At 45.0% G+C, this 71,699-nt stretch overlaps 3 protein-coding genes and 2 long non-coding RNA genes across 10 annotated transcripts; 1 reads left to right on the forward strand and 4 right to left on the reverse strand.

Moving 5' to 3' along the window:
* Nucleotides 1–8,541: 8,541 nt before the first annotated feature.
* LOC147980748 (uncharacterized) lies at nucleotides 8,542–12,105 on the reverse strand. Its single transcript, XR_015599814.1, has 3 exons — nucleotides 11,923–12,105; nucleotides 10,443–10,517; nucleotides 8,542–8,824 (listed from the first exon to the last, which is right to left on the reverse strand). It is a non-coding gene; the product is annotated as an uncharacterized LOC147980748 (long non-coding RNA).
* Nucleotides 12,106–17,097: 4,992 nt separating this feature from the next.
* On the reverse strand, nucleotides 17,098–21,760 carry LOC147980749 (uncharacterized). The gene is made up of 3 exons (XR_015599815.1): nucleotides 21,508–21,760; nucleotides 18,973–19,047; nucleotides 17,098–17,382 (listed from the first exon to the last, which is right to left on the reverse strand). It is a non-coding gene; the product is annotated as an uncharacterized LOC147980749 (long non-coding RNA).
* A 6,954-nt stretch (nucleotides 21,761–28,714) lies between these two features.
* LOC125530122 (uncharacterized) lies at nucleotides 28,715–32,298 on the forward strand. Of its 2 annotated transcripts, none has more exons than XM_048694521.2 (3): nucleotides 28,715–28,944; nucleotides 29,293–29,859; nucleotides 31,878–32,298. In XM_048694521.2, exons 2-3 carry the CDS (start codon nucleotides 29,316–29,318, stop codon nucleotides 32,111–32,113), a joined length of 780 nt encoding a protein of 259 aa, XP_048550478.1. In that variant the 5' UTR covers nucleotides 28,715–28,944; nucleotides 29,293–29,315; the 3' UTR covers nucleotides 32,114–32,298. The 2 variants fall into 2 exon arrangements, with proteins under 2 accessions (XP_048550478.1, XP_048550480.1); XM_048694523.2 differs by having other exon boundaries at nucleotides 28,720–28,944; nucleotides 29,300–29,859.
* A 1,174-nt stretch (nucleotides 32,299–33,472) lies between these two features.
* On the reverse strand, nucleotides 33,473–40,898 carry LOC125530123 (transcription factor LG2). 5 transcript variants are annotated; one of them, XM_087513543.1, is made up of 13 exons: nucleotides 40,499–40,898; nucleotides 40,175–40,379; nucleotides 39,422–39,576; nucleotides 38,829–38,947; nucleotides 38,252–38,545; nucleotides 37,154–37,201; nucleotides 36,977–37,036; nucleotides 36,808–36,885; nucleotides 36,669–36,714; nucleotides 36,253–36,524; nucleotides 35,847–36,086; nucleotides 34,049–34,191; nucleotides 33,473–33,803 (listed from the first exon to the last, which is right to left on the reverse strand). In XM_087513543.1, the coding sequence occupies exons 2-13, from the start codon at nucleotides 40,342–40,344 to the stop codon at nucleotides 33,704–33,706; spliced, it is 1,725 nt and encodes a 574-aa protein (XP_087369669.1). In that variant the 5' UTR covers nucleotides 40,345–40,379; nucleotides 40,499–40,898; the 3' UTR covers nucleotides 33,473–33,703. The 5 variants fall into 5 exon arrangements, with proteins under 5 accessions (XP_087369669.1, XP_087369668.1, XP_087369666.1 ...); XM_087513542.1 differs by having other exon boundaries at nucleotides 39,413–39,576; nucleotides 40,175–40,376; nucleotides 40,499–40,897; XM_087513540.1 differs by having other exon boundaries at nucleotides 39,413–39,576; nucleotides 40,499–40,897.
* A 3,050-nt stretch (nucleotides 40,899–43,948) lies between these two features.
* Nucleotides 43,949–48,936, reverse strand: LOC125530124 (F-box/RNI-like superfamily protein). The gene is made up of 3 exons (XM_048694525.2): nucleotides 48,547–48,936; nucleotides 46,944–48,425; nucleotides 43,949–44,342 (listed from the first exon to the last, which is right to left on the reverse strand). Exon 2 carries the CDS (start codon nucleotides 48,242–48,244, stop codon nucleotides 47,003–47,005), a length of 1,242 nt encoding a protein of 413 aa, XP_048550482.1. The 5' UTR covers nucleotides 48,245–48,425; nucleotides 48,547–48,936; the 3' UTR covers nucleotides 43,949–44,342; nucleotides 46,944–47,002.
* Between the last annotated feature and the right edge of the window lie 22,763 nt (nucleotides 48,937–71,699).

The raw sequence follows: 71,699 nt of genomic DNA on the forward strand, positions 1-71,699 counted from the left end.
CACCCAATAAGGTGTCTGTTCTAATTTGGCAAGGTTTTATTGGTTGCACATATCTTGCATAAGGTGTCTTGCATTTCTTTTCCTTCATTGCACCACCATCTGCTTAGTTTACTCATGATATATGTGAAGATGCCATGCCCATCCATTATCAACACCTATTCCATTTTGTCGTCATACCATGTTTTTCCATTAAAATGTTGTTCTTGTGTTTCAGACATCCAAAAGGAAGAGGGTGATTGCAGAACCTGAAAGAGTACAAGCAAAGTCCTTGAAAAAGGTGGTGCTACCGGAGAAATCACATAGCACCTGACGTATATTGGTGATAGAACAGCGCCGCAAAACCTAGGATATCGCAACTATGCTGGTCGTTGCTTTGCTCTTGTGAGTACCTATTGTCCTATCGTTGTCCTTACATTCATACCTGGTGGATTATGTGACATCATTGTGCATTATAGCTTGCTTATCCATTGTTCGCTCCAAATTATCATATCTATATTAATGCTCAAATTAATGTAGAATAAACCCACTGCCTATGAAGAAATTTAGTTCTGCATTGTTCTTGTAAGTATCTATTGTCCTTATATTTGTCAGCTAGTTCTTCATGTATACTTTGCAGCTTATTTTTCCTTGTCCTCCATTTTTCTACATATCGGATCTACATTTACTCTTGCCAAAATATTGGATAAAACCAATGTTACTGAAGAAGTTTAGCTCCGCATTTCTCTTGTCAGTGCCTTCTGCATGTATGTTGTATTTACATTTGTACTCTGCATCTTAAGTTAAATAATCGCCATTTGTTCCTATTTTTTCACATCTATATTTACTCTTAACAAAATGTAGAATAAAGGCAATACTCTTGAAGAAGAGTGTGAGGTAAACTTCTTGAATTGCCCCCCTATCAATATGGACAAGGCCTTTATAGAGCATGTCTTCACTACTAATGTAAGTTTGTTCTCCTCGAGCCTTCAAACTTTGTTGTTTATATTTGGATAGCTATGAGTGCAAATGTTGTTTACTTTTGTCGTCTGCATCAAATTGCTTATTCAAAGTTTATAAAGTAGAAGTACATAAAAATAAGTTTGTCGTTCTCAATTTCAGTCTTTAGTTTTACAATCTAGTTCCTTATTCGTACCATGTAAATTAAACTAAACATAGCAAGTTATCTTCTTTAGCACTATGTGTATGCTTGTGTTCTTGATTTGTAATCCAGTGGTGTGGTGAGACTACAAACAACAGCACAATGTCATATCCTGCTATGTCTCAACTATGAACAATGCCATATTATATTAATGTTATTTAAATCGTGTCTCTTTATTTACCAATCTAAAATGGTATAAATTGACAGTACACTCACCATTCATGCTTATACGTTGTTTAGAACTACATCTATGCTTGTGTTCTTGATCTGTAATCCAGTGGTCTGGTGAAGCTGGGTGCTCCTGCACAATGCCATTTCCTGTCGTCTTAACTATGAACAATGCCTATTTTAAACCGTGTCTCTTTATTTCTGACAAAGAAATGAGATGAATTGACAACGCTGATGCTTATATGTGCCAAACCTGTTATCTACCTACTTGTTTCTCTTTCAGGATGACAACACTACTGCTAGGAAGAACTGCCACAATGATAGTGACACGAACCCATTGTTTGTCCCTCTAACACATATTCTAGAAGAGAAGGCAAAACATATTGAGGGTAGGGATACAACCACGAAGTCACATCTTGATGTAGCGTCAAACTTACTCAGTGACACAAGCTCGATGAAGTCGCCGCCTGAATCTGTTCGACTTCTTCAGTCTGAAATTCAAGCAGAAATACATGCTTCCGCTCAAATACAACTGGAACTCCAATCTCTGTGCAAGATTAACCGTAAGTATATGACGTTTATTGATGCTATGCAGCTTAAGTTGGTGGATATGAGCGCCAAAGAAGCGCAGTCTCATCAGGTTGCTAAGCTGCTTGCGCTGCAGCTACTTGGCCGGGCTAACCTTTCTTGAACTGTGTTGAAGTGTTGTCGGTTTTTTCTATTATTTTGTTCGCCTGTTAACTTCCACTGGTGGCGACCTGCCCAGTTTATGTAATCTGCTGTCTGGTTGCCCTTTATTATCACTGGCGACGAACTTTGATGCCGAGGGAATGTATTATGCTGTAATTTGTTTGTTGTATAGTCTAGGTTTATTCTTGGTCGGTATGTTGTAATTTAGGCCAGAAGGTTCAGTGGGTCTCAGTGTTGTCGGTCTTCAGGGCGGCCCATTACTCATATGGGCCAAAACGTGGGCCTATAATCATCTTGGGCCATTAGCAAGTCTAAACCTTATGGTTGTTTCCCGCCTTTAACAGGCCGAGTAAAGTTCTAGCCAGCTGGGTCAGAGAATACAATGGGCTTTTAACAGGCTAAAACCTAGATTGGGCTAGTGTTGAGCCGAAAAATTCATAGGCCAATGCAGGCTGAAACTGCCTAAGACCCATGTTTGGCCCAAATAGGACGAGCAGTTAACAGGCCAAAATATATCTCGGGCCCGTTTGGCCCAATAAAATTATGGGCTTGAAGCAGGCCGGTATCTACGCGGGCCATAGGCCTAAAAGTTTCACGGGCCATTATCAGATGGGTTGTAAGCAGACCGTATTCAATGCGGGTTATAATTAGGCCCAACTGTTACACGGGCCATTAACAGGCCGGTAGGCCAGTTGGGCTAAAATTTATCCACCAAGACTACGAGCCATTAAGAGGCCTAAAGTTACTCGGACAAGAAATGGCCCAGTGTCTGCATGGGCCGTTAAATGGCCTAAAGTTAAACCGGGCCAGCAACATTCCAGATGCACCATAGGCCGCTAACAGGCCAAAACTATTATCGGGCCGAACTGGTAAACGGGCATTTAACAGGCTGAAATACAAACCTATTTTAGAATGGGCCCAAAAGAACAATGGCCTGTTGACGGGCCTGGTCCGATATGGGCTGTAATTTGGCCCAAAACACGACAGGCTGTGAACGGGCCTGATCTGGTATGGGCCTCAATTTGGCCCAAAACATGGCAGGCTGTTAACATGCCAGCCCACTAGTGCCTGAAAAAACATGGTGGGCCTTTAGTTGGGCCGGTCTTTTCACCGGAATGGGCCTCTGTTGGGCCGTGCCATGTGTCGACGTATCATAGGGCGCCTCATGTCCAATGAGTGGATGACATCTGTCCCAACGGTGAGCAAACACGTGTTTCCTCCGGCCAATGAGTATTTTACACGTGGAAAATCCTCATTGGTCGAGGCTTTTAGCGTGTTATCGGATCCAAAACTGGACCTGATAGCTTAACGGTGTTCCGTTACGGAGGATGCCACGTGTCGGTCACCCTTGACAAAAGCACTTCTATGATGCGCGATTTATCGTCATGGAAGTGGACACTTCCGTGATGATAATTTTGGTAATGTCATGGAACACTTCACTTCCATGACGATAATTTTGGTAATGTGATGATAATTTTGGTAATGTCATGAAACACTTCTATGACTATCTTGATTCTGTCATAAAATTGTCATGGATGTACATGCATGACAGAAAACGTGACCTGTTGTGACAAACACGTATCATCACGGAAATGTATTTTTTATAGTGTTAGCTAGCTGCACCAAGTCCGGATACATGCATAGTACACGGCTTGTGCCATGCATGCATTGCCAGCTTGAACAATGCATGGGCCATGCAAGCCCTATGTACGTGCATGGATGGCCTCTTGTGTTTTTTCAATTTGAACATATACCTCTTACTTAACTGAGCACTCCTTGCTTCAAGTGAGTCGAGCTTGAGTGCGGAGCAAATCAAGTTCGACTCTGCCCGTCACCTTTTTTCTTTGTTGGCCCTTTTCCTGAAAGCTAGCCATGGAGGTTCTTACGTCTGTCCTTTACGTTGCATTAGTGAGCAAACCATGGAGAAAACCCACGTGAACAACATAGGGCAGAAAACCATGCACGGGTGCATATGTGTGCATACTCATGTGATGGCGTGCCGCGCGAAGACTCAGCTATGCACGGGGACTCGTCGGTGATCCCTGCCTACGTCGTCCGCCAACGCCGGCTTGCGCTTGCGCCATGGCGTTCTAGGCAGTTGGTGGGTTAGAGCATCTCCAGCTGTTCCACCCTCCAAGGCTTGAAATAGCGTCGTCTGGGGCCAATCGGCGGAAAAACCGGCATGGGGGCGGTCGGGTTTCTAACCGCCGCCTCAGGTCGTTCAGCGCCGATTTTGGCCCGCTTTTGATGCAAACTGGCTAATTTTTAGTCTACTTTCGGTGTAAATTGAACAATTTCAGCATGCTTCGATACAGATTTAATATAGGCTATTTTTATCACATAATTCATCACAAAAAATTAATACAAATCAAATAGTTCAACAAATCAATACAAATTATATAGTTCAACAAATGAAGACTCATATTTCATCATACGTCGAGCTAGGCGTTACGCTTAAGCCTTCATAGGTGCTTCACCAGATCCTGCTGCAGTTGTTGATGCACATGTGGGTCTCGGATCTCCTGACGCATATTAAGGAAGGCAGTCCAGATTGTCGGTAGCTTGTGATCAACTTGGGCAAGATGACCCTGCCTGTAATATGCAGGGCGTCGCCCTGAGGGGGGCAGGGGGCGGCCGCCCCGGGCCCCCAAAATCAAGGGGGCCCCACCCAGGGTACGTAGGCAGGTTACGGCCTATGTCAGAAAAAATTCAAAAGGGCTGGGGCGTTGGGCTTTCTTGTTGGCAAGCACGCACGCACAAGCAGTAGGAGGCCAAGAGCCCAGCGATCGACTCGGCAGTGATCCCTTCACGTAAAAAAATGAGCGATCATAATCCCTTCCTGTTCCATGATTTCCATCTCGCAGCAATTACCAGTCCCAGCCCTAGCCGCCGCCGCCATACTGCCGCGCCCTGGCTCCTGCTGATTACAATTCCTTCTTAATATAGTTCGTTGGCTCTGCTGATTACAATTTGAGGTGGCTCCAATTGAATTGCTCTCCGGCTCTAGCCTCCAGTTGTTGTATAGGCATATGCACTAACACTCATCATCATCACAGAGTCGACCATCAGGTATATCACAATTGTATTGTCGTTCCTTGATGCACAGTCAACACCATTTAACAACTGATGCAACCATTTCCTTTTACAGCATTGTGAGTTAAACTGTTAATCATGTCGCCTAGAAGGAAAATAAAGAAAGCAATGGCGACAACAATGTAAGTGGCTCCAAGAATGTAGGTAATTCATCACATTGACAAACACACCATGCTAGTGTTGCTGAACAACTAGTTTATACTCCTGATATTTATGATCCAAGAAATTGGGATAATCTTGATATTAAAACAAGATATATGTTAGTTGAGAAAGGCATGTGAGAGAGGGAGAAATGGAATACCGTGTAGACGATGTAAGAAGACATGTTTCATGTGCTCATTATCATAGGAAATTAAGCAATGGAGAGGAACATGATAGATAATGACTAATTTATTCAGAAGATGGAATGCATGGGCCAAAGAAGCTTTTTGAAGTTGAAATTATTGATGAATTTGTTGAGGCCAACAATGACTCTAGAGAGGTTAAATGGTTTGGCTACATTATTCATCGAGAAGAAATTATTGGATGACATTGACATCAACCCCATCATAAGTGACTTTGCATCAAGGAATGCTATAAGAAACTTTTAAGGTAATATATATAAATCATTTGATGTGCATACTGATTTTTAGATGCATTTAAGTGTTACTGATAATATTTCATGTATATGTATATTCATGTTGTTATTATGATGTTTATGTTAAGGGCTCCGAGTTTTAGTTTCACCCCGGGCCCCCAAAATCTCAGGACCGGCCCTGGTAATATGGTTCAGTGTCAAACATTGGTTCTTCCTGCTCGCTCTCAATGATCATGTTGTGCAAGATGACACAGCAAGTCATGACCTTCCATATTTGATCTTTCGACCAGGTCTGAGCGGAGTACCGGACAACAGCAAATCGAGATTGGAGCACACCAAATGTCCGCTCAACATCCTTCCTGCAAGCCTCCTGACACTTGGCAAAGTGGGAGTTCTTGCCTCCTGGCATAGGTTTTGAGATACTCTTCACAAATGTGGACCATCTCGGATAGATGACATCTGCTGGTAGTATCCTTGTTGTAGTGCCGCCCATTGACCTCGAAGTTCACCGAAGGAGAATGGCCTTCAACAAGCTTGGCAAAGACAGGGGAGCACTGCAGTACGTTGATGTCAGTGTGAGTTCCTGGCATACCAAAGAAGGAGTGCCAAATCCAGAGGTCGTGTGTGGCCACTGCCTCAGCCCTCAAGTACCACACTACAACCGCCTTTGCCACCTTTGTACATCCACTGTCAAGCAAATGGACAGTTTTTCCATTTCCAATGCATGCAGTCGATGCTTCCAAACATCCCAGAAAATCCTCTTGCTGCATTTTGTGCTAGGATCCGAGCAGTGTCTTCATTGGGTGATCACAAGTATTGCGGTCCAAACACTGCCACCACTGCCATGCAGAACTTGTACAAACACTCAATGGTCATGGACTCGGCCATGCGTCCATAGTCTTCCAGTGAATCACCGGGAGCTTCGTATGCAAGCATCCTCATAGCTGTCATGCACTTCTGGAGTGAGGTGAATCCAAGTGTGCCGGTGCAATCCTTATTGCACTTGAAGTAGTTGTCGAACTCACGGATGGAATTCACAATCCTAAGGAAGAGCTTTCGGCTCATCCGATAATGGCGTCGAAATACGTTGTCGTCATGTAGTGGAGCGTCGGTGAAGTAGTCGGAGTAGAGCAAGCAATAGCCTTCCAGTCGATGCCTCTGCTTTGCCTTCAGTCGGCCCGGCACCGAGCCACCTCACCACGGCTTTGCATTGCTCGCGAACAGGCTGGCCAGAGCGGCGAGGACCATGAGATGCTCTTCGTCCTGGGCATCGGCATCGGCTTCCTCCTCCAGTAGCGTCGCGAGCGCAATCGGTGATTGAGGAAGCACCAAACCCTCGCCTTACACCAGGCCCTAGCAGTCTTGCCGATGCCCGCGCAGTTGCCTCCCATCCGATCCCATTGACTGATCATCTTGCTACTGTGAAGACGCAATAGTTGTGGACCGTGGTTCCATTCGTTGCTTTGATCAAGATTAAGGAATACATCGACGCCAGACTACGGACTGTGTTTTAATCTTCACAAGAGCAAGATTCTTTTTCAATTTATTTTCTTTGTATTTGAATGATCTTGTCATGTAGCAATCGTTACTATTTGAAACTAATTAAATTTCGTTTGATCAAAGATCACTTATAATTTGTTAGATTTTGTTTGTGAATCTTCATCATGTCTACTAGAATTAGGAAGAAATAAAGATCGGAAGTCGAGGATCGATCTCTAATGGGTGCCCTTGGTAGATTTTTGGTCAGAGACTCCCAACCTAAAATACTAGACGAATGCTCCTTTTTGGTGGAACATGCGGCTAGCTTATTGCTTTGCTATCCCTTTACCTTTTTAACATTAGTATTTGATACATGCCTAAACAAGGTACAAATATAACATACTTGAAATTATATAATAAACTGAGTGTAACCTTTATGCATATTAGTTCTTCTGCTATGTGAAAATTGTTTGAAATTTTAGGCCACATTTTTGTTTTCGCCCGGGGCCCCCAATTTCTGGAGACGGCCATGCTTATCATCCTTCTCCCGTACAAGACTCAAAGAGGTGGGGTTTTGGAGGCCTACTGTCCCGACCTGCGGTGCACGCCGCAAGCCGGGATGGGGAATATCATAGCAGTAGCTCAATGCTCAGGAACTCGGTGGCGAGAGAAAGATGATGTTCTGGTGTGTCTCTCTGGATAGGAGCGACCTCTTTTTTATAGGTACAGGAGAAGGAAGTGAACAAGCAGCGATAGGAGGCGAAGAAAAAGAGGGAGATGAAACGAACAGCCGGCAACCGAAGGGTGCAGCGATCGTATTCAACTCCACTATAGCAAAACTTTTTAGCCCCGTGTGACCTTTCATATGCCAGTCATGCGTGGAAAAAATTTAGACAACGGCTCGGCTCATTCCCGCAACCCATGGCGCGGTACCGCAGAGGAGGAGTACGCGTGTATGTGTCTCTTGTTCTCATGCTTATACATGTGGGAAAACAATCTCCCTTATAAGGAGGTCCAACTCCTACCAAACTAGCAATATGGGACTAAACTTTAGTCCCACCTCTTTTCTTGCACGAATGGACTAAGTGGGCCGCTAGGATTTATTAGCAATTTTTGAAAATACTATTGGGTTGGCCCAAAACTAGACTAAATTCTTGCTAATTACCCATGACCATGAAATAGAGCGAGGTACTACAGCCGCACAAGAGGGGGACAGAGAGAGAGCTAGGGGTAGGAAATGGACACACTGGAGAGGAGGTTGTAGTTGACGCCACACACAACTGCCGCCACCGCAAGTCACGCGTGTGACGCCCTCGATTCAATCGTACACTAATCATACACGCAAATATGTACGATCAAGATCAAGGACTCATGGAAAGATATCACAACACAACTCTAGACACAAAATAAATAATACAAGCTTTATATTACAAGCCATGGGCCTCGAGGGATCGAATACATAAGCTCGAATACACAAGAGTCAGCGAAAGTAACAATATCTGAGTACAGACCTAAGTTAGACAAGTTTGCCTTAAGAAGGCTAGCACAAAAGCAACACCGATCGAAAAGGTAAGGCCTCCTGCCTGGGAGCCTCCTAACTACTCCTGGTTGTCGGCGGTCTCCACGTAGTAGTAGGCACCCCTGGTGTAGTAGTAATTGTCGGTGGTGACATCTGGCTCCTGGACTTCGTCATCAGGTTGCGTCATCCGAGAAGAATGGAAAAGGGGAAAATGAGGGAGAAAACCAACCGTGAGTACTCATCCAAAGTACTCGCAAGCAAGGATCTACACTACATATGCATCGGTGTCAATGAAAAGGGTTGTATCTGTGGACTAGACTACAGAATGCCAGAAGAGAAGGGGAAAGCCTAGCCTATCGAAGACTAGCATCTTCAACATCTTCAAGCAGCTCCAAGCATCTTACAGCATTAGAAGAGATAAGAGTAGCATAAAGTAAAGTAGTAGTGTCATCAACCTCGCCCAGAGATTCTTCCTCGACTCCCTGCGAGAAAGCAATCCCAGCGTCGTACTATCCAGTTATCACCTCAAGTATCCAGTTCTAGTTGTATCGATCGGGATACAACTCCGAGTGTCCGTTACCGTAGGACAGGCTATCGATAGATGTTTTCTTTCCTGTAGGGGTGCACCAACTTACCCACCACGCTCGCTTAACTCCGGCCAGACACACTTTACTGGGTCATGCCCGACCTCGGCCAAACAATACGCCGCAACCCGACCTAGGCTTAATAGAGAGGTCAACACGTCGGACTAAACCTATGCCCCCAGGGGTCTTGGGCCATCGCCCCGGGAACTCCTGCACATTGCGTGGGCGACCAGTGAGCAGACCTAGCTACCCTCTTAAAAAGGCAGGTGCTTACCAGTCCAACCCGGCGTGCGCCGCTCAGTCGCCGACGTCTATTAAGCTTCGGCTGATGTATACGATGCAGAACGCCCATACTATGCCCACGTGATGGTTAGTGCTATCAGGCCAGAGGCCCCTCGGATCAAATATCCAAATCGTAGTGGATTAGGAGCACGCAGTAACGAGCATAGACTCATGATTGATGTGACCCCGTCACCCCGTCTCGAGGACTTGCAGCAAGGGCTAAGAATTCCCGGCCACGCCTCGTAATTATCTTGCGGGCACCTTCCAGGTCAACCCGACTCCACATCACTCGCAATTAAGCTCGCGCGGGTACCCCTCAGGGCCAACCCGTCTTTAGTAACATGGTTCAGTGTAAAGTCATAGTAACCATAGTAATTGTGTCTAACACCAAGGGGAACCCTGAGGAACCACCTCGGCGGATTCCACTCGATGTAATCATCAAGGTGAATGTAAGAGGAACCACCCTCGAGGGTCACACTTGAGGGGTTGCATGACAGAGCCGTATCGGAAGTGGTTATGGAGGAACCACCCTCGATGACCACGACCAAATAGCTACACTACAGGATTAACATCAGAAGTGCTGATGAGGTGTCACCCTCGGCACTCGATAGTAACTCTGTAGAGTCGTACAACTAAGGAGGGTGATGTGCGGTGCCGGGGCCTGGTCTTTGGTCCCGTTGATCGGGTCTTCGAACATAAAGCAGGGCAACTGGGACAAGGTGGGGGTCACACTGATGGATCACTAACCAACCTATACTAAGCAGTTTAGAATAAGCAGGTAGGTAACAATAAGCAGGTTACAAAAGCAGGCTATGCATCAGAATAGTAGCCAACAATAACAGTAGCAAAATCTAATGCAAGCATGAGAGAATGGAATGGGCGATATCGGGATGATCAAAGGGGGGGGCTTGCCTGGAAGCTCTGCGGTAAAGGAAGAAGGGTCGTCGGAGACATCGTCGATCACAAGGGCATCATCGGTCTCGGGGACTACCACATAGAAGAGGGGGAAGAAACAATAAATATTCAGCAAACAAAGCAACATAAAGCATAACATGGAAAGGCGGTGTTAGAGATGAACTAACGCGGTGCTAGACGTTATAGGTGAAGAGGGGATTCAACTGGGAAGGTATTCCCGGTTCTGGACCTGTGTCAGACAGATGACCGGAGGGGGAATGTTCCATATTCAGATAGTTAAAGGCATCTGACAGGTAAACGGACCACGTATTCGGGTTCGTCTTGTTTTTCTGAGCAACTTTCATGTAGAAAACATTTTTCATCCGAGTTACGGTTTATTTTCTATGAATTTTAAAAGGTTTTAGACATATTCTGGAATTCCTGAAAATTGCCTAAGTCTGAGGATTGCATCAGTTTTTTAAAACATCACTTAGCTGTTTTTCGGAGGCTATAGTTGTTGATCTGTATACCCCATGATCTCGTGCCTTACATCAATTATGAGCATTTTTCTACGGTCTACATGTTAGTATCACTTTTATCCATATTATAGTTCATTAGCTTGATCATCAACAGCTCTAAAGTAGCTATAAAAATAAAGGTCTTTTTTAGTTCTTCACTTAACAGAACTTAGCATTTTGTGATTTTCATAGAAATTAGTCCTTACATATTTTGAATTTGGACGAATGGGATAGAACGGAGTTTGTCAAGTGCACTTTCTACGCGTATTATCTTTACCCACATTAGAAGTCGTTTTGTTGTTGTTTTGCTGCCATACAGAGGAGTAGTCAGTGTAATCGTAGCAAAGCTAGCTACTGCTACAGTAACATTCAGTTACTGTAGCAGCGTAGTAGCGGCAGGATGCAGTAGCAGCGGCAACGGGCGGGGACGCCAGCGGCTAGCAGCAGTGGAAGTGCAGCAGCAAAGGCACGGCCAGGAAGCGGCGCCCGTGGCCGGACGTGACTAGGGGCGCGCGGGCACGGCAGCGACCTCGGCGACGGCCCGAGCTCGGTAGGGTGCGGTTACGGCACAGGAGCAGCGTTTAGAGCAGCTCAGCAACGGGACAACAACACGCGGAGCAGCGCAGTAGCTAGTAGGGCATGGGACACGGCCTGGGCAGACATCCGCGCGCGATGAGCAAGCGGGCGTGGCCATGGGTAGGAGCAGGCGGCAGGAGCAGCATGTACGCGACGTCAGCAGCAGTACAAGGAGCGGCGGAGCAACAGCAGGGCCGCGAGCGGCTGCGGCGGTGCGCCTGGGCGCGGCCAGGGAGCGGCGCGCATGGCAGGCGCGGCTTGGCCGCGTGGTGAGGCACGGTCGGGGTGGCAGGAACTCGCGATGAGCGCGGCCATGGCTTCAGTGCGAACCAAGGCAAACTCAAGGTGATGGCTATGGCGGCGGCTCGAGGGGGAAAAGCAGGGGAATCGGACGAGGGCCTCACCGTGATGCTCGTGGACGAGCTTAGGAAGTAGGGGGTGGCTGGGACACGACGAATCCGATGGCGAGATGCAGCGGCCGTGGGCGAAGACGACGTCGATGGCGAGTGTACGCGGCCTCCTAGCTCGGGCCGATGCTCGTAGTTGAAGCAGGGGAAGGTGGCGCAGCTCCTGGACGCCTTGGCTCGACGAGGTGGTCGCGGTTGTGTCTCGGGCGCGAGAGAATCTGAGAGGGGAATGGGGCACTAGGGTTAGCAGAGTGGTCGAGAGGGGGTCCTGGCGATGCTCTTATCCGACCGGGGGGGGATGGGGGATGGCCGCCACGAGACCGGGCGCCATGGGATATGGCCGCCACGGCTCCCCCCTGTTACTGTACCGGAGGTAGGAGGCAAGTGGGGGTATGGGCTAGGCCTTTTCTGTAGCTAGCTGGGCCAAAGTGCCCGGTAGCACCACTCTCCTTTTTTTGTTTTCTATTTTTTTATAACTTTATTTTGCATATTAATTTGTTAGCAAAAGAGTTTTGTAAAAAGTGTAGATAGACACATAATTAGTATTGCAATATTTTGAGACCACACACAATGTTTCACACTATTTAGAAAATTAAAAATATTTGCTTATTTTGAAAAGGCCAATTTAAATGCTTTTGGACCACTTATTAATTTCCTAGGAATTTATTTGTGAGTCAAACCAAGTTGGTTTCAACATTACATTGATCAGGAAAATTGTATAGAACTATTCGAACATTTTAGTTTTATAGCGTGAGGAGAAATAATTTTGACTTGTCTTTTAAATTTGAATTTTAGGTCCGTTTGGGACAAAGTGATGATTAGCAAAATTCAATTATGATGATGTGGCACCATTAATAGGAGTTTACTGTAGCATGACACCCGGGGTGTTACAAATCTCCTGCGCTACAGGAAATCTCGTCCCGAGATTTAAGAGGTAGAGTAAGGGGAAAGATGTGGTTACGAAATTCTATCAAGTCTTCTCAGTCTTGGTTTCTTTTCTCGAAGAGGTCGATCCATTATGTTGATGTCTTCATTTCTCTACTCCAGGTCATCATGATGAAGTAGGCATCCTTACTTCAGGATCTCTGTTGTACTTACGAAAGAATAAGGGGGTATACCGAAAGAATAAACCTCTGTAAGGTTGACTATTTGGTTGATAACATCAGGGAAGGTGGCGGAAAGTAACTCTCGAATTGAAACTTAAGACAATATCGAGAGCAAAGTAAGGAGGTATCATGGGAAGTTTTGAGCGGGTAAGCAATCGCTTGATGCCTGAAACAGGGTGTGAAAGGGGTTCAAAGCAACGGGGATAAGTATTGTGTTTGATACCAGAATTGATGATCCCTCGGAAGGTGGCTCATGAATTACCTACGTGGCCACGCACGGGGCAAAACCTTGGGAACAGGGGGTGTACAAGAAGGTCAGGTTTCGATCCTGTGGAACTATGGGTTATGTGCCCACCATGTGGGTTAAAAGTAGGAAGGCCGCTGAAATCTTGGACGGTCATGATAACAAGGCATGTTAGAGGATAGCATGTCAGTTATGTTGGCAACAATGTTGGTACCAAGGGCGAGGGATGAAGGGAACCATTTTCCTGCTCATTGAACGAGGCGGGCCAATAGGCAAAGTTCTCGTCCATCAGCGGTTACCGAAATGTCATCAACAGTAGAAACAGGGTCTCACTGACAGAGTTGTACACCGAGGTGTTTACATAAGCAGTGAATTATCACTGCTTAGATTATATAGATCACAAGAAAGGTCAAACAAACTAATGGAAAGGAAAATGTGATCATCAGGTTAAACAGAACAATGAAAAGGAAAATGTGTTTAAACACATATTTCAGGGGTATATCCTTCCCAAGGACAAGCAGAGCATGATATCCATGACAGGATATAACGTAGAAAACCCTTTAGGAAAGGGGAGAGAAATAGCAAGACATTACCCATACAACGGTGTTTGGGGTAATTAATAAAGAAATTTTAGCATTGTGCTTCAAATGTTCTTATTAAAAATCAGAGTACCACACACATGCTTCGAGATAGCGTTGACATGGTCTTTAAGCAAAGGTCGGACTTTGGATACACAAAGGATCCATCAGGAACAACTTATAGAATAAGTCTTACGATTTCCTCATGGAAGAATCGCTAACCTTTCTAAGAAGGGAACTATAACAATATATCCTACGGCCAGGTGTGCTAGGCATGACATCATCTTACCGGGTCATATAAAAGTCCAATGTTATAACTCTTGGAATTATGTTCTAACCATCATATCTGACCGAGATTTAGATATGATTGGGGTCAGGATACCTCGGACTCAGGATGCCTGAGAAGAAAAAGGTGCGACACAAATTGATGAGAAGACATCGTAAGATTCTCGGGATATGAACTATGGAAGCGAGTTCTGATACAAGAGTTCATTAGTAAACCATGGAGAGGATGAGGGTGGTGGCTGATGGACTCAGCGATAATCCTCGAGATTTCCAAAAAGGTGAATTTCCGCAGTTATGTGAACAAGGAGAAAACATTTATCGGATCAAATGATATAATGAAGTATGCTCGAGGAAAACATACACAATTAAACATTGGGTGAAAGGCGCACCCGGAATATGGGCTTAGGTAGCGTGATTAATGTTAATGGTGGTTCAATAACCAATAGTCTGAGAATGAACTATCGACCATTAACTTCAAAGTAATAGGGTTGCTAGAAGTTTTGAATTCAGACGTCATAGTTCAATTGTCAGTTTTCCGATTAGAAACAACACGGGGATCAAGGAATGAACGATGATGGCGAGAAGTATCACTTGTATCTAGAATTCTTATTAGGTGATGAAATTCTCACTACATTCTTGACATAAAAGACGGCAATACTCCAAGGTAGAACATAACATAAGTTGGATAGCAAGGAGCTCCATAACATGAACAAGTTTGTGTTAGAGGGAAGGCAATAATGTTGTCGATGATAACACAATCATCAAGGGGCAAGGATGGTATTTATCATCATGAAGTCGATTGATATCCTGGAAGAGGTCAGAATGTTGATGATGATCAAGACACATTTTTCGAGAGATTTCATGAAGATGTAATCGATTGGCGATGACATCAAGTCAAAGGAATGATGAAGCGCAAGGTTATTGGAACCACAGGTACGACACAAACTCGAAATCAAGCTTGCTTTTCAAGGAGAAATGATATGACGAGGAAGATCGACGTAAGCTTAGCTTATCGTCAAAAATTGTGCTCCGGGAAGAAGGACCAGATAGCATAGTTAAAATTAGCACGATAATGATATAGCAATCAGGCTATGAATGACTTGAAGGATTATTAAACTCATAAGCAACGAAAATTACTTAGAGTCATCGAATCGGAGTGCGAACTCGATTCACTATTCGGTGTTCTTGGTTGACGACAACCCAGAACCCATGAAAAATTGGAATCGGTGAGAAATAATAGCTGATGAGGAACTCTTAAGATGCAACACAGTTCTTAGATATTCTCGAGATACCAGAGGGTAATACTCGACAGTAGATCAAAATAGAGGTTGGACTGGTGTATTGACTTGCAAAAGACAAGTGCTTTAACTTGTCCAAGAAATGGGGTCAAAGAGAACAATCATGGTCGGAAGCACGATTGCAAAGGATCAATTCAGAGATACCAGAGGATATTATATCAAGGAAATAGTCATTATTACAAGAAGCTTCCATGATAGGATCTACATCGTGTCCATGGGCATGAACACAAAGGTTCAAGGTCGACTCCCACTTCTTAAATGCATAACCTCTCATTTACTTCTCGCTTTTCACGAATTTGTAGTGTAGAAATTTTTATCCGGCGTAACACCAGTAGAGTATGAACCATAGAAATTTCCGGGTTCACACAAATTAGCGAAAGCATTAGTTCAACCCATCGAGGCATCTTAGGAACATTTGCAAAAACTTCAGAGGTAATTAACTCAAGCTCGAAAGCAGAGCATGGTAGACAAAAGTAGGGGATACAATTTACCAAAGGCATTATGTATCAGCGAAGAATTCACAAGGTGATTAAATATGAAGGACACTGTCGGGTGGTAGTCCAACAAAGGATATGATGTGAGCATCGGTACTCAACTAGAAGAAGAAAGAATGTAAGGAGATCAGATTATGGAAACAATGAACTAATTTAAAGATCAAATGCAAAGGAATTTTGATTTCCAAATCAGGGGATCAGAAGCAGAGGCTCTGGTCAAAGACAAGTAAGTTGAATAGACATATATCGACAATCAAGCAAGGTTTGATTTGCCGAACACCGGCTCATGCCTGGGGTGACGTCTGAGGCAAAGGGAATAATTCTAATTGTGACTAATGATACATATCGAATCAAATGTTCAAAATGATTATGACAAAGGATACTAATGAATATGCCAGACATATGGAAAGTATCCATAATGCAAGCAGAAAAGTATTTGTAGAGCAATAGTTGGAGAGGATTATCGGAAGATCGAATTGTATCTGAAAGTATCTTGTGGAATCACATGATCAACTCGGAATGAACAAATCCTCGATAAGTGTGAGAAATTATCCTTAGATGTATTCATGTGGAAATGGAGCTGCAAGGAAGCAGGCTCAATGGATTCTCGAAACATCGGAGTGTATTTCGAGGCATCTTATAATATCAAGAGCAACTGGAATATGATGTATGAATGACAGGTGTATGCAGCAATCCATAGGGATTTATCCTTGATATGGAATTGCAATGGCGAAGGTCACAAGGGTTTCGGGGAAACATCGGAGAGTATCTTCGAAATCTTTTGGTGCAGCAAGCGATCATATGGACTGAAGGGGCTCTCCGGGAGAAAGTATTTTCGAGACCCTAAAGTTAGATTTTAGCAAAATCATTTAACCCGAATAGAAGAGAGATCAGAATCCCAGAGTATAGACGAGGAATAAAAGATCCTAATACCACCCAATTTGTGATGTGGGCCTGTAAGCCACACAACAATGTTAGTAAAAGTTTTTCAAAGACTAGACTCAACTTCGGCCACAGAGTTGGAAAGGGGGCTACCTACAGGCAGTCAGCTCTGATGCCAACTAGTGACGCCCTCGATTCAATCGTACACTAATCATACACGCAAATATGAACAATCAAGATCAAGGACTCATGGGAAGATATCACAACACAACTCTAGACACAAAATAAATAATACAAGCTTTACATTACAAGCCATGGGCCTCGAGGGATCGAATACATAAGCTCGAATACACAAGAGTCAGCGAAAGCAAAAATATCTGAGTACAGACATAAGTTAGACAAGTTTGCCTTAACAAGGCTAGCACAAAAGCAACAACGATCGAAAAGGTAAGGCCTCCTGCCTGGGAGCCTCCTAACTTCTCCTGGTTGTCGGCGACTTCCACGTAGTAGTAGGCACCCCCAGTGTAGTAGTAATCGTCGGTGGTGACATTGGCTCCTGGACTCCGTCATCTGGTTGCGTCATCCGAGAAGAATGGAAAAGGGGAAAAAGAGAGAGCAAACCAACCGTGAGTACTCATCCAAAGTACTCACAAGCAAGGATCTACACTACATATGCATCGGTGTCAATGAAAAGGGCCGTATCTGTGGACTAGACTGCAGAATGCCAGAAGAGAAGGGGAAAGCCTAGCCTATCGAAGACTAGCATCTTCAACATCTTCAAGCAGCTCCAAGCATCTTGCAGCATTAGAAGAGATAAGAGTAGCATAAAGTAAAGTAGCGCTACTGTCATCAACATCGCCCAAAGATCCTTCCTCGACTCCCTGCGAGAAAGCAATCCCAGAGCCATACTATCCAGTTCTAGTTGTATCGATCGGGATACAACTCCGAGTGTCCGTTACCGTAGGACAGGCTATCGATATATGTTTTCTTCCCTACAGGGGTGCACCAACTTACCCACCACGCTTGCTTAACTCCGGCTAGACACACTTTACTGGGTCATGCCCGGCCTCGGCCAAACAATACGCCGCAACCCGACCTAGGCTTAATAGAGAGGTCAACACGCCGGACTAAACCTATGCCCCCAAGGGTCTTGGGCCATCGCCCCGGGAACTCCTGCACGTTGCTTGGGCAGCCGGTGAGCAGACCTAGCTACCCCCTTAAAAAGGCAGGTGCTTACCAGTCCAACCCAGCGCGCGTCGCTCAGTCGCTGACGTCTATTAAGCTTCGGCTGATGTATACGACGCAGAACGCCCATACTATGCCCACATGTTGGTTAGTGCTATCAGGCCAGAGGCCCCTCGGATCAAATATCCAAATCGTACTGGATTAGGAGCACGCGGTAACGAGCAGAGACTCATGATCGATGTGACCCCGTCGTCCCATCTCGAGGACTTGTGGCAAGGGCTAAGAATGCCCGGCCACGCCTCGTAATTATCTCGCGGGCACCTTCCAGGTCAACCCGACTCCACATCACTCGCAATTAAGTTCGCGCGGGTACCCCTCAGGGCCAACTCGTCTTTAGTAACATGGTTCAGTGTAAAGTCATAGTAACCATAGTAACTGTGTGTCCAATACCAAGGGGAACCCTGAGGAACCACCCTCGGTGGATTCCACTCGATGTAATCATCAAGGTGAACGTAAGAGGAACCACCCTCGAGGTTCACACTTGAGGGGTTGCATGATAGAGCCGTATCGGAAGTGGTTATGGAGGAACCGCCCTCGATGACCATGACCAAATAGCTACACTACAGGATTAACATCAGAAGTGCTGATGAGGTGTCACCCTCGGCACTCGATAGTAACTCTGTAGAGTCGTACAACTAAGGAGGGTGATGTGCGGTGCCGGGGCCTGGTCTTTGGTCCCGTTGATCGGGTCTTCGAACATAAAGCAGGGCAACTGGGACAAGGTGGGGGTCACACTGATGGATCACTAACCAACCTATACTAAGCAGTTTAGAGTAAGCAGGTAGGTAACAATAAGCAGGTTACAAAAGCAGGCTATGCATCAGAATAGTAGCCAACAATAACAGTAGCAAAATCTAATGCAAGCATGAGAGAATGGAATGGGCGATATCGGGATGATCAAAGGGGGGGGCTTGCCTGGAAGCTCTGCGGTAAAGGAAGAAGGGTCATCGGAGACATCGTCGATCACAAGGGCATCATCGGTCTCGGGGACTACCACATAGAAGAGGGGGAAGAAACAATAAATATTCAGCAAACAAAGCAACATAAAGCATAACATGGAAAGGCGGTGTTAGAGATGAACTAACGCGGTGCTAGACGTTATAGGTGAAGAGGGGATTCAACTGGGAAGGTATTCCCGGTTCTGGACCTGTGTCAGACAGATGACCGGAGGGGGAATGTTCCATGTTCAGATAGTTAAAGGCATCTGACAGGTAAACGGACCACGTATTCGGGTTCGTCTTGTTTTTCTGAGCAACTTTCATGTAGAAAACATTTTCATCCGAGTTACGTTTTATTTTCTATGAATTTTCAAAGGTTTTAGACATATTCTGGAAGGCTGCTGCTACCAATCAGCCGGCTGATTTTAGCCAAAATTAAGCCGCCTCCAAAGACGTCGGATCAGACCCTCCCAGCCGCATGATCAGGCGCTTCCATGACGGCACTACGCAGCAGCTCCATGGCAGCGCCTTGCAGTACCGACAACGCGCCATTGCAGCGCTGACGAGCTTCATTGTAGCCCCGACGAAGATTCAACGACTCCGGCAGTGCTTCATTGCAACTCCGGCGACGCTTCAATGCATCTCCGGCGAAGCTCTGAAGACCCCGTGGCGCTTCATTGCAGCTCCGACGACGCCTCAATGCATCTCCGGTGAAGCTCCGACGACCCCACGGTGCTTCATCGCAGCTCCGGCGAAGCTTCGACGACCCCGCGACATTTCATTGCAGCTCCGGCGAGGCTTCATTGCAAATTCCAGTGAAGCTCCGATGACCCCACAGCGCTCCATTGCAGCTCCGGCGGTCTCGGTAATGCTTCAGCACAACAACGGCTAGTTTGTCTCAGCTTCACCGGCTGCTGCAGGCCACCGGCTGGCCTGCAGCACAGCACCACCGCGCGGTGAGTTGGGTGATGTTGTGCAACTCTTCTCCCTCGGCATCTCGATTGCAGCAGCGTGGCGAGCGCCGCCGCCTTGCGACACCATCGACCTGCAGCACCCCGCGGGACCCTCACATCGTCGCCTACACCATGAGAAATCAGCATGTGCGGCGAGCACGCCGCCCTTGCGTCACCGTCCATGGTTGCAACACCGGCTGCCTCGTAGCAGCAGCAACTCTGCCAACCGGGAGGGAGATGTCCTGGGCAGAGTAAGGAGGAGCTCGCAGGGGAGAAGAACTAGGCTGCAGAGGGGATGGCAATAAAGGAGTTGGGCACAGCGAGAGGATGAGGACGATTGGTTTGGATAGAAGATAAGTTGCGGGATGGGTGGCTGCATCGGTTCCATGGGACACATGTCAACACCGCGAGACGGCTTACGGATGCGAGAAATCATCCGGTTTAATTAGAACGTTTTCCATTCTGGAATTCCTGAAAATTATTAAGTCTGAGGATTGCACCAGTTTTCTAAAACATCACTTAGCTGTTTTTCGAAGGCTATAGCTGTTGATCTGTATATCCCATGATCTCGTGCCTTACATCAATTATGAGCATTTTTCTATGGTCTACATGTTAGTATCACTTTTATCCATATTAGAGTTCATTAGCTTGATCATCAACATCTCTAAAGTAGCTATAAAAATAAAGTTGTTGTTCAGTTCTTCACTTAACAGAACTTAGCATTTTGTGATTTTCATAGAAATTAATCCTTACATATTTTGAATTTGGATCAATGGGATAGAACGGAGTTTGTCAAGTGTACTTTCTACGCGTATTATCTTTACCCACATTAGAAGTCATTTTGTTGTTGTTTTGCTGTCGTACAGAGGAGTAGTCCGTGTAATCGTAGCAAAGCTAGCTACTGCTACAGTAACATTCAGTTACTGTAGCAGAGTAGCAGCGGCAGGATGCAGTAGCAGCGGCAATGCGCGGGGACGGCAGCGGCTAGCAGCAGTGGAAGTGCAGCAGTAAAGGCACGGCCATGCGCAGGCGGACGCGTGACTGGGCGCGGCCAGGAAACGACGCCCGTGGCCGGACGTGACCAGGGGCGCGCGGGCACGGAAGCGACCTCGGCGACGGCCCGAGCTCGGTAGGGTGCGGTTACGGCACAGGAGCAGCGTTTAGAGCAGCTCAGCAACGCGACAGCAACACGCGGAGCAGCGCAGTAGCTAGTAGGGCAGGGGACACGGCCTGGGCAGACGTCCGCGCGCGATGAGCAAGTGGGTGTGGCCATGGGTAGGAGCAGGCGGTAGGAGCAGCATGTACGCGACGTCAGCAGCAGTACAAGGAGCAGCGGAGCAACAGCAGGGCCGCGAGCGCCTGCTGCGGCGCGCCTAGGCGCGGCCAGGCAGCGGCGCGCATGGCAGGCGCGGCTTGGCCGCGTGGTGAGGCACGGTCGGGGCGGCAGGAGCTCGCGATGAGCGCGGCCATGGCTTCAGTGCGAACCAAGGCGAACTCAAGGTGATGGCTATGGCGGCGGCTCGAGGGGGAAAAGCAAGGAAATCGGACGAGGGCCTCACCGTGATGCTCGTGGACGAGCTTAGGAAGTAGGGGGTGGCCGGGACGCGACGAATCCGATGGTGAGATGCAGCGGCCGTGGGCGAAGACGACGTCGATGGCGAGTGTACGCGGCCTCCTAGCTCGGGCCGATGCTCGTAGTTGAAGCAGGGGAAGGTGGCCGGGACGCCTTGGCTCGACGAGGGGAGGTCGACGGTCGCGGGATCGACGAGGTGGTCGCGGTTGTGTCTCGGGCGCGAGAGAATCTGAGAGGGGAAGGGGCGAGCGAGGGGAATGGGGCACTAGGGAGCGTTAGCAGAGTGGTCGAGAGGGGTTCCCGGCGATGCCCTTATCCGACCGGGGGGGAGGGGGATGGCCGCCACGAGACCGGGCGCCATGGGATGGCCGCCACGGATCCCCCTGTTACTGTACCGGAAGTAGGAGGCAAGTGGGGGTGTGGGCTGGGCCTTTTCTGTAGCTAGCTGGACCAAAGTGCCCAGTAGCACCTCTCTCCTTTTTTGTTTTCTATTTTTTTATAACTCTGTTTTGCATATTAATTTGTTAGCAAAAGAGTTTTGTAAAAAGTGTAGATAGCCACATAATTAGCATTGCAATATTTTGAGACCACATACAATGTTTCACACCATTTAGAAAATTAAAAATATTTTCTTATTTTGAAAAGGCCAATTTAAATGCTTTTGGACCACTTATTAATTTCCTAGGACTTTATTTGTGAGTCAAACCAAGTTGGTTTCAACATTACATTGATCAGGAAAATTGTATAGAACTATTCGAACATTTTAGTTTTATAGTGTGAGGATAAATAATTTTGACTTGTCTTTTAAATTTGAATTTGAGGTCGGTTTGGGACAAAGTGATGATTAGCAAAATTCAATTATGATGACGTGGCACCATTAATAGGAGTTTATTGTAGCATGACACCCGGGGTGTTACAACGCGGTACAGGGGTCGCTTTGAGAAGCACTGCCATCGCTAGATTGTTGACTACTCACTTGAATTAGAAGGCGGTGAGGAATCCCTTCCCCTAGAACGAGCTTCGGATCCAAAGTGGCACTAGGACTTAGGAAGCGTCTGAAATTTGGAGAACGGAGTCCGGAATTTAACACAGATCATAAGTGGTCCGATCTCAATGTTACAAAATGGACGGTCGTAGAACAGTTCCAGGAGGCAATGCAAACGGATGGGTGAGCACTTTTCATAAATTGAAAATTATTGTTGTACTCATGAACACAAAGGTATCATGTAAAAGAAACTATTGATAAAAAAATATGTAGTGCATCTTTCATTAGTATCAACATGTTTCTAAATAGTTGTTTTTACTCAGTCCATGATGTTAGATTCAACACGAGATCAAAAGTTCTGCGAGAGGGAAACTATTCAGATATTGGCAACATTGTTTGATGTTGGCTTGAGATAGACAACAACATCTCATCGTGCAACATGGTAAGTAAGGTCTTTTGTACATTATTGCCATGGTTTATTATTTCTAATAGCTACCACTTGTAGATTTATGTTCCATATGCATTTATCGGTTGATACATCTTGTACGTCATTGATAAACATGCACGCCGTGTATATATTTTGGACCCTATGTGTACATCACTGTCACTAGAGATGAAAACTCTAAGGCCTTTAGTGAAATTACAAAGATTTTCGAGGGAATTCAAGGACGCACTCAAAATAAAGCAACTCGGCTGGAATTCTGATATATTTAGATGACAACATTTATTTTCGTCTTGTATTCCAACGAGCATAGACGGGTAAATTTATACACTTCATTATCATAACATTTAAAACACAAGCATTTATGTTTGTTATCACTATATTCAAGATAATATTAATTTAAGAAATTGCAGGGATTCTCTGGCATTTTGTTTTTTTATGCTTTGGTGGGACGGTAAAGAATGAGTTCGTCCGGTTTGCACGATGAGTACTCTCCGTTACGCATTTCAAGGCCTTCGATGTGAAGCATTCGTGCTAACTGCATGTGTTGCTTGTGCAAGATGCGTATGAGTTGAGGAAGACAGTTTTATTATATTTCTCAAATATCGTGTGAATGAAGCTAAAGACAATATTTCTGATATTATGCGAGAATTTGTTAAGCGCATTGAATATATTTTAATTTGTAATTGGTTTTTAGTTGGGCCATTGCTTTATATGTATGCATTGTCATATTTTTTTGTTATTAACTTACATTGCAAGTAAAGTAAACTTAAATTATTACCCAATTGTGCCCGCGTTATCTTTTCTCTACATGTAAAATTTAACATGCATTATATTTAAAATAACTTCAAAATAATATTTCATAAGCCCATGACAACGCACGGGCATTCTACTAGTAAAAATAAAATAAAGTGGAACAAATGAACTGAAAACCGACAAAACAATGAGAAACTAGAAAGGGAAAAAGCATACAAGAAATATGGAATAAAACCCGCAAGAAACAACTAAGGAAACATCAGCGAACTAAAACAGTTAACTGGGCCACCGCGGGCGGCTTCAGTGAAGCCACTTCTATTTGCCGCCCGCGGGCAGCAAATAGGATCCTGCGGATCCGAGAGCAACTAATCAAGGAGTACTCCTTGGGGAGCCCTCGCAAGGGTCGCTTTTGGTGGGCTGGGAGCGTGCTACTTGGCGCACTCTCAGACGCCGCCATCTGTCGCGCGCTGGGCACTCCCTGTGGATTTTGTTTTCTTTTTATTTTTCGGCACACATTTTCGGCTTTTAGATGAATTTTCTTGTTTTTTTTCGTTTTTTGGCGTTCCTTAGGTTTTCTATAAAAAATTCAGAAAATAATTACATGAAAAAATGTGTTTTCCCCTTCTGTGAGAGGCACAATTTTACTTCTCATGAAGGCACATATTTGCTTCCGTGAGAGGCATGGTTGTGCATCTGAAAAGGAAAAAATGTGTCGTCTTTTTTTCCTTCTACGAGAGACATATATTTACTTCTTGTGGGGGCACATAGACTCATTTGTGAATAACACTAGACAATACGCCACCATTGTAGCGGGATGGTAGTATAATAAATAACTTGAAAGAGAGTGGCACATGGTAAGGAGAAAAGGAGTAAGAGAATAAAAATAAGAAATATTTTGCAGTAGAAGATGGCTTGGATTTAGTCTGTAACTCTTAAATCAACTTACTTAGTATGACCAATTCTCTAACCAAATTTGCAGAGGATGTTACATTTTATCATCTCAATGGAAAGAAGACAATACATCTGATGTGCTACTATTTGAAGGAAATATGCCCTGGAGGCAATAATAAAGTTGTTATTTATATTTCCTTATATCATGATAAATGTTTATTATTTATGCTAGAATTGTATTAACCAGAAATTTAATACATGTGTGAATACATAGACAAACAGAGTGTCCCTAGTATGCATCTACTTGACTAGCTCGTTAATCAAAGATGGTTAAGTTTCCTAGCCATGGACATGTGTTGTCATTTGATGAACGGGATCACATCATTAGAGAATGATGTGATGGACAAGACCCATCCATTAGCTTAGCATAATGATCGTTCAATTTTATTGCTACTGCTTTCTTCATGACTTATACATGTTCCTATGACTATGAGATTATGCAACTCCCGAATACCGGAGGAACACTTTGTGTGCTACCAAACGTCACAACATAACTGGGTGATTATAAAGGTGCTCTACAGGTGTCTCCGATGGTTTTTGTTGAGTTGGCATGGATCAAGATTAGGATTTGTCACTCCGATTGTCGGAGAGGTATCTCTGGGCCCTCTCGGTAATGTACATCACTATAAGCCTTGCAAGCAATGTAGCTAATGAGTTAGTTACGGGATGTAGTATTATGGAACGAGTAAAGAGACTTGCCGGTAACGAGATTGAACTAGGTATTGAGATACCGACGATCGAATCTCTGACAAGTAACATGTCGATGACAAAGGGAACAACGTATATCGTTATGCGGTTTGACCGATAAAGATCTTCGTAGAATATGTAGGAACCAATATGAGCATCCAGGTTCCGCTATTGGTTATTGACCGGGGACATGTCTCGGTCATGTCTACATAGTTCTCGAACCCGTAGGGTCCGCACGCTTAACGTTCGGTGACGATCGGTATTACGAGTTTATGCGTTTTGATGTATGGAAGGTAGTTCAGACTTCGGAGTCCCGGATTTGACCATGGACATGACGAGGAGTCTTGAAATGGTCGAGACGTAAAGATAGATATATTGGAAGCCTATGTTTGAACATCAAAATGGTTCCGGGTGAAATCGGGAGTATACCGGAGCACCGGGAGGTTACCGGAACCCCCCGGGAGGTATATGGGCCTTATTGGGCCTTAGTGGAAGAGAGGGAAAAGAAGCAAAAGAGGGGGCGCCCCCCCAAGCCCAATCCTAATTGGGAAGGGGGTCGGCCCCCCTTTCCTTCCTTCTTCCTCCTCCTTCCTTCTCTCCTAGAACCAACAAAGGGAAGGGGGAATCCTACTCCCGGTGGGAGTATGACTCCCTTGGGGCGCGCCTACAGAGGCCGGCCCCCTCCCCCTCCTCCACTCCTTTATATACGAGGGAGGGGGGCACCCCATGGACACACAAGTTGATCATTGATCTTTAGCCGTGTGCGGTGCCCCCCTCCACCATAATCCACCTCGGCAATATCGTAGCGGTGCTTAGGCGCAGGCCTGTTCCGGTAGCAACATCATCGCCGTCATCACGCCGTCGTGTTGACGAAGCTCTCCCTCGAAGCTCTACTTGATCGTGAGTTCGCGGGACGTCACCGAGCCGAACGTGTGCAGATCGCGGAGGTGTCGTATCTTCGGTACTAGATCGGTCGATCGTGAAGACGTACGACTACGTCAACCGCATTGTCATAACGCTTCCGCTTACGGTCTATGAGGGTACGTAGACGACACTCTCCCCTCTAGTTGCTATGCATCACCATGATCTTGCGTGTGCGTAGGAAATTTTTTGAAATTACTGTGTTCCCCAACACTATTTCTCAAAAAAATCTGATGTGCTACTAATAAAAAAAGTACTCCATCCGTCCGGAAATACTTGCCTTCAAAATGGATAAAAGGGGATGTATCTAGACATATTTTAGTTCTAGATACATATCTTTTTATCTATTTTGATGACAAGTATTTTCGAACGAAGGGAGTAGCAATTAATACAACAATACAAATTACATGTCTGCACCTTGAATGAACTCTCAGCGTTAATCTTTCAAGGGTATGTGACCTCGCTGAACTTATGTAGTGCACCTTTGCACCTTTGTACTTCTTGTTGTGTGACTTGAGTGTGTGTGTTTTGAACTAGTCCATGTATGTGTGCTCTTGGCGGTTTGCTTTATTTATAAAGCGGGAGAAAGCCTTTTTGGGTAACTTATGTAGTGCTATACGCATATATAGAATCTACTCCCTCCCTTCCTAAATATAAGTATTCTTAGAGATTCCAACAAGGGACTACATACGGAGCAAAACGAGTAAACATACACCCTAAAATATGTCTTTCAAAAAAAATATGTCTATATATATCCATATGTAGTTTATATTGGAATCTCTAAAAAGACATATATTTAGAAATGAAGGGAGTAGATCGTAAAATAGATGTTGTGGCAGTTTATGCTAGAAACAATACAAAGGAAGCACGAGGTTTAAGACTTAGGAGCCATACCTAAAGGTTGTTTCTCCCCTTTACAACAACTGGATGTGCTGCAGTTGAATCAACATATGTTGTGAGGTATCCTAGCGACGACAACGCAATGCAATGACCTGCTCTTGTAGCAATTGAAATTTGACTGATGATGAGTGGTGGGGAAACAGTAAGAGATGTGGGACATGCACATGCCTGACCCTGCTAGGTTGCATGACACTGCGGGGAAGGCGGACCATATGGCCTGATTGAGGTGGCTTCATGGTGTTGCCCGCGGCAACATCCTTAGAGGAAGTGCGCCCCCGCGACTACCGCACCCTCGTCTGATTTGGCCGACATGGTCGATGACATGTAGCCCTTCGCCCTCTCGTCCCGCCTAGTTGTTGTCCCTATCTCGGCACCGACGCTGTCCACGGCCACAGCAAAAACGATGCCATCGTCTTCCCGCACCAACATCAGCCTCTGAACCTCTAGGTATGTACAATCATACAGTCCCCATGTTGGTCTGGGTTCTGCGGAACATATCGAGGAAGGGAAGGAAAAAAATTATGAATCCTCGTCAGGTGATGCGGTCGTTGCTATTTATTAGAAGAACTCATCTGAGGAGGACATGCTACGAGGGAATGAAGTGATGCCTTAAGCTATTACTCCTAAACTTGTTTCATGAAGAAGTTGAATATCAATGAGATGGTGGGGATGTGAACAGCCAATCGTTTTTGCTACTTCTTTTTGCATGAAGAAGATAATGGACTCATGATTAGTAAACTAAAGCAAAGAAGAAAAAATGAAAACATAAGTGGTGACATGGCAACACGGTAGAGCAGGGAAATTCAGTATTTTAACTGCATGATTGCTGATATGGCATGATAGCCAAGTTGGCATGTGTGCATGTCAAGATAAATAGAGTAGTGAGGATGAATCTCTCCTCGCGCGTTGCTACGATAACTTTGTTAAAAAATGCATAAGTAGTTGCTAAAAAACTAAATCTAATGAAAAGAAAATATACGTGTGAAAATCAATAAAAGTAAGTGTTTAAAAATAGAATAAAAACTTTTGAAGTACAGTTAAAATGTCATTTCGAACAAAATATGAAGGATGACTAACATGAATATATGATGTAGCTGTGTTACATGCATAGACTAATGCAAAATAATTGTAATTTATAAGTTAAATGCATGACTCACTTATGTAGTAGATTTTGCATGGCTTAGTGGGAGAGAAGACTTAAATACATTGCTTAGTGAGATGTTAAGGTGGACATTTTGCATGTTGAGAGAATTGAGACCAACTTCTTAATAATGTAAAATGTATAAAGAGCAAATTCTTAAAAGAAAAAAATTAGACACAAAATTAAAAGAAAAAATATTTTGAATAAGAGAAAACTCGCGACCTTTTGCGCGGATCCACTCCCCTTCGGTGTCCAAATTCTATCCTACTGCAAGAACCTGGGCTAGGCCCACGCGAATGCAGACGAGAACGAAATCTGTAGTTTACTACGTCTGAGCATCCAGCCCAGCCCATGGCTCCTGGTTCGCAGACGCGTTCGTTCTGCTTTGGTGGAAAAATCCCTAACCCGGTCTAAAAAAAAAAGGAAAATCCCCAACCCAGACCGCCGCGTCACTGCTCCGCTCCTCTCCATCTTTCTTCCCGTCGGCCGAGAGGCCAGAAGCACCGGGCACCGTCTCCCGTCGGCCGAGGCCAGAAGCGCCGGGCACCCTCTCCCGTCGGCCGTCGCGATCTCTACACCCGCCGCTGCTGGGATCAGAGCGAGACCCCTCGATCCGTTCCCCACCGTTTCTCCCTAGGAGGTATGTTGCTCCCTGTTCAGATCGCTACATAGGATTTACGGCGTAGCTTGCTGTTGAATCCGGGGTGATGGATTGGAGATTTACCGATGCGCAAGCGCAGAGAAAAAGTACCATAGCTAAGCAGTAGGCGGAATACTGCAGTTGTTCGGTGTACGCGTGATAATGCCTTGTGTGTGTTGTTGGGGGGGGGGGGGGGGGGGGGGTCTCGGTTGCAACTAATTAGTACAGTATCGCTTTCTGCGCAGCAATTTGATTTGTTCGAACCCTAAAGGCGTAGCTTCCTCTTAGCTGGAACTGGGTACTATTCCTCCCGATTCACGTTTGTTGATATTGTATCTTTGATGTCAGGGTTCAGTTGAAGGCTTGTGGAGATGGGTTGGGGGATATCCCGGTTGATTGGACTGAAGGCTGCTGTCTTGCTCACCGCAGCGTATTTCGTTCATGGACTGGGCATGAAACTGCTCTCACTGCCCCTCATATACACCTGCCTGATTGCCGTGCTTATCTCCATTGCTTCCCATCCGTCGGTCGACCTCCCGTTGCTCCTCGGCAAGGCATCCAATGGAAGCTTTCCCCTGTGGTCATGGGTCATGTTCTCGCCCTTTCTCTTTTTCATCCATCTGTTTGTGCTGTTGCGGAGATTTGTGAAAAATGAGCCCTTGTACACCGAGATAGCAGACGGAGTGTATGTTGGAGGCTGGCCTTCTTCAGTTGAACGCCTGCCACCTGGTGAACCCGCAGTCATTGATTGCACCTGCGAGCTGCCAAGAAGCTCAACTATATCTGAGAATTCATATTTGTGTGTCGCTACATGGGATACAAGGGCGCCTCAGCCACCACAGATTGAGTCAGCTGTGCGGTGGGCCGTGAGAAAGCGGTCACAGAACAAACCTGTGTATGTCCACTGTGCCTATGGTAAGTTTTTATCTGTTAGTTTGTTATTCTAGATTTATGAAAAGCCTTATGTTTTATTATGTTTTGATAATAATAGTGGTCGTCTACTTGTCTTCATGCATCTGAATTCACTTATGCAGCTTACTACTCACATTAGATTTTGTTGATAGAGTAGACACATCTACTACCTTGAGGTGGATAAACTGTTGAGCTGTATTGTGGGTGTGCTGATGTGCATTTCTGTCCTGTGGTTGTCCTTAGCATTTCTGATTTACCTTTCAATATCTATCAAAGTTAAACTGCCTCTCATACATTATAGGATAAATTTAATGACATATAACAATCTTCACTAATTGCCATCATATATGGGTCAAGATATACCCATATGCGCGACTACAAGGTATCCCGTGGTTATTCTAGCATTTCTAATTTATCTTTCCATATCTATCAAAATTAAACTGCCTCTCATACATTGAAGACTAAATTTAATATATGACAATCTTCAGTAAATTGCCATCATATAGAGGTCAAGATATACCCATATGCGTGATTACAAGGTTTGCACATACATAACGAATATTACAAATGTAATTGTAATGTCATCCATTGTCTCAAGGGCTCGTTTGGCCTGGTTTAGACTTAGGACTAAAAATGAAGCTTAAGCAGGAGCTGTGCGGCCAATTAATTTGTTTGTTTAGCTCATATTCATTATAAGTTTACAGTGGTTTGTTCAATTGGGTTATGAATACAAAGTTGTGTGTATTGAGCTCTTAGTTCCAATAGCATGCCCATTTGAATAACCCTAGGTTAGTACAATAGTTATAGACGGTTTTGCAGCCATGCAATACTCAGATTTAAGTTACCTTATGCCTCGATAGTTATATTGTTTAAAAAGCACCGATACGGGGACACGGACATGGGGATACGCATACGGGGACACATTTTCCAAAAACAGCCATATGGGGATACATCGTGTATAGATTGAAAAAAAAAACATGCCATGTAATAAAAACAGAAAGATAATGAGATGAGATCAAAATACTACCCCATTTGTTGCCTCCATGCCTCCCTTTTCAAGTCCTTGAAAGATTGAACTGAATGATCCTCAATTTCCTCATACTGAGGTCCTTCCAACTTGCAAAATACACCATATGCTAGTATTACAACATAAGGCCGCGTAGGATATTTAGGATCTGGAATACCAGGCCTCTTCACTGTCACCCACTGCCGTGCCGCTGCCCCCAGATGCCATGCTCGGTAGCTAGCAAGAAGGGCACCAGCAGTAACAAGACAGCAAGCTGCGGCACCGGCGTGCCCGTACTTTGCTGCTGAGAGCAAAGCTGGCCGGAGATTTCACATGTCAGAGGCGCCGGCGCAGTCGCAGGAATGTGGACTCGAGGGGAGAATAGGAGATGGGCTGCTCGACTGATGCCTGTTAGGGTTAGTACATTGGCTGACTGGACCTTCTTGTGTCCCTGGCGTATCCCAGTTGTTTAAGCCGTGTCGGTGTATTTTTCTTTTTTTAATCCTGAAATTACGGGATACTCCATGACACACGTGGCCCTGTGTTGCACACCTATTATATGGGGATACAGCGACTTTTGACTTGTCGGTGCTTTCTAGGTAAACAGACAGAAATATTCGAGGTCAAATTATGCATTACAGTTTTGGCATTTTCCTATTATGGAAGGTAGAAATGATGTAGGACATGGTCATGTGGGATCAAGGGTTAACTGCTAAGCATCAAGTCATATGATGCTTGCCTTTGTCCTTTTCACAACTAGGAAGTACTATTTCTTTCTTCCCTTTATATTTTTCTCCATCCAGTCAAGCAAAAGAGCATCAGTGAAGTAGCTTGTAAATTAGCCATTAAGTTGATGCAAGGCAGGATCCAAACAGCCTAATCCATGTGATAAGCTACTCTAGTACTCTATCTATATGAGGCATGCCATTAACCATTACAGAGAGCAAAGTTTCCTTTCCTAGTGCATTAAGCTCTTAACAGCTCGTCATCTAAGTGCTTTGCTAAACTGTAACAGGCCATGGCAGAAGCGTCTGCGTGATGTGTGCACTTCTAGTTGTGCTGGGATTAGCTGACGATTGGAAAGCTGCTGAGCAAATGATCCGCGAGAAGCGACCTTCTATCAGCATGAACACTCTTCATCGCAAAAGCTTAGAGGAATGGTCAAAACACTTGCTTTCTCCCTCAAAAGGAAGTGGGGAATCCGATGTGAGTTCTGTGATTCTTTCGGACTACACCCGGAAAAAGCATTGAACTCGCAAGACACGGACTTGTTCAGTAACTGTGATAATTGAGAAGACTTCATGCTTTGGTGTTATCTACTGTAGTCCTAGTAAATGTCCAAGGCATTTCGTTGTCTAAGTTACTGTCCTCGATTATGTTGTATGGATACGTGGATATTCTATTACTGTGCCTTACAATGTTGCTCTTTTTATGCATACTGTTCAGTGATCCTTGGGGTCATTGAATGCTTTCAAGACAAATCGTTTTGTGGGATTTTCTCTTAAAATAGAGGTCCCTGCTAGCCTGCTAGATTGTCATTTATAACGGAGTGTAGTATGTCTCCCATCCGTACCTTTTGCATTTTTAAGGCAGTACCATGCATTCAATATCCCTGCTAGGTACTCCTCGTTTGGTTCAAGTAAATCCTCAGCTATTCATAGCTTTCTTGTGCTGCACCAGCCCGTCGTGTAACCATTTCATTATGTAAAAAGTTTCTTGTTTTGAAGTTTCCTGACTTACCTATGTTGATTGAAGTTATGCTGAAGTGTACTCATTTTGGTATTCTTTGATTGAGGTTATGCTGAAGTGTGCTCGTTCTGATATTTTTTGTATGCTCACTTGATTTTTCATCCTTTTTACCATCTGTCTGTCCTTATTAATGAGCGGCTTTCTAGTTAGAGGTTGAATTCTGAGCTGCATGCTTGGAATGATCTTCATCTGATAGCAGGTTTCACGCTTGAAACAGTTCTGGCTAGATGCCATGATGAAGCTGATGTTGAGTTCCTGAGTCCCTTGGTCTGGTATTGATGGAGCATCCACAGAGCTGTTTCTTTTACATCTGTTTATCATGTGTGAACTTCCATCTTCTGTTTATTGTTTTATTTATGCAAGGTTCCTTACGCTGTTTCGACATGTATTGCTTAACATTGCTCTTAAATGTTACTGCTTCTTTCATGGTTTCTTTCGCTCAACAATTCGCTGATTGTTTCTAAAGTGCTGCTGACTTGTTCTGGCATTTTTGTTGATTTTCGGTGGCACATTTTCATCAGCGGTTTCAGATATTTCTGGTTTCCATGTAATCTTCTCTCGTTTTCCATCTGTGATATCGGTATCCTGTAGCAGCTGTCCTTTATTGTTTGTTGATATGTTGTTCTCGTCGTTTTCTATTGATTTGACTAAATTATTGCTCATCTCTGTTTTGTGATGTTATCTCTAAAGGTCTCCTTCTGCAAAATAAACTTGGAATAACCTAGTATAGATAATAAGGGATTGTTTAGCAAGAATATTCGAATTTGTGTTATTTTTCTGTCTGCCTTTGTAAAGTGGAATTTGTCTGCTCGGGTCCATGAGCAGCCACGCATCTCCCTTCTTTGCTTTGCTTTGCCCCGCTGCGAGCCAAAATTTGATGTACTAATAACTCTTCAGTCAGTTCAGGAGCCATGAGAACAACAGGTGAGAGCCACTCAGCATTGCACCCCAACAATTGCCCCCTCTCCCTTTTCCCTAGTGATGTTGCTTTCTCAAATACTTTAATCAATGATAGAACATTACAGTCCCTCGTTGTCTTCTCCTCTCTTTCTAACATCACTGACCCCTACGTTACACCCTCCAGGAGAAGCCTCAAAATCCGGAGAACTGATTCTGTTGCGGTTGGTGGTGCTGCTGCATGCCTTGCAGCTCGGTTCCTGTTGGGCTGAGGCTCTCGGTTCCAATGAAGTTCCTGGTACAGGAGAAAATAAGAGGTGCAAGTCATTGTCGGTCATGTTCATTTCACCTATGTATGTTTCTGAAAACACAAATATTATGTGCAAAAATATCTTTTTATGCACATGTGTTGAATCCTTATAATGAACAACTAATAAGTGACTTGCCGAATGGATTTTACATATGTTTTTCTTCTTCTGAAACTGGGGAAAAACTAAGACTATAGGGTGCAGTTTTTGCAGCTGAGCGAATGAATCTTACTCGCGAGGACGGGAAGCCCAGAGACTGCTGAGAGCTCGGAGCCGGCGGTAGTACTCCCCGATGGAGAGGAAGCATCGAGCCGCCTGTCGGGTTGTTAGAATCCGTCGCATCTGATGCAACGTTTGCTGCCTCAGATTGTCAGCCTGCAACATTTGCAAGTAAGTCACCCAAAAGACAATGAGATGTCATGTTATACAGTTTTGTAACTTGGCTCGGCTAGGAATTTGACACGACATAGAATGCCGGCATTATATATACTTAGTGATGGGGCATTATCAAGATTGTGCGAGTACATATTCTAATGCTAGGTTGTTTTCACTGCTATATTCTGCTTTCGACGATGGTTCAGATCTTGCAAGGGCTTATCCTAATGTGACATTCTTTTCTGATCGCGTCGTGTGGGACTTAACATGGCATATATATAACAGATAAAATTTGAAGAAAATGAAAACCAAAGGAAAAGGAGAACCTATGATTAGTATCAACAAAATAGCCAGCCTTTCCTGAGCGACCGAAAATAAGAAGTGTCTGATGTGGTCATGTTTATTTGAGTCATTCTTTCTTATAGTAGTACTTCTAACAAATCACTATTATTATACATACTACTTTCTCTGATGCAACTATATCTAAATCCATTCACCATCTTTTTCATAGGAGACTTTATGCAGAATGATTGCCCCAATCATGACCCTAGTAGAATTATTAATTGCCTGCATATATACCTTGATACCTTTTCAAATATCTACATCCACAAACCACAATCAACATATCTCAAAAGGAATCAGGGCTCAGAAAAGGCAGAAAATAAACAAAGACAAAATGGAGGTCTCAATCTTCTTTTATCCCTGGAGGCCTTGAGAGAGAGAAGATAATCCATAAAAAGTCTAGACGATTGTTTTTCCTACACTTGTGATGGAGCAGCAACGCGGTATCCACCTTTCTTCAAGGCTCCTGTCCACGGAGCTGAAATTTAGGTGTGGCTGTGTCCTTTTCTGATGGTTTTTCTGTAGAGGAGACTGTTCATGGGTAGGAACCCTTGCAACTTTTGCAAGGCATGGAACATCATAAATGAGGCCTCCAAGGATACGATTTTTCTCGCTATGATTGTGGGCCTCAGCTGTGGTAGTACCAGCAAGCAAGCAGAGGAGGGAATAAAACAAGAGAGGGATGTGTGGCTGGCACAACACAACAGCACAGGAGAGGGTAGAGAGGCACAAGGAACATAGCTTATGCACAGTTGCAACCGTATGTATTCGTCCATTGACTTTATATCTAGAATGAGACATGTGTCTGTCTATGTACATGTATATATTGTACTAGTACCAGATATGCAGGTACACGTACACATGTGTGATCAGGAATAAACCTTTCCCGCCCTAGGGTAGGGCCCCCACCAACTTGTCTAGAAAACGTACTGCAATAATTGGTTGTACCACTACCAGAAGCATTAGCTTGGTAGTAGTATGGTTTTATTTATAATAACAGGCTGATTATGCATGCTAGAAAGCGCTAATGATGCTTATCCACAAGTTTAATCCGCTGGTTTCTGACAAAAAGTTGGCCTGTCATTCATCATGGAGAAAGTAGGCCATGGCTCCGTAGCCAGCAGCTAGCGTTTCTGACAGGAAAGGACCACCTGTGCTATATACTGTAGCATGAATTTTACTTCCGTAGATTTTTGTATCGTTCGATTCAAGAGAGGTTGTTACTGGTGTAGATTATGATCTAACCGCAGCAAGTTTGATGATGCAGTCCATGTCCAAGAAGAGGAGGAATTGATGTGGTGCTGAGTGCTGACCTGCTGGTAGAAGCTCTCGAGGCTGGCGAGCTTCTCGAGCGCGATGGCCATGATGGCCATGTAGTTGGGGCCGGGGGTGCCGTCGTTGAGCGTGCCGGCGGCGACGGTGTCGGCGAGCGACTGGTGCAGCTGCTGCAGCCCCTGCGCGAGCGCCTCCTCCGCCTGCTCCGACGAGTGCTGCAGGCCGCAGATCCCCATCATCTGCTGCTCCGTCAGCGGATCCAGCTGCCCGATCAGGATCTGCATTCCCATGCATGATGGCAAGCCGGCTTCTAGCCTCAGTCGGTACGGGACGCAACAGCCGTACGTGCGCGCGCGCATGCACGGACCACTCTTCATGGATGCCGTTCGTGCATGCGTGCATGCAGTGCAATGCATGGGAAGAAGATGATAAAATATGCTTGACCTTGAGGAGCTCGGAGGGGCGGAAGCCGCCCATCCAGAAGAAGCAGCGCTCGGCGGGGGTGGCCCAGGCGCCGGTGAGGAGGTGGAAGACGTCGGCGCGCGCCAGCTCCGCCTTGAGCTGGAACAGCTCGTCGTAGTGCTGCATGCACTCCTCCACCACGGCGCCCAGGTTGCTGTCGGCCAGGTGCGCCTGCAGGCCGCCCCGGAGCTCCGCCAGCCGCTTGCCGTCGTCGTCCAGCCACCGCGCGTACTCCATGTCGAACATGGCGGCCCCTGCGAGCGCGCGGACCACGGTTTTACATGCAAGTTATTATCATTACGACGAAGGGTGAAAGGTAAAAGTAAAAAAGGCAAACAAACGTCTCAGACTTTTGCAGTGATCAGAGTAAAAAAGTTCAGACGAACGGCGCTGATTACCAGGACTCATGTCACCGCCTGCGCCGCCCCCTCCGAGAAATATCCCCTGGAACAAGCAAGCAATCTTGTGAGAGGAAAATACTTTTCAAAGGCATCATCAAATGTACTGCACAGAGAGAAGACGAGCTGTGATAACAACCTGTGACCGTGCTCTCTGGAGCTCTTGCTCCATCTGCTGAAGCCTGACCCTGCTGGTCTCCAGATTCTGCACATAAGCCTGTGAAAAAGAGGGCGCTCAAATTTAGGCAATCGTAAGCAACAGTGCTTGGCACGATCATCAAAGGTATGTCTATGGATCTTGTGAGCACCTTCTTCCTCAGCCTGCTCTTCTTTGCGGCCTCCCTGTTCTGTGCTAATCGCCTTTCGGTCTGCCAAACCAAAACCAAAACTGTTAGTTTAACCATGCAAGATGATGCCACAGTTCCAAGAGACATGAACCAAAGCAATGAGTGGATGAAGAAGCAAACAAACAGTAGCCATCCCACCTTGGAATCTACCAACTTGCCGTCTTTCCTCGTGGATCCATGTTTCCTCTGTGCAAAGGACACCAAGGGAAAAAAAAGAGGTACGGAGTTAGAGCAAGGTGTGTATAGTAGCATCGTTCCTTCCTCTCCTATACACAGCACAGTGCCGCCACATCTCAACATCAACATCAACATCAACACCAAAGAAAGCAGCAGCTACAGGGAACAGGATAGTGCATTGGAGCCAAAGTTGCTGTCCGTTGTTCGATCCACAGCAACCCAAGTAGCCTTTTTGGCTGTAGCTGTCCGTCCCTGATGACACCGATGGCTCGGACAGCGAGCTAGCCACGCTATGCCATGCTGCTGGCCATCACAGCTCGGTGAGCGACCATCGCTGCCGCTTTGCCAAGGCGCAGGACGGCAGGAGGGAGATAAGATGGGGGTTTATCAACTTATCACGGTATGATCCTGCTTTTATGTCTGTCTACCCACCCTGGGAGAGACAGAAAGACAGTCCAAGGTGTTGTTGGTGTCCTCTTAACCAGGTGCAGCATCGACCAGATGCCATTAGTCCAATCAGTCCTCATCTACTATCATAGACACACATCCGGCTGTTCCCTCCCAAACAAGCATGGCCTTTTCTCCTTTTATCATAGAAGCTCTAGCCTATGCAAAGGGCACATGTCTTGTGCTTACTGCTGGAAGGAGTACCACTAGTGGTACCTTAACACGCTATCATAGAGAGACATGATCTAGCCTGGTAGCTAGACAGGCTTTGCGCATGTCCGTGACTGACTACACAAACACAAACGGGCGTACTACTCGGCCGTGGGACGGTGACGGGACAGGGCGATGCTGCATGCTCGCACGACGAATTCCCAACAGTTTGGTATCCTCTGTCGACGACAGGCCGAGAGTTGTTTTCTCTCTCTGGAGGAGATTTGATTTGACGGTATTATTCTGGGGGGCGAGAAGGACGAGCTGGCGAGTGGCGAGGCGATGTGTCCTGCGCTAACTCCTTGGGATGAGATCGATGGGCCGGTGGTACTGGTGGTCTGGTACTGGTACGTATGATTGATAGGAAAAGGTCAGGAGAGGGGGGAGGAGGGGGCGTTGTACCTTGTCATGGTCTCCTCCTCCGTGCAGCTGCAGCTGCTGGCCCTGGTGCGGCTGCTGAAAGCTTGGCGCGGCAGCGGCGAGGCCAGCGGCGGCAGGCGGGGGGAGGCCTGGCTTGTAGCTGTAATCATCAGTGGTCACCATCATGACCTCCTGCCGTTGCCGCTGCTCGGAGGTGGTGGAGGAGGGGGAGGGCCGGACGCTGCCGGCCGGGCCCGGGGACACCAGCTCCATCTGCGCCATTGTGTTCCGGGCTGAGCTCGAGTCAGTGGTGCTCCCGACTGACTGCGAATTCCCCTGTTCAGCAATTAACGCAGGCAAACAGTGAGTGGTCACGCACGCATGCATGCAATGCAGGGTTAATGTGCCTCTGAGACGAGACGGGCGGGGGAACACGTTTTCGCCCCCCTCGCTCGCCGTCGCAGGCTCTCTTTACTCGTGGCCGGCCGGTGGCGGTACGGCCACGGGGGCTACGCCAAGGAACATCGCCATCTTTTTCCTCGGGTTCAGCGACGGCGACGACTGAGCCAGCCAGTGAATTAATGCATGGGGTGAATGATCATGGGAAGCGGGTCCTTACAGCACTGTGCAGCTGCTGTGGGTGCGGCATTGGCCACGAAGGGAAGATCTCCAGCGTGGGGGGCCTGCCCGCGCCCGCCAGGTACCCTCCTCCTCCCCCTCCCCCTCCTGCCGCCGCGGCTGCATGCATAGATAGATACAAAGAGGATTCAATTATATTGATTCCATGTTGGTGTTCCTGTTCCCCTAGCAAACAGCTGTTCGTGCATCCTCACGGCCCCTCTCTCTCTCCCTTAACAGAGAAAGAGAAAAGGCTGTAGCTGTAGCTAAACATGGCGGAGGGAGGAAGAAGCTGCTGCTACACTGTTGGCTGCTGGTGTAGGCGATGGACGGAGGAGGGGAGGTCAACCGAACCCAAGGACGACGACATGCCTTCCTTCCTTGTCTCACCATTTATGCCGCGCGGAGGCGGAGCTGCTGCATGTGGCGACTGTTTGCGGGAATGCAAAAGGCGAGGCATGTCTCCCTCCTCTACCCCTCGCCATGTGTGCCTGCCGACTGCCGAGCAACAGCAACAAACGATCCTTCTTGGCAGGTGGCCAAGGTTCGGACCGGAGAGGTGCATGGAAGAAGAAGGGTACGTACGTAGCTTACACTTGGCCTGCGCGTCGCCTGCGATCATGCCGCCAGGGTGTGGGTGGTGGAGGTGGTCGGGGACGCCGACGCCGACGCCGGCGTTGGCGCCATGGATGAGGGCCTCCTCCAGCTCCCCGAAGTAGGCGGCGGCCGCGGCGGCGGGCTGGAAGTCCCTGCCCAAGCAGTGGCGCAGAGAGCTCGTCATCTCATCAATCACCAGTGATACTGATACGCCAACTTATTACGCTGTAGCAGCTATAGGAAATCAAACAGGATAAAAGCTTTTCGAGAATGGAAAGGCAGGCGGAGGCTACTAATAAAGATCGACCGAGCTGGACAGATAAGGGTGAGGCCGGGGAGGCAGAAAAGATGGTGCCCGGATCACTCTCGCAGTACGTTCGGGCCTTAGGCATTAAGAAATGGAACTGGTGCGCGCGCTCGCGGAGGTGGAGGTGTAACCCAATGGAGGGAGCATAAGCATATCTGTGTGTGCGTGGAATAAGTTTGTTAAAAAGATGGATGGATGGATAAAAGCATGCATACGATCGAGATTAAGAAAGAAATTAATTAATTAAACAAGTAGCCTTCCCACTGAGGGATTTGCAAACTATTGGTTGTTGCAAGAAAAAGTTGGTCTGATCTTGCTAGCTAGCTAGCTCCTCTTGCATAGCTGCATGAGCTGAGCCAGGGAGGATTTTAGGCCGGCAGAAACCTCAAAAAAGAAGCAAATTTTTGCAAGGAGAATGAGCAGAGAGGGCAGCGTGGGAGTACAGGAAGCTGGCAGGCGGCGCGGCGGCGGCGTGGTGATGGGGTTGGAGCTGGAGTCCGCCATGGTAGGCGAGCGCCGCTTGGTGGTTGAGGTGCAGCACTGCCCTCTCGTGGTGGTCGTGGGCGGCGCTCGCCATCCTCCACGAGCAGCTCGCCTCCTCACCTTGCACCATGATCACCACCTCTGCTGCCGCCGCTGCTGCTGCTGCTGCCGACGAGAGCCCAGACCCGAGGCCAGAGTGAAGTTAGTGGTGGTAGAGAGTAGAGAGAGAGGGAGGAGGACTAGAGGACCAGAGAGGGAGGGAGGGAGAGAACATGTGTACATACCATCCTGGAGCAAGCATGCGAGGTGAGGCAGAGGGGGGGGGGGGGTGAATGAATGAATGAATGAGTGGTGGGATTGGCGCTCCTCTGCCTCCGCGTCTCGGTTCGCGCACACTGGCAAATTGAATTGAATCCGCCTTGGAGTTTCGTCCACTGTACTGCAAAGAAGATCTTGTCCTCTTCAACACGTCCCACGACCGTGTCTTTCTTTTTCCTCACACTCACATCACACCCTAGGCCAGAGAGAGAGAGAGTTGTGTGTCTGTGTGTGATGGAGAGAGAGGGTATAGATAGAGGGAAGAGAGAGCTGCTGGAGAGGGTTAGAGAGAGAGAGAGAGGGGTGTGTGTGTGTGTGGTAGGCCTTTGCTGTCAGCGTTTCTGTCTCCTCCTGCTCCACTCCTCGCAACCACCTTTCGCCCCCCATTGGCCGCGCTCCTCTGAGACGGCAAGTACTCGACCAAAAGGGGCATTGAATAGAGAGAGAAAAATCGTTTCCGAAAAGGAATAATAGAGAGGAGAAAAGGCTCACAAGCTTTTTAAAAGAGAGGGGGGCTTGAGAAGTTGTTCCACCCCTCCATCCACCTCTCCTTCCCGTCTCTTCTCTTGAAACCTGAAAGCAGAGAGGGGGGCTGATTTGTCAACCATATGTTCTCCCCCTCCACATATCACCAACAATTGTAGTATTCTAGTTTACTCGCGCGGCCACTCCTAACCATGGCACCACCGGGCATAAACATATCAGATATGGTGCACCACCGATCCAGTGTGGGAGAGAAAAAAGAAACCTTCAACATGGAATTCAGTTTCGGGGGCGCGTGGAAAATGGGCTGGTTTGGGGACTTTGTCTTCCCCGTGCGTTTCCGATTCTTCAATCCGTGGGTCGGCATCGATGCCTCGTCATGCGCCAAATACATATTGGGAAGATTCTTTCCTATATGTTTGTTCGATCTTGAGGAGAGCCTTTGCACCCCCCTGAGATAGACGTTGTGGATCGCTCTAGCTTTGGTAGGGGGCAGAGGACACTTGTTGCGACCTGATTGGTGGCCAGGTTTGTTTAGGTTGATCTGAGAGGCCAAGTTGCGAGCTGGCTAGATGCTGCTAGTGCTTAATCCTCTTTGCCTCCAGTAGGGCCTTCAATGGCGCAACGTGTTCGTGGCGCCTCCAGCAAAAACAAAAGAAGTTTTCGTGACGCGGCGACGATGGAGAGAAGATGCGTTCATACTCGTTGGCCATAAATTGCTATTCCCTTCGTTTCGTATTAGTTGTCGTTGATTTAGTACGTTTTATACTAAATCAGTAACAACCAATATGAAACAGAGAAAGCAGTAAGAGCATCTTCAGCCACCTACCTTTAATTTGACCCGCACCCGGTTAGTGATCGGGCGTGTTCATTTTGAGACCTTATTTTTTCGTCCGTGAAGCCACACTTTTTATAATTTTTTTCATATATCCGGTCACTTATACATGATTGGTGGAGAAGAAGAGAGGGAAAGAAAAAAATGAATAAAGAAAGAGAAAAGGTGGTCCGAGGTGGGGTCGCGTCATACGTGGCGGACTGACCGAGCATGCCCGGGCGCGTCCGCGAGCCCTCATATCGTCCTCATATTTGAGATGGATATGAGGGGTGCCGGTTAGTCCGGACGTTTGAGACGGATATGAAGGATATGGTTGGGTTGCGTTTTTGTGACCGGTCACTGTCCGTACAGCCTGCCCGGGCGTTTGAGATGGATATAAGGGGTCCGGTTATAGATGCTCTAAACTTTTTTATCTCTCACCCTGAAGTCTTGTTGTGGTACATTGTGAAAAAAAGTCTTGTTATACACTAGCTTAGAGTTGGTCAAAGGTGAGATGAGAAAGAGTCTCTGGTTCATGTGCCGGAGCCTGCCCACTGCCCGGTCCACTCCAGCGAAATACGGAACAGTACACGACCTAGGAAAAGAAATATGGACTCCAGTACGTACTGTACTAGCCAAGGTCAGCAGTTGGAGTATTTTATTTTGAGAGAGATTCGGTAGGTTTGATTGATAGATCTCTTGGGAAGGATGGGCTGGGCCTGTAGTAAGTGTCAAGTCGTCGCAGCTTTTTTTTGTTTTAAGAGGGGAGAATGTACAGGCAGATCGCCAAGTGAACTGGCATCCATGTTCTGGCGAACGGTTCTTCATTTTCTTCCGCCGTGCTACCGTGGTAAATCACTGAGGTAAAAACGACGCGTCGCAGAAAGCCAGCTCTATCTCTCTATCTCTCTTTTTTTACTTTTGAAATTCAGAAAGCCAGCTCTTCGATTGTACTAGCAACATTTGTTTTTCTTGTGGCATTTTTGTTTCAGTTGGTCTAGTTCACATTTAGATATTTTCTAAAAATATCGCATCTAAGCTCTCACAAATAACGCAGCAACAAGGAACAAAAAAAACTGAGATAGAAAAAATATAGTGGACATCAGGTTAGATGTGACATACCCTCTTTCGTTTGGAAAGGCGACGCGGTTCGTTTCACTTATATAGACACGGCAAGGGTTAAGATTGCTTAGACTGATAAACCGCATTTTTAGTTAAGTGGCTTTGAGATTATCTCTTTTTTTCAGGGAGAGGTGTACCTTTAACAAAGATGCAGATGCTTGCTTCCACGGCTTCAGATTTTTTATCCACTTGAGAACGAAAAGGGACGCTATATAAATATAAACTCTAGCGATCCAAGATAATACGAAAGTCTCACCTCCAAACTTTAATTTGAAAGCAAGGGCAGCAGCAGCAGCAGCAGCAGAAAAGTCAATGATCTGAACTTTCTGATTGGTCGTGTCCGCGGTTGCGTAGTATTTCACGGAACAGGTCCAACCTTTTGTTTATTTCATTTCACTCCGTGCTTCAGCTGACTAATCCGCCGCATTCGGATACGTTTGGCTACCATGAGTTCCTCGCCTTATAACCCAATTGTTAGTTTAGCACTAATGAAGATATGAAGGGCCATTAAAATATGAAGATATGAAGGGCACTTAAAATATGAAGATATGAAGGGGTGCAAGCAGACACTTGATGCCGCCAAAAGAAATAACAGAATCAAAGTAAGTATTACATATGAATTTCTTCAAAGTTTTGTTCATTTGCTGAACTAAACCAATCAACCAAATCAGCCCTTCATTTTGTTAATACTATAAGAAAGGGAAAGCGCATATGGCAAGTGGAGCCGTGTTTACAGAAAGGAATGTCAATTTGGCAAGCCAACCCGGAGCCCCCGTTTGATATGATCGCCGCGCCGAATATGGTTCTGTTATAGTAGTAAAGAACTGTAAATAGAATTTAAGTTCAGATGGAATAATAGCAGAGATGCTACCCTCAGGTATTATAACACTCAGCTTGGGTGATAAAGATTAGGCAGTGATGCTGCCATGCAGTGGAGATCACCCTGGGCAAGGAATATCAAGACATAAAAAGTGGCACAGTGGACACCGGATACCCATTTCTGAGGAGAAGGTCCACTAAGGGCATGCAACTGTAAGCTTTTAATGGTATAGTTTACAAAAACTTGCACTCTGGCAGCACATATCAAGAGAATCTCGAACCGAATTCTAATCTCATGAATATCCAATAGATGTTTGACATGATGTGCACTTAAATCTCAACTGAATCATTCCACTACAGCTGAACAAATGAAGCAGGGGAGAGGGAGAGGGTTTCTCAGAAAAAGGAATCGCATCTCGTTCTGCCGTCCGTGCTATAATGCGATGGGCAAATACAGGAATCTGCAATTCTGTGAGTAGGTGGTCTCAAGCTTTCTTTAACCATGTCCGGTGGTACAGCAGCTGCCAATTATATAAATATATGCTCGTCATGAAGTAGGATCAGAAGCAAAGCTGCAAGATGCATAGAATGCATTAGGCATAAATTTATCTATGTTGCACTGCATGATGATAGAGGCTCTAACACTACTAGATTAGATTAATACAAGAACAAAACTTTGATCTATCAGTTTATCCTGTTGTATTTAAGTCGAAACGATGAGGTGATGTTGCTACAAAAATCATAAGAAAGCAAAGTATTTAAAAAAGTGAAGCAATCATAGAAGCCTAGAACTGTCACAGAATAGTTCATCTAGGAGCTGCTAGATTCCAGGTACATGGTTAATAAGTGAAACAGCACAACACAGTTGACAGCAGGCAGTAATAAGACATCTAGGCTAGGAAGCTACTAATCCTTTAGAGAAGGGTGAAGGTAAAAACAAGATAACGTTGGTTTGTCTGCCACCGTTTCCTTACAGAATCAGTGCTTCAGGAACATGTTACCACGAAAGATGGCTAGAATCTGACATAACCTAATGGTTTCCCTTTTTACTGAATTGGCATATTGATTGTTCACAAAAGTAGACACACGAATCGCTTGTTATTCCTAAATCCCATAAAACCATTAATTCATTAGGTGATCAATTCCCAATGTCATTCTAAAATAAAACAGCACATCTCCTTGAAACAATAACATTACAATATACATATATCTTTGGGCGTGCATAACATAACTATGCACGTGACTATGCTAGTACAAATTATCTAGTTCTTAGCTACATCCAAATGACACTTTACCTTAACTTGTTTACACCATGGAATTGTGTTTAAACAAAACAACTACTGTTCAAACAGATCTAACATGATTCTAAAAAAACAGTTCTGGCAGGAACTACGTGCTTTACTGACAAGTGGATATAATAGCATATATTAGTGAGCTGCTCAAGAAGAGCAATGGTTTGCCTGGTATTAAATAGAACTTACTATTGCACGGACAGTATAGAAGCTAAAAAAGAAATTATAGTTAGCCATCGAGCACATTCACAGGTTAGACAAAGCCAATAAGCTCCAGGTACTGATCCTGGGCCATGCAAAGCATGCGATCTTATCAGAGTTGACAGCAGACGCATATGGACTAGATACCATAAACCTAATATTGCATCCCAAATACAGCAATATCGTACTCAATATTACTCAGAGTGAGATATTGCATCGCTGCAGCTTAAACCAAAATATCAGGTCAATAATTTGTGGTTCCTAGGCGATTTGGTTCTGAATATACATAAAAGTCTTCCTGTCTGTTAAGCAAGATACCATAGCATCAAATGACCAAATACAATATTTCTTATATTCAGTTTAAAGCAGTGTCTGTCAGTATTCACCCTACCTTCTGGTTGCTCACCCTACCTTCCATGTATGTGTAATCATAAACTGAGCAGATTGCCGTTTTTCCCATGGAAGGTAGGGTGAGCAACCAGAAGGTAGCAAATAGTTCACGACATGGAAAATCAGAACACAAGCTCTAAAGCTCCAAAAACTTTGTAAGTAGTTGTACATCTTCACATATGGTAAACTGAAGTGGACTTGTTAAATGCAGAACTAGTCAAAGCTTCAAAAATCCATAAACTTGATTGTATGTCATGTCCCTCCCGAGGCTCTTCTGTGATAAAAATCAGCTTACACTGATTGAACTGACTAACATCTATTCAAAGCCCTCTACCCCTACCGGTGTAGCATTGAGCATTAAAACAAAGTAACAAACATAAGCTAGTATAGGTACTCAAGTGTAAGGACGTCATGGGCAAGATTTACCGAATGGAAAGAGCATAAGTGCATGCGTACTGAATTTTATAGCTGTTTGCTAGTTACTAATGTATCAGCACGTAATTACATCAAACTTTCAAGATCTCGGATAGACAGATACTTTCTCATCTCTTCAAAGGGTAGTATTTGTCTACATAATATACAAACTTAATGTGAAGGTAGAAAAACTTTCTTTTATCTCCAAAATGGTAAACACACACACACACACACCATTTACTACATCAACAAATTAGCTATGACATGTTATAGCTTATAAGGGATTAGTTAATTCTCTGGAAGCATGTGTTGCAATTTAATATTCTATCATGAGACACAATACAAATCTGAATGCTACAGGTGAGCAGATTATACCGCAAAACAATGCCCTCGTATTGAGGCAGATATGCGCAAGGAAGTGGAAATGTGAAAAGGCAGCCTCTCTATTATATGGGTGTTCAAGTAACCATTGATGACTACATGGATAGCAGAGTTCCATAACAACATATGACAACAGCTACAACTATATCACTCTCAACAGGAGCTGAAGAAGCCAGTTATGTTGTACCTATTTGTAATATATACATTAACTTTGTTTCAACACAGCATGATTCTGAAGGTTCCAAAGTTTTCCTCGACTCATGTGACGGGTGAGGAACCAAGACTTCACAGAGTAATTATTTAGATAAACAAATTGACAAGGCAGCACCAAAATAAGCAACATATAATAGCACCAACCAAGATTAATTTTACACGAAGATAGCCAAAGATGAGACATTTCTATAAGGCATTTAAAAAAGAAAGAAATTGCAGAAAGTAGAGTTGCAATGAGGCTGTGCTGGAATACACCGAAGTCCAAAACCCCCAAAAGATTACCTGATTGCAAGAGTTGCACTGAACAAGGATAATGAATGCCCACTCGACCTAGTGGCTGATCACTCATACTCAAATTGCACATCCACATGCACATACTTTCTCATGAGACAAACAATAAAAGAGGTAAAGGTTGCCAACATCTTGCGCTCTTCGCGTGTTTTTGCCTCAGAAAGAACACCATGAATGACAAGTTTCTTGAGATTTGGACACCTTTCAATCATTCCAAACACCCAGGGTCCAAAATGCTCACTTATTACTGTCCAACCAAGTTCCAGAACCGAAACATTCTCCAGTGGTGACAATCCTTGCAGTAGCCCATCTCGTAATTCATAACTTAGTGAAAGATGCCTTAGAAGAGGAAATGCAACAGCAACAGTCTCCAAGTCCACAATCTCATCATCATCATCAAACGCAACACCCCAGAAACGTAGCATCCGCAAGTTGCATGCTCTAGATATCATATTGTAGAACTTTGGCCAGACTATCATAAAGTTACTCACATCCACAACCTCCAGATGATCTGTACTCTCCCCAATATCCAAATGTGTAACACTCACGTCATCAATCTTGAGATGCTTTAGTGTACCCTTCCCAGAGAGCTCAAACAGATCAAGGTTCAAAGCATTCAGGTGCAGGACCTCCAGATTATCTGCATCGAGTATGATCTTATCCACGCCAACTGTTTTTACGAAGATGCTTTTCAAGGTATGACTTGTTAATTCCATTGTAGACTGCGAATCAGAAGTGACAATCTCAAGGACATCAAGTGCTAGTGACTCGATCTTGGGGCAAGCAGCAACTAGAAGGCTCAAATCCAGGGCAGAAATGCTCACATGCCTCAAATAAAGGGATTTAAGACAAGTGAACCTCTGGTAGCTTGGTTCAACACCGGTGATTGTGTTATGGTCCAAATCCAACACCTCCAGCTTCTGTCTCCCACACTTCTCCAGGATGTTTACATTAGGGTTGGTTTGGATGTTGTAATACAGGCACCGGAGCGTCTCCCTGGTATACATTAGCCATGCAATCACAGGTGCTGCAGAGAACTCATGTGTGTTATCTATGTGAATAGAGAGGCATTGCAGTCCCATCGTCTGAAATATAGTCTGTGTGATGATGATCTCCAGTTGACGTGTGGTCATGTCCCGAGGAAAGTCGTCTGAATTGAAGGACAGTGAATGGAGATGCTTCCTGCAGGCCTCCCGCCACTTCCGGCAAACCGCAGAGGAAACCATGACATCTCGTGCAGCACTAAGATGTGCAAGGATGTTGCCAATAACTTCTACCGGGAGGTGCTCCATAATTTGCAGCCAATTGATGTCCAATTTTATCAGCAAAATTCTAATGCAGAATTTGCCCAATCACAGTCAACACAAGTATAGTGCTCAACGAAATTCACTGGGTTGCAAACATATCAGGATGTGCGATCATCAATATATAAATCCTATGAATCATAAATTTCGATCCAATCACCTTCCTTCCCTGTGAGACAGCAATAATAGGCAGTGATTAGCGCGGGGCGGATCTAGATGGCACGGACACACCCAGAAATTATGGAGGCAAGTGGGGTTTAACAAATCACTGGATGAAAACATGCTCATACCTCAAAACCCAATCGCCAAAGATTGTAGACGGAGTAGATATGGCAGGAACTCGATGAGGAAGAACGGGAACGACGGTGGCGACGACGCCAACGAGAACGGCCTCCTCCTCTCTCCCGCCGGAATCAGTCGACCGCCGCCCCGCGCGCCGTAATCGATTTGGGGCGCCGCCGCCCGTGGAAGGGGTCAGCGACCCCGACCAGCGGCAACGACGGGCTTGGAACTCCCCCGGCGCGGACGAGGACGACGATCAGCGAGATCTCGGGGCGCGCTTGGCACGCTCCTGGATGCCGCCGTCGGTGACCCGGCCGCCGGGATCTCGTTGTCCGCGCGATGCGACTGAAGGTGGCCGTAGGGTCTCTTCCTGTTTTTTCTTTCTTCCTATCTCTTTCCGCTAGTACCAAACCGATGGTGTGGCAGTTGATGGAAGCGTCTCAAGCTATTACGCTTGCCCTTTGCGGAAACGGGTTCCGTTTGTTTCCGTCTTTCATTCAGGAACAGGTCATCAGCCAGACAACACGTATGCCCGTCTAGGTAAAAAATCACCCTTAATAAATTATAAAAAGTGCATCCCGAGCACACACACCCTTCTAAGCCACAGGATCTTGATCTTACGCTCTCAGGTGTTGTTTTAACATAATATATAAAACGGGAGGCAAGACGCACGGATATAAAAGTGAACAGTCGTCTTTATTGATGATTGATTACACATATATGCCTCGAGGGGAGGCTAAATCTCGTGTTTTGACCCCTTTGCGAAACTTAACCTAGATCTGACCCTGCCTTGAAATTTTTTCCAGATCTAATCCTTTTCTTACTGCCAGGATCCACGGCGGTAGGTTATAACAGCCTACCTCCAAGGTCCTCGGCGGTAGGATTGCATGCCCTACCGCAAATTCCTTCTAAGTATGAAACATAGTTCGTGCTCACGCCTATCATCGGGCACTTTGGCGGTAGGGTTGTACAAACTACCGCCAGCCTGTTTGGCGGTAGGGATGTTTCCTACCGCCATGGACCCTGACAGTAGCAAAAGGGTCAGATCCCAAATTTTTTGCAAACTAGGGTCAGATCTCGATTAACTTTCAGAAAAAAGGGTCAAAACATGAATTTTTGCCCCGAGGGGATGCATCAAACAGACACAATGGTCTGGACTGACGCCAGCGAACAGTCGCGTCCCTTGTGCATGGCGGTTAGGGATAGTGGAGATCCTCCTTAATTAACACCTGGGTTAACTAAATCTCAACACCCCCCCTAATCTACGATATCCTTGTAGACATCATCATCTTGACAAATTCTCCTTCAAAAATCTTGTGGGAAAATGTGAGGAGATAGGTGTTTGATATGTTGCTAAAACTCCTTCAAACCGGTGGAAAAATAAGGAGAAAATGATACAACATATAATGGTTATTGTCTCTTTCAACTCAATATGAGAAACTCATAAAATTTAGAGGACAATAGGTGGGGAAAACAGAAAGTATGACATATGATCTTGTGTTGATATTACCTCATTAAAAAACTTGATGAGAACCTGTAAAAGTAAACTCGTGAAAGGAAAAAGAGTATAATATGATGCATTGAACATGAACAGTTCAAGAAGATACCTCCCCCTCCCCCTGATTCTTGCAAACATCAAAGCCGTCGAATACCAATTCCATGAACATGTTTTGGAATGTTGTAGATGGTATAGACTTCATGAATAAATCAGCAAGGTTGTCGCATGATTTGACTTGCAAGATGGGCAATATAGTGATATTGCTTATTATGTAACATGTTTGCATCCGGCAACACAAGCAACATTATCTTAGAGATAATGGTTGGTAGATGTGGCCATGTCTGTTTCGAAGACTTTCATGGGATGGCTACCACACCTAGTAGGAACACAAAGCTTGTCTACGAGCTGACATGGTAGGGATCTGATCGATGTATCCAACGATGTTGGTATCCAGATTTCTCTGAAAATGAAAGATTAGGACAAGATGTTTGATGCATTGGAGATATTCTTGAGCCTCAACCAATTGTGTTTGGTGAATCCAATGCATGCACTGTGATGCGGAACCTTAGGTCCCAACATCTTGTTTCCATCTCCTCATGGTCTAGATGAATCTTTCTCTATGTCTAGAGAATGAATAACCATGAAAAATATTGATGGATAAGACTTGTCCACAATCAAGTTCTCCAATATAATCTGGATATAGACAACATGGTGTACCATAATGTATGAGTGAAGATGCTCGAGGTTTTACCTAAATCCTTCATCTCAAATTCCGTCACTTAGATGGTCACATGCTTAACATGTATGGGTAATCATCAGTGTAGGAGTAATCTTTGTGAATAAGGAACTCACTACGTCGGTTGTACGAAAATATATCGACAACAATAAGCCGTATAGTGACTTACTGATTTTACACAATGTATGTTGTGTTTTGCATTTCGATTCGGAAGTGAGGTTCCAACGGAACCATCTATGTCCGAATCTAGTGACCCACATGGATATGTAATCACTACATCTATCAACTGCATAGATAGATGATTTTGTACTGCCAATGATATAAGTTATCGGAATGAGATTCCACCTCTGGAGAATAGTTGGGTATCTGCGTGAACCCATGTGCTACAATACTTGCTCTATGTTTCACCACCTTGTTGTTCTTAATTCTGTTTCCAGAAGAAAACTAGTGTAGGCATTGCTTATGTGAATACCTTCCCTTTATTGAGCAAGATTATTTCTACCTAGGTTATACCCTTTGCCCGAGTTCAGTCTGAGTATTGTTCACACTTTGCCATGGCCATGGTCTTTGGATATGAATCATTTGAAAGGCAATCTAGTTGAGAAATGTATGTCGACAATTGTAGACTTTCAATTATATGTTTCTCCAGAATCTATATATGTATATATAGTTGATGGAAATATCATTACTCATGGTGACTGCCCCATGATTTCCCAATGCGGTTGAGTCTGGTATACTGATGTCCCGGTCATTGTGTGCACCATAACCTAGGTTGCTGGAGGTTTCCCGTCCATTGGGTGTATACTACCCATTGGGTGTCTATCAACGTGAAGTTGACTTGCATTTAATGTTTCAGAGGCCTCTATATCCTTGCTTGCAAGAAGCTGAATCATGATGTACTTTTGCCATACATATCCCCCTGTTGCTTCGAACGGGGAGTGGAGTGGATTGTTTTGGTACCTTCATTCTTTCACACATTTTGTTTGCAGCATTGTAGGAATGAATCTGGCAGGTTATTTGCAATGTGTTGCAAATGTTCTGAACGCGTGGTTCAGATCTTTGAGTATGTAGATTTGAGGCAGAAATGTGTTGAACACTCCACTAATTTCCTAGCATTCTTTTGAAGGAAATATGCCCTAGAGGCAATAATAAAGTTGTTATTTATATTTCCTTATATCATGATAAATGTTTATTATTCATGCTAGAATTGTATTAATCGGAAACTTGATACATGTTTGAATACATAGACAAAACACAATGTCCCTAGTATGCCTCTACTACACTAGCTTGTTAATCAAAGATGGTTAAGTTTCCTAACCATAGACATGTGTTGTCATTTGATGAATGGGGTCACATCATTAGGGGAATTATGTGATGGACAAGACCCATCTGTTAACTTAGCATAATGATCATTACGTTTTATTGCTATTGCTTTCTTCATGACTTATACATATTCCTTTGACTATGAGATTATGCAACTCCCGGATACCGGAGGAATACCTTGTGTGCTATCCAACGTCACAATGTAACTGGGTGATTATAAAGATGATCTACAGGTATCTCCGAAGGTGTTTGTTGGATTGGCATAGATCGAGATTAGGATTTGTCACTCCGAGTATCGGAGAGGTATCTCTGGGCCCTCTCGGTAATGCACATCATGATAAGCCTTGCAAGCAATGTAACTAATGAGTTAGTTGCAGGATGATGCATTTACGGAATGATGTCGGCTAGGACTACGTCGATATTTCCCCAAAGAGGAAGGGATGATGCAGCACAACGACGGTAGGTATTTCCCTCAGTGATGAAACCAAGGTTATCGAACCAGTAGGAGAACCAAGCAACACAATGTAAACAGCCCCTGCACACAAATAACAACCACTCGCAACCCGACGTGTTAAAGGGGTTGTCAACCCCTTTCGGGTAACGACGCCAGAAATTGGTGCGTGGACGGAAGAAAGTTGTAATAGATTGAATAAATAGATCGCAAATAAAATAAAGTGTAGTAAAATATTTTTTGTATTTTTGGTTTAATAGATCTGAAAATAAATGCAAAGGAAAAGTAGATCACAAAGGCAAATATATGAGAAAGAGACCCGAGGGCCGTAGGTTTCACTAGTGGCTTCTCTCGAGAAAAATAGCAAATGGTGGGTGAACAAATTACTGTTGGGCAATTGATAGAACTTCAAATAATCATGACGATATCCAGGCAATGAGCATTATATAGGCATCACATCCAAGATTAGTAGACCGACTCGTGCCTGCATCTACTACTATTACTCCACACATCGACCGCTATCCAGCATGCATCTAGTGTATTAAGTTCATGGAGAAATGGAGTAATGCAATAAGAACGATGACATGATGTAGACAAGATCTATCTATGTAGAGATAGACCCCATCATTTTATCCTTAGTAGCAACGATACATACGTGTCCGTTCCTCTTCTGTCACTGGGATCAAGCACCGTAAGATCGAACCCACTACAAAGCACATCTTCCCATTGCAAGATAAATAGATCAAGTTGGCCAAGCAAAACCCAAATATCGGAGAAGAAATGCGAGGCTATAAGAGATCATGCATAAAAGAGATCAAAGAAACTCAAATACTTTCATGGATATAAAAAGATATAACTGATCATAAACTCAAAGTTCATCAGATCCCAGCAAACACACCGCTAAAAGAGTTACATCATATGGATCTCCAAGAGACCATTGTATTGAGAATTCAGTGAGAGAGAGGAAGACATCTAGCTACTAACTACGGACCCAAAGGTCTACAAAGAACTACTCACGCATCATCGAAGAGGCACCAATGGAGGCGGTGAACCCCATCCCAGATGGTGTCTAGACTGGATCTGGTGGTTCTGGACTCCGCGGCGGCTGGATCAATATTTCGTCGACTCCCCTAGGGTTTTGGGAATGTTGGGATATTTATAGAGCAAAGAGGCGGTCCGGAGGCACCCGAGGTGGGCACAACCCACCAGGGTGCGCCCCGGTGGGTTGTGCTCTCCTCGGAGCACCCCCCAGGCACAGCCAGGGCCCATTAGGTGTCTTCTGGGCCATAAAAAATCTCCGTAAAGTTTCATGGAATTTGGACTCCGTTTGGTGTTGATTTTCTGAGATGTAAAAAAACATGCAAAAAACAGCAACTGGCACTTGGCACTATGTCAATAGGTTAGTACCAAAAAATAATATAAAATGACTATAAAATGATTATAAAACATCCAAGATTGATAATATAACAGCATGGAACAATCAAAAATTATAGATACGTTGGAGACGTATCACGGAACGAGTAAAGAGACTTGCCGGTAACGATATTGAACTAGGTATGAAGATACCAACGATCAAACTTCGGGCAAGTGACATACTGATGACAAAGGGAATGACTGTAACGCCCTCGATGCGGCTATATCTCCCACGTGTCGAAGCACGACTTAGAGGCATAACCGCATTGAAAGCAATGTCGCAAGTGAGGTAATCTTCACAACAACCCATGTAATAAATAAGGGGAAAAGATACATAGTTGGCTTACAATCGCCACTTCACACAATTACATGAATATAACATTACATCATCCAGATACACTCAAGGTCCGACTACGGAACCAAAATAAAAGAAGACTACCCCAAATGCTACACAGATCCCCGATCGTCCCAACTGGGCTCCACTACTGATCAACTGAAAACGGAACAACATAACGAACACGATCTTCATCGAGCTCCTCCTTGAGCTTGGTTGCGCCACCTGCACGGTTCAACGGCACCTGCAAGCTGGTTTTGGAAGTGTCTGTGAGTCACGGGGACTCAGCAATCTCACACCCTCGCGATCAAGACTATTTAAGCTTATAGGAAGGGTAAAAGGTATGAGGTGGAGCTACAGCAAGCGACTAGCATATATGGTGGCTAACATACGCAAATGAGAGCGAGAAGAGAAGGCAAAGCACGTTCGAGAAACTATGATCAAGAAGTGATCCTAGAACAACTTACGTCAAGCATAACTCCAACACCGTGTTCACTTCCCGAACTCCGCCGGAAAGAGACCGTCACGGCTACACACGCGGTTGGTGCATTTTAATTAAGGTAAGTTTCAGGTTTTCTACAACCGGACATTAACAAATTCCCATCTGCCCATAACCGCGGGCACGACTTTCGAAAGTTCAAATCCCTGCAGGGGTGTCCCAACTTAGCCCATCACAAGCTCTCACGGTCAATGAAGGATATTCCTTCTCCCAAGACAATCCGATCAGACTCGGCATCCCGGTTACAAGACATCCTCGACAATGGTAAAACAAGTCCAGCAAAGCCGCCCGAATGTGCCGACAAATCCCGATAGGAGCTGCACATATCTCGTTCTCAGGGCACACTCAGATGAGACTAGCTACGAGTAAAACCAACCCTCAAGTTTCCCCGAGGTGGCCCCGCAGGCAGCTCGGTCGGACCAACACTCAGAGGAGCACTGGCCCAGGGGGGTTTAAATAAAGATAACCCTTGAGTCTGCAGAACCCAAGGGAAAGAAAAGGTTAGGTGGCGAATGGTAAAACCAATGTTGGGCATTGCTAGAGGAGTTTTATTCAAGGCGAACTGTCAAGGGGTTCCCATTATAATCCAACGTGTAAGGAACACAAAATCCGGGAACATAACACCGATATGACAGAAACTAGGGCGACAAGAGTGGAACAAAACACCAGGCATAAGGCCGAGCCTTCCACCCTTTACCAAGTATATAGATGCATTAATTAAATAAGAGATATTGTGATATCCCAACAAAATATCCATGTTCCAACAAGGAACAAACTCCAATCTTCACCTACAACTAACAACCCTATAAGAGGGGCTGAGCAAAGCGGTAACATAGCCAAACAATGGTTTGCTAGGACAAGGAGGGTTAGAGGCTTGGCTTAACAATATGGGAGGCATGATAAGCAAGTGGTAGGTATCGCAGCATAGGCATAGCAAAAGAGCGAGCAACTAGCAAGCAAAGATAGAAGTGATTTCGAGGGTATGGCCATCTTGCCTGAAATCCCGCAAGGAAGAAGAACGAGTCCATGAAGAAGACAAACGTACGTGGTCGAACGGGTCCTCACAAATGCGACGTTATCGGAACCAACCCGAAGAAGCAACACCGGAAAGAAGCACATAACATAGTAAACAACCAACACATGAACATGGCATGATATGCGAGATGCGGGATGCGGTGCATATGCATGATTTGGAAAGGAATGATTGAACCTGGCTCAACTTGGAAATCCAAGAGTGCCACTGGAAAGAGGAGTTGATTTCGGTTGAAATCGATATAAAGATCACCGGAATCGGATGCACGGTTTGGAAATGGCAAGCAAAACAAATATGGCACCGGTCTGCGATTAACAACAAGTAGCCTCCTAAATGCATCAAGAACAACATGCTACAGCACTCTAACATGACAACAAAATACATGTCAGGGATCCAAACATGATGCTTGACAAAAGATGAACACTTAGCTACGGCTAATTCACTCAATAACAAGCTCAAACAAGCATGGCAAAAGTGCAAAAGATATCAGGTTTCAGACTTAGTGAAATTAACAGCATGTCAGGAATTTATCATCAGGAAGCAATGTTTAGAGCAATGAAACAACATGCTATAGGAATATATAATGGCAAAGCAAGGCATGGCATGAAGCTACTCAAAGCATACAACAAAAGTCCCTTAGTGACCATAAGCCAAAAGGGATCAGAAAATACAATTGCAAGCATGTGAACATAGCAAAAACATAAACAGATTCAGACTTAGAGAAAAACTGGAACATGCAAAACAGTTAACAAGTAGGCATGTTTACGAGCTCGATGCACTCACTACAAAGCATGGCATGACAATCTAAGCATAAACCCATCAAGAAGACATGGCATAGAAGCTAGACATGGCAAGAACAACAACATAGCATGCATGGATCAACAACAACAATATAAGCAAATTGCAAAACATGTTAAAAATCTGCCAGGAACATTTTATAGCAAAAGTAGAGCTCGATTGACTCAAGCTAGGGTGCTTCATAAATGCAAACAAAGACATGGATGGATAGAGCACCACAATATTAACAAAACATCCTTACTGATCATACTCAAAAGAGGCACGGATCACTAGGAAATAACATGAACATATGGCATAAAAATAATGACAGGGCAAGGACTTAGTGAAATTCTAAGTCCCTGAAAACAGCATCATTGAGTAAGCTACTTTGCATGCTTGTTCTAGTCACCACAAAAATCACAAAAATACATGGCATACACCCCTGTAAACATAACATGGCATTCTACAAAACACATGTAGAGCTTAGGATCATAGCATGCACACATTAATCATGGCAAAAATGACAAAAGGCCATTTGCTGAAACAGATCTGAAATAATCATCACATAGCCCTCTTCCAACAGCATTTCGGGAATCAAGATGAGCTCAAATGAAAATGATGCAGTGAGATGAAATGATGTACTCGTCGAGACGAACATTTTGATATGCTACACGCACGAATCGGAGCAAAAGTGATGAAGTTATGGCATGATGAAGGCGGTGAGGTGGCGCCGCAGGAGTGGTGGAGGACGCCGGCGGCGCTGAGGTGTCGCCTCGCCATTGGCCTGGCGGCGGGGTGGACGCTTCCAGCGGCGGGACGAACATGTCCGGCGGCGCGAGGTAGAGGAAGTCTAGGGTTTGTACCGCAGATTTTTGCGAGGGGATCACATATTTATATGTAGAGGGAGCTAGGAGAGTCCAAATGAGGTGCGATTTGCGGCCACGCGATCGTGATCGAACGACGGAGGTGATGGAGAGGGTTTAGGTGGGTTTTGGGCCACTTTGGAGGAGTGTTGGGCTGCAACACACACAAGGCCTTTTCGGTCCCTCGGTTAACCGTTGGAGTATCAAACGAAGTCCAAATGGCACGAAACTTGGCAGGCGGTCTACCGGTAGTAAACCAAGGCCGCATGACAAGTCTCGGTCCAATCCAAAAATGTTTAACACCCGCACACGAAAAGAGGTAGAAAGGGACACCGGATGACATAGGAGCGCCAAATTGCAAAACGGACAACGGGAAAAATGCTCGGATGCATGAAACAAACATGTATGCAAATCAAATGAACGTGATGACATGATATGAGATGCATGACACACAAGCAAAGACAAGGCAACAACAGCGAATAACTGGAAGACACCTGGCACATCGGTCTCGGGGCGCTACAATGACGTATGTTGTCATTACAGTTTGACCGATAAAGATCTTCGTAGAATATGTAGGAACCAATTTGAGCATCCAGGTTCCGTTGTTGGTTATTGACCGAAGATATGTCTCGGTCATGTCTACATAGTTCTCGAACCCGTAGGGTCCGCACGCTTAACGTTCAATGACGATTTGTATTATGAGTTATGTGGTTTGGTGACCGAATGTTGTTCGGAGTCCCATATGAGATCACGAACATGACGAGGAGTCTAGAAATGTTTGAGAGGTAAAGATTGATATACTGGATGATAGTATTCGGACATGGGAAGTGTTCCGGAATGTATCAGGTACATATCGGAGTACCCGGGGGGGGGGTTACCAGAACTCCCCGGGGGAAGATATGGGCCATAGGAGGGAGGCAAGCCAACCCACAAGGGGTGCCCCCCACCAAGGGAGGAGTCCGAATTGGACAAGGTGAGGGGCGGTGCCCCCCTTTCCTTCTCCTCCTCTCTCTCCTTCCCCCTTTCCCCCTCCGATAAAAGGAAGGGGGGCCGAATCCTACTAGGAGCCCAAGTGGGACTCCTCCCACTTGGGGCGTGCCTAGGGCCGGCCTTCTCCCCTCTCCCTCCTTTATATACGGGGGTGGGGCGCCTCTAACACACATCAATTGTTCCAAGCCATGTGCGGCGCCCCCCTCATATTGTCGTAGTGCTTAGGCGAAGCCCTGCACGGATCACTTCACCATACCGTCGTGCTGATGAAACTCTCTGTGGGAGTCCTGGATTAGGGGGTCTCCGGACAGCCGGACTATCTCCATTGGCCGGACTGTTAGACTATGAAGATACAAGATTGAAGACTTCGTCTCGTGTCCGGATGGGACTCTACTTGGCATGGAAGGCAAGCTAGGCAATACGGATATGTGTATCTCCTCCTTTGTAACCGACCTTGTGTAACACTAACCTCTCCGGTGTCTATATAAACCAGAGGGTTTTAGTCCGTAGGACAACATACAATCATACCATAGGCTAGCTTCTAGGGTTTAGCCTCTCCGATCTCGTGGTAGATCTACTCTTGTACTACCCATATCATCGATATTAATCAAGCAGGACGTAGGGTTTTACCTCCATCAAGAGGGCCCGAACCTGGGTAAAACATTGTGTCCCCTGCCTCCTGTTACCATCCGCCTTAGACGCACAGTTCAGGACCCCCTACCCGAGATCCGCCGGTTTTGACACCGACATTGGTGCTTTCATTGAGAGTTCCTCTGTGTCATCACCGTTAGGCTTGATGGCTCCTACTATCATCGATAGCGATGTAGTCCAGGGCGAGACTTTTCTCCCCGGACAAATCTTCGTGTTCGGTGGCTTTGCACTACGGGCCAATTCGCTTGGCCATCTGGAGCAGATTGAAAGTTACGCCCCTAGCCACCAGGTCAGGTTTGGAAGCTTAAACTACACGGCCAATATCCGTGGAGACTTGATCTTCGATTGATTCGATCCTCTGCCTTGTGCGTCGAGTACGATTTAGCTCTACCATCAGACAGTGTCCAGGAGATTGCATAGGCAGCCGCTCCGACCCTCAATTCGGAGCCAGTTGCGCCGTCCATGGATGGGTGGATAGACCACGCCATGGAGGCCTTACCCTCAGTGGCGATCGAGCCAAACATCGACCTTACCTTGCACGAGAGCCGTGTTGTTAAACTGTCGGATCCTTCTCCGGCCACAGACTCCGAACCACCTGCGCCCGTTCCTACCGAATCCGATTGGGCGCCGATCATGGAGTTCACCTCCACGGATGTTTTTCAGCACTCGCCCTTTGGCGACATACTGAACTCGTTAAGCTCTCTCTCCTTGTCAGGAGGATCCTAGCCGAACTATGTCCGGCAGGACTGGGATGCGGACGACGAAGAAATTCGCGGCCCACCCACCACCCACTTAATAGCCACTTGATACGTCTCCAACGTATCTATAATTTTTGATTGCTCCATGCTATATTATCTACTGTTTTGGACTATATTGGGCTTTATTTTCCACTTTTATATTATTTTTGGGACTAACCTATTAACCGGAGGCCCAGCCCAGAATTGCTGTTTTTTTTACCTATTTCAGTGTTTCGGAGAAACAGAATATCAAACGGAGTCCAAACGGAATAAAATCTTCGGAAACGTGATTTTCTCACCGAACGTGATCCAGGAGACTTGGACCCTACTGCAAGGGATCAAAGAGGTGGTCACGAGGGTGGGGGCCCCCCCCTAGGGTGCGCCCCCTGCCTCGTGGGCCCCTCGGTGCTCCACCGACGTACTCCTTCCTCCTATATATACACACGTACCCCCAAACGATCAGAACAGGAGCCAAAACCCTAATTCCACCGCCGCAAATTTCTGTATCCACGAGATCCCATCTTGGGGCCTGTTCCGGAGCTCCGCCGGAAGAGGGCCGTCATCACGGAGGGCTTCTACATCATCCTAACCCCTCCGATGAAGTGTGAGTAGTTTACCTCAGACCTTCGGGTCCATAGTTAGTAGCTAGATGGCTTCTTCTCTCTCTTTGAATCTCAATACAAAGTTCTCCCCCTCTCTCGTGGAGATCTATTTGATGTAATCTTCTTTTTGCGGTGTGTTTGTTGAGACCGATGAATTGTGGGCTTATGATCAAGTCTATCTATGAATAATATTTGAATCTTCTCTGAATTCTTTTATGCATGATTGGTTATCTTTGCAAGTCTCTTCGAATTATCCGTTTGGTTTGGCCAACTAGATTGGTAGTTCTTGCCATGGGAGAAGTGCTTAGCTTTGGGTTCGATCTTGCGGTGTCCTTACCCAGTGACAGAAGGGGCAGCAAGGCACATATTGTATCGTTGCCATCGAGGATAACAAGATGGGGTTTATTTCATATTGCATGAATTTATCTCTCTACATCATGTCATCTTGCTTAAGGCGTTACTCTATTTTTAACTTAATACTCTAGATGCATGCTAGATAGCGGGCGATGAGTGGAGTAATTGTAGTAGATGCAGAATCGTTTCGATCTACTTGTCACGGACATGATGCCTATATACATGATCATGCCTAGATATTCTCATAATTATGCGCAATTCTATCAATTGCTCAACAGTAATTTGTTCACCCACCGTAGAATACTTATGCTCTTGAGAGAAGCCACTAGTGAAACCTATGGCCCCCGGGTCTATTCTCATCATATCAATCTCCATCACTTTATATTGCTTTGCTTTTTACTTTGCCTTTACTTTTTACTTTGCATCTTTATATCAAAAATACCAAAAATATTCTATCTATCAGATCTCAGTCTCGTAAGTGACCGTGAAGGGCTTGACAACCCCTAATCGCGTTGGTTGCGAGTAGCTATCGCTTTGTGCAGGTACGAGGGACTTGAGCATGGGCTCCTACTGGATTGATACCTTGGTTCTCAAAAACTGAGGGAAATACTTACGCTACTCTGCTGCATCATCCCTTCCTCTCCGGGGAAAACCAACGCGAGCTCAAGACGTAGCTGTTGGGGAACGTTGCAGAAAACAAAAAAAATTCCTACGGTTTCACCAAGATCCATCTATGAGTTCATCTAGCAACGAGTGATCGGATGCATCTACATACCTTTGTAGATCGCGAGCAGAAACGTTCAAAGAACGGGGATGAGGTAGTCGAACACGACGTGATCCAAATCACCGGAGATCCTAGCACCGAACGGAAGGCACCTCCGCGTTCAACACACGTATGGTCAGCGTAACGTCTCCTTCTTCTTGATCCAGCAAGGGGAGAGGAGAGGTTGAGGAAGATGGCTCCAGCAGCAGCACGACGGCGTGGTGGTGATGGAGCTGCAGTACTCCGGCAGGGCTTCGCTAAGCACTATGGAGGAGGAGGAGGTGTTGGAGAGGGAGAAGGAGGCAACCAAAGGCGTGGATCAAAAAGCCCTCCTTCCCCCCTTATATATAGGAGGGCCAAAGGGGGGGGCGCCGGCCTAGGAGATCCAATCTCCTAGGGGGCGGCGGCCAAGGGAGGTTTCCCTCCCCCACAAGGCACCTAGGGGGTGCCTTCCACTTGTGGGACCCTTCCCCTTTTGGAACCCTAGGCGCATGGGCCTCTTGGGGCTGGTGCCCTTGGCCCATGTAGGCCAAGGCGCACCCCCTACAGCCCATGTGCCCCCCGGGGCAGGTGGCCCCACCCGGTGGGCCCCCGGGACCCTTCCGGTGGTCCCGGTACAATACCGGTGACCCCGAAACTTGTCCCGATGGCTGAAACAACACTTCCTATATATAATTCTTTACCTCCGGACCATTCTGGAACTCCTCGTGACGTCCGGGATCTCATCCGGGACTCCGAACAACATTCGGGTTACTGCATATACATATCCCTACAACCCTAGCGTCACCGAACCTTAAGTGTGTAGACCCTACGGGTTCGGGAGACAGGCAGACATGACCGAGACGGCTCTCCGGTCAATAACCAACAGCGGGATCTGGATACCCATGTTGGCTCCCACATGCTCCACGATGATCTCATCGGATGAACCACGATGTCGAGGATTCAAGCAACCCCGTATGCAATTCCCTTTGTCAATCGATATGTTACTTGCCCGAGATTCGATCGTCGGTATCCCAATACCTCGTTAAATCTCGTTACCGGCAAGTCACTTTACTCGTACCGTAATGCATGATCCCGTGACCAGACACTTGGTCACTTTGAGCTCATTATGATGACGCATTACCGAGTGGGCCCAGTGATACCTCTCCGTCATACGGAGTGACAAATCCCAGTCTTGATCCGTGTCAACCCAACAGACACTTTCGGAGATACCCGTAGTATACCTTTATAGTCACCCAGTTACGTTGTGACGTTTGGTACACCCAAAGCACTCCTACGGTATCCGGGAGTTACACGATCTCATGGTCTAAGGAAAGGATACTTGACATTGGAAAAACTCTAGCAAACGAACTATACGATCTTATGCTATGTTTAGGATTGGGTCTTGTCCATCACATCATTCTCCTAATGATGTGATCTCGTTATCAATGACATCCAATGTCCATAGTCAGGAAACCATGACTATCTGTTGATCAACGAGCTAGTCAACTAGAGGCTTACTAGGGACATGTTGGTGTCTATTATTCACACATGTATTACGATTTCCGGATAACACAATTATAGCATGAATAAAGACAATTATCATGAACAAGGAAATATAATAATAATGCTTTTATTATTGCCTCTAGGGCATATTTCTAACAGTCTCCCACTTGCACTAGAGTCAATAATCTAGTTACATTGTGATGAATCGAACACCCATGGAATTCTGGTGTTGATCATGTTTTGCTCTAGGGAGAGGTTTAGTCAACGGATCTGCTACATTCAGGTCCGTGTGTACTTTACAAATATCTATGTCTCCATCTTGAACATTTTCACGAATGGAGTTGAAGCGACGCTTGATGTGCCTTGTCTTCTTGTGAAACCTGGGCTCCTTGGCAAGAGCAATAGCTCCAGTGTTGTCACAGAAGAGCTTGATCGGCCCAGACGCATTGGGTATGACTCCTAGGTCGGTGATGAACTCCTTCACCCAAATTGCTTCATGTGCTGCCTCCGAGGCTGCCATGTACTCCGCTTCACATGTAGATCCCGCCACGACGCTCTGCTTGCAACTGCACCAGCTTACTGCCCCACCATTCAAAATATACACGTATCCGGTCTGTGACTTAGAGTCATCCAGATCTGTGTCGAAGCTAGCGTCGACGTAACCCTTTACGACGAGCTCTTCGTCACCTCCATAAACGAGGAACATTTCCTTAGTCCTTTTCAGGTACTTCAGGATATTCTTGACTGCTGTCCAGTGTTCCTTGCCGGTATTACTTTGGTACCTTCCTACCAAACTTACGGCAAGGTTTACATCAGGTCTGGTACACAACATGGCATACATAATAGAACCTATGGCTGAGGCATAGGGGATGACACTCATCTCTTCTATATCTTCTGCCGTGGTCGGACATTGAGCTGAGCTCAATTTCTCACCTTGCAACACAGGCAAGAACCCCTTCTTAGACTGATCCATATTGAACTTCTTCAATATCTTATCAAGGTATGTGCTTTGTGAAAGACCTATGAGGCGTCTTGATCTATCTCCGTAGATCTTGATGCCTAATATATAAGCAGCTTCTCCAAGGTCCTTCATTGAAAAACTTTTATTCAAGTAGGCCTTAATGCTGTCCAAGAGTTCTATATCATTTCCCATCAAAAGTATGTCATCTACATATAATATGAGAAATGCTACAGAGCTCCCACTCACTTTCTTGTAAACACAGGCTTCTCCATAAGTCTGTGTAAACCCAAACGCTTTGATCATCTCATCAAAGCGAATGTTCCAACTTCGAGATGCTTGCACCAGCCCATAAATCGAGCGTTGGAGCTTGCACACCTTGTCAGCATTCTTAGGATCGACAAAACCTTCCGGCTGCATCATATACAATTCTTCCTTAAGGAAACCATTAAGGAATGCCGTTTTGACGTCCATTTGCCATATTTCATAATCATAGAATGCGGCAATTGCTAACATGATTCGGACGGACTTCAGCTTGGTTTTCTCTAGGAACGCGTTGAAGTTGAGGACTACGTTGGCCATTTGATCTACAAGACATATTGTAAAGATTTTAGACTAAGTTCATGATAATTAAGTTCATCAAATTATTCAATGAACTCCCACTTAGATAGACATCCCTCTTCTAGTCATCTAAGTATAACATGATCCGAGTCAACTAGGCCGTGTCCGATCATCACGTGAGACGGACTAGTCAACGTCGATGAAAATCTTCATGTTGATCGTATCTTCTATACGACTCATGCTCGACCTTTCGGTCTTCTGTGTTCCGAGGCCATGTCTATACACATGCTAGGCTCGTCAAGTCAACCTAAGTGTTTGCATGTGTAAATCTGTCTTACACCCGTTGTATGTGAACGTTTGAATCAAACACCCGATCATCACGTGGTGCATTGAAACAACGAACTATCGCAATGGTGCATAGTTAGGGGGAACACTTTCTTGAAATTATTATGAGGGATCATCTTATTTACTACCGTCTTTCTAAGTAAACAAGACGCAAAACATGATAAACATCAAATGCAATCAAATTATAATAGTGACATGATATGGCCAATATCACATAGCTCCTTTGATCTCCATCTTGGGGCTCCATGATCATCTTGTCACCGGCTTGACACCATGATCTCCATCATCATGATCCCCATCATCGTGTCTCCATGAAGTTGCTCGCCAACTATTACTTCTACTACTATGGCTAACGCGTTTAGCAATAAAGTAAAGTAATTTACATGGCGTTTCTCAATGACACACAGGTCATACAAAAAATAAAGACAACTCCTATGGCTCCTGCCGGTTGTCATACTCATCGACATGCAAGTCGTGATTCCTATTACAATAGCATGAACATCTCATTCATCATTCATCACAACTTTGGCCATATCATATCACAGAGCACTTGCTGCAAAAACAAGTTAGACGTCCTCTAATTGTTGTTGCAAGTTTTACGTGGCTGAAGTAGGGTTCTAGCAAGAACGTTTTCTTACCTACGTGAAAGCCACAACGTGATTTGTCAACTTCTATTTACCCTTCATAAGGACCCTTTTCATCGAATCCGCTTCAACTAAAGTAGGAGAGACAGACACCCGCCAGCCACCTTATGCAACTTGTGCATGTTAGTCGGTGGAACCGGTCTCACATAAGCATACGTGTAAGGTTGGTCCGGGCCGCTTCATCCCACAATATCGTTGAAGCAAGATAAGACTAGTAGCGGCAAGAAAGTTGACAACATCTACGCCCACAACAAATTGTGTTCTACTCGCGCAAGAAGAACTACGCATAGACCTAGCTCATGATGCCACTGTTGGGGAACGTTGCAGAAAACAAAAAAAATTCCTACGGTTTCACCAAGATCCATCTATGAGTTCATCTAGCAATGAGTGATCGGATGCATCTACATACCTTTATAGATCGTGAGCGGAAACATTCAAAGAACGGGGATGAGGTAGTCGAACACGACGTGATCCAAATCACCGGAGATCCTAGCACCGAACGGACGGCACCTCCGCGTTCAACACACGTACGGTCAGCGTAACGTCTCCTTCTTCTTGATCCAGCAAGGGGAGAGGAGAGGTTGAGGAAGATGGCTCCAGCAGCAGCACGATGGCGTGGTGGTGATGGAGCTGCAGTACTCCGGCAGGGCTTCGCTAAGCACTATGGAGGAGGAGGAGGTGTTGGAGAGGGAGAAGGAGGCAACCAAAGGCGTGGATCAAAAAGCCCTCCTTCCCCCCTTATATATAGGAGGGCCAAGGGGGGGGGGCGCCAGCCTAGGAGATCCAATCTCCTAGGGGGCAGCGGCCAAGGGAGGTTTCCCTCCCCCCCAAGGCACCTAGGGGGTGCCTTCCACTTGTGGGACTCTTCCCCTTTTGGAACCCTAGGCGCATGGGCCTCTTGGGGCTGGTGCCCTTGGCCCATGTAGGCCAAGGCGCACCCCCTACAGCCCATGTGCCCCCCCGGGGCAGGTGGCCCCACCCGGGGCAGGTGGCCCCACCCGGTGGGCCCCCGGGACCCTTCCGGTGGTCCCGGTACAATACTGGTGACCCCGAAACTTGTCCCGATGGCCGAAACAGCACTTCCTATATATAATTCTTTACCTCCGGACCATTCCGGAACTCCTCATGACGTCCGGGATCTCATCCGGGACTCCGAACAACATTCGGGTTACTGCATATACATATCCCTACAACCCTAGCGTCACCGAACCTTAAGTGTGTAGATCCTACGGGTTCGGGAGATAGGCAGACATGACCGAGACGGCTCTCCGGTCAATAACCAACAGCGGGATCTGGATACCCATGTTGGCTCCCACATGCTCCACGATGATCTCATCGGATGAACCACGATGTCGAGGATTCAAGCAACCCCGTATGCAATTCCCTTTGTCAATCGATATGTTACTTGCCCGAGATTCGATCGTCGGTATCCCAATACCTCGTTAAATCTCGTTACCGGCAAGTCACTTTACTCGTACCGTAATGCATGATCCCGTGACCAGACACTTGGTCACTTTGAGCTCATTATGATGACGCATTACCGAGTGGGCCCAGTGATACCTCTCCGTCATACGGAGTGACAAATCCCAGTCTTGATCCGTGTCAACCCAACAGACACTTTCGGAGATACCCGTAGTATACCTTTATAGTCACCCATTTACGTTGTGACGTTTGGTACACCCAAAGCACTCCTACGGTATTCGGGAGTTACACGATCTCATGGTTTAAGGAAAGGATACTTGACATTGGAAAAACTCTAGCAAACGAACTATACGATCTTATGCTATGTTTAGGATTGGGTCTTGTCCATCACATCATTCTCCAATGATGTGATCTCGTTATCAATGACATCCAATGTCCATAGTCAGGAAACCATGACTATATGTTGATCAACGAGCTAGTCAACTAGAGGCTTACTAGGGACATGTTGGTGTCTATTATTCACACATGTATTACGATTTCCGGATAACACAATTATAGCATGAATAAAGACAATTATCATGAACAAGGAAATATAATAATAATGATTTTATTATTGCCTCTAGGGCATATTTCCAACAGTAGCAAGAAGGATTTCTGGCGCTGTTGCCATGGAGTCTACGCAAAAAGTCAACATACCAAGTACCCATCACAATCCAAGATGCTTGTTTGTCGCGATGGCTCAAGATGCTACTAAATTGTGTGACTTCACCAATACCAATAATAATGATTTCCTTAGCACTCCGATTGCTCCTCTTACCGATGCTGAATCTTGTGAAATTAATACAGCTTTGTTGAATCTTGTTATGAAAGATCAATTCGCCGGCCTTCCTAGTGAAGATGCCGCTACTCATCTGAATAGCATCGTTGATTTATGTGATATGCAAAAGAAAAAAGATGTCAATAATGATGTTGTTAAATTGAAGCTATTTCCTTTTTCGCTTAGAGATCGTGCTAAAGCTTGGTTTTCGTCTTTGCCTAAGAATAGTATTGATTCATGGAACAAATGCAAAGATGCTTTTATCTCTAAGTATTTTCCTCCTGCTAAGATCATCTCTCTTAGAAACGATATAATGAACTTTAAACAACTTGATCATGAACATGTTGCACAAGCTTGGGAGAGAATGAAATTAATGATACGTAATTACCCTACTCATGGTTTGAATTTATGGATGGTTATACAAAAAAATTATGCTGATTGAATTTTGCTTCTAGAAATCTTTTAGATTCGGCCGCGGGAGGCACTTTTATGGAAATCACTTTAGGAGATGCTACTAAACTCCTAGATAATATTATGGTTAATTATTCTCAAATTGCATACTGAAGGAACTTCTAATAAAAAAGTGCATGCGATAGAAGAAATTAATGTGTTGAGTGGAAAGATGGATGAACTTATGAAATTATTTGCTACTAAGAGTGTTTCTTCTGATCCTAATGATATGCCTTTGTCTACTTTGATTGAGAATAACAATGAATCTATGGATGTGAATTTTTTTGGTAGGAATAATTTTGGTAACAACGCTTATAGAGGGAATTTTAATCCTAGGCCATATCCTAGTAATCCTTCTAATAATTATGGGAATTCCTACAACAACTCTTATGGAAATTATAATAAGATGCCCTCTGATTTTGAATCTAATATTAAACAATTTATTTCTTCGCAAAAGAATTTTAATGCTATGATTGAAGAAAAATTGCTTAAGATTGATGATTTGCCTAGGAATGTTGATAGAATTGCTCTTGATGTTGATGCTTTGAAACTTAGATCTATTCCACCTAAGCATGATATTAATGAGTCTCTAAAAGCCATGAGAATTTCAATTGATGAGTGTAAGGAAAGAACCGCTAGGATGCATGCTTCCAAAGATGCCTTTATTAAAGTGTGTTCTTCCAATTCCTATGAAAATCAAGATGAAGATCTAAAAGTTATTGATGTGTCTCCAATTAAATCTTTATTTTGCAATATGAATCTTGATGAAACTGAATATGATCTTCCTTTACCTAGAAGGCGTTCTAAAAATTCGGAGTGTTTAGATCTTAATGATGAAATTGATGAAAGCGGGATTGAAAGAAATAAAAATCTAGATTTTGCTAAACTCACTATATTGGATTTCAAGGAATTTAATTATGAAAATTGCTCTTTTATTGATTTTATTTCCTTGTTGCAATCCGTGCTAAATTCTCCACATGCTTATAGTCGAAATAAAGCCTTCACCGAACATATTGTTGATGCCTTGATGCAATATTATGAAGAAAAACTTGAGTTGAAAGTTTCTATCCCTAGAAAACTCTATGATGAGTGGGAACCAACTATTAAAATTAAAATTAAATATCATGAGTTTTATGCTTTGTGTGATTTGGGTGCTAGTATCTCTACTATTCCCAAGACTTTGTGTGATTTACTAGATTTCCGTAATTTTGATGATTGCTCTCTAAATTTGCATCTTGCGGATTCCACTATTAAGAAATCTATGGGAAGAATTAATGATGTTCTTATTGTTGCAAATAGGAATTATGTGCCCGTAGATTTCATTGTTCTTGATATAGATTGCAATCCTTCTTGCCCTATTATTCTTGGTAGACCTTTCCTTAGAACGGTTGGTGCGATTATTGATATGAAGGAAGGGAATATTAGATTTCAATTTCCATTAAAAAAGGGCATGGAACACTTTCCAAGAAAGAAAATAAAATTACCATATGAAACTATCATGAGAGCTACTTATGGATTACCTACCAAAGATGGCATTACCTTGATCTATTCTTGCTTGTTATGCCTAGCTAGGGGCGTTAAACGATAGCGCTTGTTGGGAGGAAACCCAATTTTATTTTTATTCCTTGCTTTTTGCTACTACTTAGTAATAAATAAATTATTTAGCCTCTGTTTTGGTTGTGTTTTTTGTGTTTAATTAGTGTTTGTGCCAAGTAGAACCGCTGGGAAGACTTGGGAAAAGTCTTGCTGAACTTGCTGTAAAAAACAGAAACTTTAGCGCTCACAAGAACTGCTGTCATTTTTATTTTAAGAGTGATATTTAGTTAATTCTTTTTGCAGATTATTAATAGATAAATTCCTCACGTCCAGAAATTTATTTTAGAATTTTTGGGGTTCCAGATCTTGCGCTAGCTACAGATTACTACACACTGTTATGTTTTTGACAGATTCTATTTTTCGTGTGTTGTTTGCTTATTTTGATGAATCTATGGCTAGTAAAATAGTTTATAATCCATATAGAAGTTGGAATACAGTAGGTTTAACACCAATATAAATAAATAATGAGTTCATTACAGTAACTTGAAGTGGTCTTTTGTTTTTTTTCGCTAACGGAGCTCACGATTTTTCTATCTTGAGTTTTGTGTTGTGAAGTTTTCAAGTTTTGGGTGAATTCTTTTGATGGATCATGGAACAAGGAGTGGCAAGAGCCTAAGCTTGGGGATGCCCATGGCACCCCCAAGATAATCCAAGGACACCAAAGAGTCAAAGCTTGGGGATGCCCCCGGAAGGCATCCCCTCTTTGGTCCACTTCCATCGGTAATTTACTTGGAGCTATATTTTTATTCACCAACATGATATGTGTTTTGCTTGGAGCGTCTTGTATTATTTGTGTCTTTGTTTGTTAGTATGCCACAATCATCCTTGCTGTACACACCTTTTGAGAGGGCCATACATGAATTAAAATTTGATAGAATACTCTATGTGCTTCACTTATATCTTTTGAGCTAGATAATTTTGCTCTATGTGCTTCACTTATATCTTTTGAGCGTTATAATTTTGCTCTATGTGCTTCACTTAGATCTTTTAGAGCACGGTGGTGGATATGTTTTAAAGAAACTATTGATCTCTCATGCTTCACTTAAATTAATTTCAGAGTCTCTTAATAGCATGGTAATTTTCCTAATAATAATATGCTTGGTATTCAAGATTTGTGAAACTTTCTTTTGAGTGTGTTGAATACTAAGAAAAGATTGAAGCATGATAATTGTTTTGAGATATGGAGGTGATAATATTAAAGTCATGCTAGTTGAGTAGTTGTGAATTTAAAGAATACTTGTGTTGAAGTTTGTGATTCTCGTAGCATGCACATATGGTGAACCGTTATGTGATGAAGTCAGAGCATGATTTATTTATTGATTGTCTTCCTTATGAGTGGCGGTCGGGGACGAGCGATGGTCTTTTCCTACCAATCTATCCCCTAGGAGCATGCGCGTAATAATTTGCTTTGATAACTTCTAAATTTTTGCAATAAGTATATGAGTTCTTTATGACTAATGTTGAGTCCATGGATTATACGCACTCTCACCCTTCCACCCTTGCTAGCCTCTCTAATATTGGAAATATGCCCTAGAGGCAATAATAAAAGCATTATTATTATATTTCCTTGTTCATGATAATTGTCTTTATTCATGCTATAATTGTGTTATCCGGAAATCGTAATACATGTGTGAATAACAGACACCAACATGTCCCTAGTAAGCCTCTAGTTGACTAGCTCGTTGATCAACAGATAGTCATGGTTTCCTGACTATGGACATTGGATGTCATTGATAACGAGATCACATCATTAGGAGAATGATGTGATGGACGAGACCCAATCCTAAACATAGCACAAGATCGTATAGTTTGTTTGCTAGAGTTTTCCAATGTCAAAGTATCTTTTCCTTAGACCATGA

Source organism: Triticum urartu, chromosome 3A (assembly GCF_056163025.1).
Source record: "Triticum urartu cultivar PI428250 chromosome 3A, HENAU_Tu73, whole genome shotgun sequence".
Lineage (NCBI taxonomy): Eukaryota > Viridiplantae > Streptophyta > Magnoliopsida > Poales > Poaceae > Triticum > Triticum urartu.

Bases quoted from the DNA above. Each gene is read 5' to 3' on its own strand.
- LOC125530122 (XM_048694521.2), top strand. From the start codon at position 29,316: ATGGGTTGGGGGATATCCCGGTTGATTGGACTGAAGGCTGCTGTCTTG. The intron at 29,860-31,877 runs GTAAGTTTTTAT...AAACTGTAACAG, and splicing joins GTATGTCCACTGTGCCTATG to GCCATGGCAGAAGCGTCTGC.
- LOC125530123 (XM_087513542.1), bottom strand. From the start codon at position 40,344: ATGGTGCAAGGTGAGGAGGCGAGCTGCTCGTGGAGGATGGCGAGCGCC. The intron at 36,715-36,807 runs GTTGTTATCACA...TGCTTGTTCCAG, and splicing joins TCCAGAGAGCACGGTCACAG to GGGATATTTCTCGGAGGGGG. The intron at 34,192-35,846 runs GTCAGCACTCAG...CAAATGTTGCAG, and splicing joins TCGAGAGCTTCTACCAGCAG to GCTGACAATCTGAGGCAGCA.
- LOC125530124 (XM_048694525.2), bottom strand. From the start codon at position 48,244: ATGGAGCACCTCCCGGTAGAAGTTATTGGCAACATCCTTGCACATCTT.